We start from the raw sequence: 72,089 nt of genomic DNA on the forward strand, positions 1-72,089 counted from the left end.
TTGAAAGTTGAGTCTGTCTATCAGTGTGTTGTCAGAGTCCTCTCTGCTCCGTGATGTATATTTCACTGCGTGAGAACATTGTGTGTGTGTGTGTGTGTGCGTGGCTTGTCAGATATAGTGACAATAATAAAGTGGGCGGGGCGTTGCAAACGTTGAATTCCCCGTGTCGAAACCCTCTACAGGCCTTTGTTATAATACATCATTTACATAAGATTATTGTATAATTATGTATATAACATTATGTAACATTTATGATTACTTGCTTTTGATACTTTATTTGAACTGAACATTGTAATTATATATGCATTTAGGTCATTTTAAAAGCTATTGTTTACTTAGGGCTATTTTTATTACCACAAAAATGTCCAGATTGCTCAATTAATCTTTATTTAAATAAATAATTGACCGATTTCTGAAATGACAGTGAAAGACTGAGTGAAGTGGGTCTGGTGGATTGTAAGCGGTGGCGTGTTCTTACTGAGTCTCTGAGCGAGAGCGCTGGGCGTCGTGTCGGACGTGTCTCCCAGAACCAGAGTCGACAGAGGAGAGGAATCCTGGGAGAAAAACAGCAAATACACGATAATATGAGCTGCAGAAAACACCCGAGTTACTGTCACATGTGAACTAGGGATGGGCAACGATTAATCGCGATTAATCGCATCCAAAATAAAAGTTTGTGTTTACATTATATATGTGTGTGTATAATTAATTTGTATATATAAATACACACACATGCATGTATATATTTAAGAAAAATGTGTTATTAATATATCAAATATTTATATTTATATATAATATTAATTGTGTATAAATATATATAAAATATATACATGCACATATTTCTTAAATATATACATGCATGTGTGGGTATTTATATACACAAATTAATTATACACACACATATATAATCGTTGCCCATCCCTGAACCACATCAATAATACACCCTTATAAAAGAAATTGCCTATATATATATATATATATATATATATATATATAGGCAATTTCTTTTATAAGAAATTACTTATAGACACACACACTCACACACACATACATATATATATATATATATATATGAAGAGTTCAGATGCAAAAGCCTCTAAGTGCCATTTGAAATTCTCTTCTAAAATGACCATTTTTGTCAAGCTTGTATATTTAAGTTCAGTAATTTCACTTAAATGACAATTAATAGGTAATTATCATTGCCATTTAAGTGAAATTACTGAACTTAAATACACAAGCTTGATAAAAATGATCATTTTAGAAGAAAATTTCAAATGGCACTTAGAGGCTTTTGCATCTGAACTCTTCATATATATATATATATATGTATGTGTGTGTGTGTGTGTGTGTGTGTGTGTGTGTGTGTGTGTGTGTCTATTAATTTCTTAATTTCTTTTATAAGGGTGTATTTTTTATTTGAAACATTAAAGTCTGTAGTGTTTAGAGAGAACGGTAGCGGCCCCTAATTTAATAACATATGATCATTTCAACAGAAGTGAATCAAACAAAACTAACTTTAGCTGGAAAATAACATTATTCAAGAACCGCTATAAAACCAAACCAATCTCTGTTACATTTAATTATATTAAGTTTATCTCTGTAAAGCTGCTTTGAAACAATCTACATTATTAAAAGCACTATATAAATGAGGATGACTTGACTTGAAATATTTCTCTGATTGGTTACACACACACACACACACACACACACACACACAGTACGCTGGTACGATGCGTCACTCTAAACTACGCAAAAATCTAGTGATGTGTGTGTGTATATATATATACTAGGGCTGTGCAAAAGTTAATTGCGATTAATCGCATCCAAAATAAAAGTCTGTTTTACATAATATATTTGAGTGTGCTGTATATAATTATTTTGTATATATAAATATCTATGCATGCATGTATATATTTAAGAATTATTTGCGCTTAAATTCTGTATATATATATAAATACATAATCTATATTCTATAAATATAAATATTTTATATAGGAATAACACATTTTCTTAAACATATACATACATGTGTGTGTATTTATATATACAAAATAATTATATACTGCACACACAAATATATTATGTAAACACAGACTTTTATTTTGGATGCGATTAATCGCAATTAACTTTTGCACAGCCCTAATATATACACAACGTATGTACATACATGACACACACACACGCAAGATAATGTCTTAGATAAAGCAGGACTCACATATTTACTCCCGATGGACACGGCCAGGTTGGACAGCACCGGGCCGGACCCGACCCAGAGGAAGAACCCGCCGCTCAGCTTCATCACGTGGAAATGAACCAGTTGCTCCAGAATCTTCTCTGAGAAATCATGAACAGTGATGACCTGCACAGACGCCTGAGTGCTGGAGTCACCGTTCTCCACAGTCTCCATCCCGATCCGCCTTCACACAGATAACAAACCACGCAGAACTCGCATAATGAAAGTAAAAACCAAAACACACACACGCGCGCGCCTCGCTCTTCCCCAGTTCCGCTCAGAGGCTGCAGCGACACCCGCCGGTCTGGAGGACGACTTCCGGAAACAGAACCAGCAGGGATTTTACGTTAAAATAGGGGTGGATGATTATGATTTCACTTTTTTTAACGTTAGTGTGTAATGTTGGGTAAAATTGCTGTTTGTGCATAAACATCTGCAAAGTTGCGACGCGAGCCTGTAGCGTCACCCGCTGGTCTGGCGGAAAAGTGCCGTAAACAACACATATATTTGTGTTGTATTTGTGTTGTATTTCTACTAGATTTGAGTGTATTATTGTTATTACAACACTAAAAATTATGAATCATTTACTTATACAATATTTAAATCTTGTTGACATGCACAGTGAACAAACACGACAAATGACAAATATTAACAAATGTATCGCTCCATGTCAGCTAATAATGTTAACTAATGCATTTTATCGTGAAGTGTTACCACTTCATGTTGTGCGGTATATTTGAAGCAAGTCTTGAATGCTTTTGATGCGTGCTTGAAAGCAGAGCTGGAAAAGTCGATAAGAGTGTTTCACTTCCCAGTGGCTCAAGCCCGCAGTGTCACGCTGGTCTGCACTGGTTTCACTAACTATCATCTGCTCAGTGTGTGTGTGTGTGTGTGTGTGTGTGTGTGTGTGTGTGTGTTAGTGCTCATTCTGGGTCCGCAGGTGCTGGGATGAGCGCGGGGGCGTCCCTCTCGACGCTCTGGCCCCTCAGCGTCCCCTGAGATTGATCACTCAAGGACAGGACGGAGGAATGTTTACGTGTGTGTGTGTGTGTGTGTGTGTGTGTGTGTGTGTGTGTGTGTGTGTGTGTGTGTGTGTGTGTGTGTGTGTGTGTGTGTGTGTGTGTGTGAGTGCATGTACAGCACCCTGAGCTGGGGAATTGAAGGGGATTTTCTGACATTCTCGCAATCTCTAATGTGTACAACTGTCAGCAATGTCAAGTCAAATCACCTGCAGCTTTACACTCTCAGAAAAAAAGGTACAAAAGCTGTCACTGAGGCTGTACCTTTTCAAAAGGTACACTTTTGTACTCAAAGGCTGCATATCAGTACCTTAAGTGGTACATATTAGCACCTAAAATGTACATATAAGCACCTAAAATGTACATATTAACATCTAAAATGTACATATTAGTACCTAAAATGTACATATTAACACCTAAAATGTACATATTAGTACCTAAAATGTACATATTAACACCTAAAATGTACATATTAGCACCTAAAATGTACTAACACTTAAAATGTACTTATTAGCACCTAAAATGTACATTAACACTTAAAAAGTACTTATTAGCACCTAAAATGTTCATATTAGTACCTAAAATGTACATATTAGCAATTAAAATGTACTTATTAGCATCTAAAATGTACTTATTAGCACCTAAAATGTACATGTTAACACTTAAAATGTACATATTAACACTTAAAATGTACTTATTACCACCTAAATGTACATATTAGTACCAAAAATGAACATATTAACAATTAAAATGTACTTAGCACCTAAAATGTACATATTAACACTTAAAATGTACTTATTAGCACCTAAAATGTACATATTAGCAGCTAAAATTTACATATTAACACTTGAAATAGCACCTGAAATGCACTTATAGCACCTGAAATGGACAAAAGTTTACCTTTTGAAAAGGTACAGCCCCAGTGACAGCTTTTGTACCTTTTTCTGAGAGTGTATAATAGGGAATTAAAGTAACATTAATAGTTTTATATTAAGTTATTGTCCAGCTAACGTTAGTTTTGATTGATTCGCTTCTGCTGCAAAGATCATTAGATATGAAGACGTCTTCCAAACACAGCCCAGATGTCTATGCTAAATCTAGGTAAAGTTTGGGCTGTCAGTGTCTAAACCATCGCCCAAGAATACACTGGTCATCAATTAGAGCATGTCAAAGAAATGATTTGTCAAAGTTGACTTTGCTTACATGATGGAATATCAAACATCTCGCAAGTTATTTTGGCAAAAACGACATGAAACTAAATTCAAGGTTATTTAGAAGAGTGTTACTCATAGCCGGACTATATCGGGTCTATAGTAGATGGTAATATGACTGCTATTGCTTGCTGGGAGAGTGTTTAGTCTCTATGTGCGTTTGATTATGTGTGCGCAATTGGTTACAACAAGGTTTGTTAGTTAACTGAAATGAGCAATACATTTGTATTTATTAATATTTGTTAATGTTAGTTAATAAAACTGCTGTTCATTGTTTGTTCATGTTAGTGTGCATTTGCAAAATAATAATTGGGGGGGGGGGGGGGGGTTGTACTATAATCTGTATAAAACATAATGCCGGTACGTTGTGTATTCTGCTGTGGTTTCTAGTTCTATGCAGAGTTGTTTTATATCATTAAACTAAATAAAATGAGAAATGCAACAAGCTGACATAAAACAAGTTGACGTATTTTAAAAAATGTATTGAAAATTATTTATTAATTTTTGAGAATGCATGCAACAGTTTTCATCAATAACCACACTGATAAAAATGAGATAATGAAATGCTACAGGAAAAAAAAATAAGTAATTTCGACATTAAAAAAAAAAATTTCAGACAAGAATAAAAAAAGTTAATCTTATATTAATACTCAATTCAAGTGTGTAGAAATTAAAGCGTAAATATCAACGATATAAAATTAAGTTAAACCTACTCAACTTTTCTAATACTGGTGTTCCCATCATGCACTGGGGCATGAATAATTAATGTGGTTGATCTTTCACTGTTTTCCAGCTTTACACTGTTTTATCATTTCTGTTGTTATTAGGTTCAGTAACTTGCCATTTTGTGACATTTAGATTTATTTTCTACTTAAAATTTCCAAATAAAACATATATTTTAAAAGCATGGGTAAAATTCAATGATTTTACACATTTGTGTAAAAAAAATATTTTGTTGAATTTACTGAACTCTATATGTGAAATAAAGTAAATTAAAGTTATATTAAAGTAATATTTACTTAATTACTTCATGAATGATAACTTGAATAGTTTTTACCTGATAATAACAGGAGAGTTGTACAGAGTGAAATTTACTTAAAATGTGTTTTTTTAAAATGTGGATTTTATCAAGTAAATCCTACAATTTTTTTTTTTCAGTGCACCTGATGTTGAGTTTAAAACCATCCAATGCAAGTCTGATATTAATGTGGTTTGCTTTTATTAAGGCCTAATTCAAGACCAAACCCTAAAGTGAGCCCTGAGAACATCTGTCCTGGGTAAACAGGCCTTGGCTTCCTCTAACACACCATATTTGATTAGGACATTTACTGTTTCTTGCTTTTGGGACAAGGTGTTGAACTCTTTTAGCAACTCTGGTTTTCCGGTTTTTCTTTCAGTTCAAATGAGAAAAGCCTGTGTGTGTTTTTTTGGCATGTGTGAAAGAATATGGCAGCAGCTGTTGCTGGATTATGGACAGAGGGGGGCAAAGGGCTCTGTTGCCGGGCAGAAATTATCACATTTAGCAACACGACCTGTTGACATTGCAATTGCAGGTCTGATGGTGCATTAGTGAGAGCTCACCTGGTTAAGGGGATAGTTCACCCAAAAATTAAAATTCTGTCTTAATTTACTCAGGGCCCATTGCCTTAGTATGGGGGGAAATTACTATAGAAGTCAATGAGGTCCATGAACTGCTTGGTTACTCCTATTTTTCAAAATATCGTAACAGAAGAAAGAAATTCATACAGGTTTGGGTGAGTAAATTATGAGAGAATGGTCATTTTTGTCTGAACTGTATCTTTAAGTAAACTTGTTCAAGTAGAAATCAATGAAAAAGCTTGTTTGACCCAGTATAAAGGCCCATTCACAAGAAAAAAGGACAATTATAAGCATAAAGATAACTACTATATCAGCGTTCACACCTCTGTTTATTATAAAAGCGTGTGTGACTGTCACTTTAAATGTTCAAGCTCTTAACAGCATGATGGATTCTGATTGGCTGTCAACGTTTGTATCGTTCATCAACGATTCAAACGATCTCGTTTCTCTGTGACGCCGTGGTGTGAACTATGCTCTTTAATTATGAGGTAAATATGTATTGTTTTTATAATAGTCTATCATCTTTGGTGTGAACGAATTAAATATGGTTTCAAAAATCGTTCTAAATGTAAAAGCCACATAGAATCGCTTTCAAAATTAATCATTTTTCAGCTGATGAAGCGGTAAAGCATTGACAGCCAATCAGAATCCATCCTGCTTTAACGAACGCGAGCATTTAAAGCGACAGACCTGCTTATATAGCTATATTTTGATCGTCGATCCTAATGTCTCCTCATTCTGACTTAGGTGATGGTGTTACTTTATTAAAAGTGATCAGAAGCGCATTTTTACCACAAAATATGAAGTGAAATAAAAACTCACATTTCTATAAATAAATCACATGTCTTCATTGTCCTCAAAACAGCATCATTTTAACCATTACAGTCATCATCTGAGAAAACAAACTCTCTGAAACTGACAGTCATGTGAAGAAACTTGAGCTCGGAGAAAGTGGAGTGTTTCACAGATCCTGCAAGAGTGAAATTGAACTTTCCCTGTTTTCAGGCGAGGAAAGGAAAGTGCGAGAAATCTCACAAGATAGTCAATCTCGGTCTCATGTTTTGTAACTTTCTAACAGGAGTTTTGCACATTTGTGTGTGTGTGTGTGTGTGTGTGTGTGTGTGTGTGTGTGTGTGTGTGTGTGTGTGTGTGTGTGTGTGAGGAAGTCAGAATGAAAGACACAGACAAGGTGGAAAAGAAGGGTTTTTAGGCTACTTTGCTTTCCAAAAGTGTTAATGGAGCAAAATAAGCTGCAAAAGATAATGCGTCCAGAGTCAAAATCAGAACATATTGCTCATCTTCAATGGGAAAATTACAAACACAGTATGTCAGATATTGTGAATTCGCTCTTAAAGTGACAGCAGCCTAATATTCCTGCGGCCGTCTGTGTTTATAATATTAATCAAACAAAAGACAAAGAACAATCACTCAATTCTCTGAATATCTTTAGTAACTTTAATAAGGATTAATACATTTTTCATGGCTGGTTAAAATTTTTTATTGGCAGATGTGGCAAAAAAAAAAAAGTTTTAGGCTGTGTTTAAAAGTAATGGATTTACCCGTTTATTTATTTTGATAGAAAAATGGATTTAATTAATTATACTAATATTGTATATGATATTTTTCTCATTTTTGGTGCAACATGAGGTTTCGGTCCCAAAGGCTGCTGGTGAACGACACACACTATTTCCTGCAGGGCTTCAAACACAAATATATATATATATATGTTCTTAAATACACATTTTAGCCAACCTTGTCAGTTTCATATAGTGTCACAACATCAATCGAAACAAAGCCGTTCTCATGGGTGTGTGAGTGCGTGCGATAGTGCGTGTGTGAGACAGACAGTGTGTGCTATATGTGAGTGTGTGTGCGTATATGAGTGCTTGTGTGTGTGTGTGTGTGTGTGTGTGTGTGTAAGTGCTCATGTATGCATGTACAGGTGAAGGGCTGTACTGTGTGTATTTATGATCATATGCTGGTGGTGTTTTCTGAAGGATGTTTCTGATATTCTCAAATGTCTCGTTCATCTTTCCTGTGAACAACACTGATGCTAGACACGCATTCAGTAGAAGAAATAAAAGACTCTGCAAATAAAAAAAGAAATATAAGGCTAAAATATAAGAAATAAAAGGTATAAGAGGCATTTAAGGCATCAAATATTTCAATCTAAGTTCAAATCCAATATGGAAGAGAAAAGCAAAATACAAGTTGGTTTTAATACTTAAAATGAAATAAATACAGAAAAGTATAAGAAAAAAATAGTTTGATGTAATGTAAATAAACCCGTTCTCATCATATGGAACATGTTTATGATTTAACATTTCTCAGGAGATGCATGAAGTTGAAATAAATGATAATGATTCTGAAAATATTGTTAAACTGTGTTAAATACGGTCCGGTAAAGCTGCTCTCACTCATGTTAATAGTTGACTGTGTGTTCCTTCAAGTCAGTCTCATCATATGATTAACAGATTATATTTACATTTATTTGGCTTCTTATTATTATAGGGTTTTTTTTTTTCACATTTTTGCACCATTATTTCATCCCATCCTTGAGTTTGTTCATAGACGACACTTCTGGAAACATTTCAAGGTCAAATCAACAAAGAAAACAGATTCACTTAATGACTTTAATTTCATGACTTAACAGTTTTGTAAGAGTGTGTGCTGAACAGACGAGGTAAGAGTTATGAGTTAAGACGAGTCAACAGGTGCTTCGCTTGCAGACGACGGGATTCATTTGCATATCCGGCCATCAAAACCACAAGACAGATTTCTGGGAAAATGTTTGCATTTTTGAGTCAAGGATAATAAAATAAAAAAAATAAATTAAAACAAAATTAAATTAAATTAAATAAGATACAATAAAATGGGAAAAATTAATAAATAAATAACCTATAACATTAAATTAAATTAATTTATAAGATAACATCATAAAATTGAATTAAATTGTATTAATTTAAATAAATAACAGCATAACATAACATTAAATACTATTTTACTTCAAATTAAATTTTAATTTTAAATTAAATAAAAAATAATATAACAAGATAAAATTAAATTAAATAAAAATACACAGTCTAAGCTGATAATTATATTTCCACGAATAATGCTAATTTCTGAGTTGAATCGAGTTTCTTGTAGAACTGGTTGATCAGTGGATTCCCATATAATAACTATAATTATATTTGAAAGCAACAAAATAATAAAACTTCACGAGCATGCTGCTAACTGAAATCGGTCAAGCTTATAAATGTGTGAATATCATTAGTTAGATCAAGTATCATTTCAAACTGTAACGTCTCTTCTTGTAAAGTGTGTTTTGCAATGTTTTGATATTTAACATCAATGCATTTTATAATGCGATGTGAACACCTTTAGGTACTCATAACAGCATTACAACAGCTTGTTCATGAGTGTTAGTGATGTCTGATTGGATTATTAGACATTGCATAAAGGTTTCTATTAATGTTTTCACCCATGGAGGAGACTGTTATTGAGTGTGTGTTGCTGAGTAATATAGTCCCGAGGACAGTCATAACACGAGGAGCGCGGACACACACACAGGTGCACATCACCAGTAAAACTGCTCTGTCATTTAACACTGGGGGAATTTGAGGCTTTAAACTGGTCCCGTCACGTCACGTCTGAGCAATAATCATCTGTCATATTCAGAAACACATTCACAGGAACACAGCTTCAACGCTAAACCATCAGTGACATAAAGCTAGCTCATGTTCTATACTGCAAAAGAATTAGGGTTAGTACAAGTCTTTCTCAATGTTTTTCTAGTTTTTTTCCGATGCAAAAAAACAAACAAACATTTTAAGCAGCAAAATTACTTCAATTTAATCTTGTTTTCAGAAAAATGCATCAAAATGGAGTTTGTTTAAGCTTAAAGCAAGAATAAATACATGCCAATATAAGGTCAGAAACATAAATCTTGTTTTCACTATTATTTTAATGATGACATTTACCACACCCTAGCAACCACCCCGAATACCCTAGCAACTGCCTAAAAACACCTTAGCAACCACCCAGAACACCCTAGCAACCACCTAGCAACCACCCAGAATACCATAGCAACCACCCAGAACACCCTAACAACCACATAGCAACCACTCAGAACACCCTAGCAACCACCTGAACAACATGAATAAGCCATATCTCAGCACCAAGAATAAATACATGCCAATATAAGGTCAGAAACATAAATCTTGTTTTCACTATTATTTTAATGACCACATTTACCACACCCTAGCAACCACCCCGAATACCCAAGCAACTGCCTAAAAAACACCTTAGCAACCACCCAGAACACCCTAGCAACCACCTAGCAACCACCCAGAATACCATAGCAACCACCCAGAACACCCTAACAACCACATAGCAACCACTCAGAACACCCTAGCAACCACCTGAACAACATGAATAAGCCATATCTCAGCACCAAGAATAAATACATGCCAATAAGGTCAGAAACATAAATCTTGTTTTCACTATTATTTTAATGACCACATTTACCACACCCTAGCAACCACCCCGAATACCCAAGCAACTGCCTAAAAAACACCTTAGCAACCACCCAGAACACCCTAGCAACCACCTAGCAACCACCCAGAATACCATAGCAACCACCCAGAACACCCTAACAACCACATAGCAACCACTCAGAACACCCTAGCAACCACCTGAACAACATGAATAAGCCATATCTCAGCACCAAGAATAAATACATGCCAATAAGGTCAGAAACATAAATCTTGTTTTCACTATTATTTTAATGACCACATTTACCACACCCTAGCAACCACCCCGAATACCCAAGCAACTGCCTAAAAAACACCTTAGCAACCACCCAGAACACCCTAGCAACCACCTAGCAACCACCCAGAACACCCTAACAACCACATAGCAACCACTCAGAACACCCTAGCAACCACCTGAACAACATGAATAAGCCATATCTCAGCACCAAGAATAAATACATGCCAATAAGGTCAGAAACATAAATCTTGTTTTCACTATTATTTTAATGACCACATTTACCACACCCTAGCAACCACCCCGAATACCCAAGCAACTGCCTAAAAAACACCTTAGCAACCACCCAGAACACCCTAGCAACCACCCAGAATACCATAGCATCCACCCAGAATACCCTAACAACCACATACCGACCACTCAGAACACCCTAGCAACCACCTGAACAACATGAATACGCCATATCTCAGCACCATACAGACATGTTTGTTGACTCGTATGTAATCATGTACCACACCCTAGCAACCACCCCGAATACCCAAGCAACTGCCTAAAAAACACCTTAGCAACCACCTAGAATGCACTAGCAACCACCCAGAATACCAGAGCAACCACCCAGAACACCATAGCAACCACCTGAACAAAATGAATTAGCCATATCTCAGCACCAGAACATCGTAAACACATGTTTGTTGACTCGTACGCAATCATGTACCACACCCTAGCAACCGAGTGGTGAGTTTTGCCACTGCAAGCACCACTTTCTTCTGGAAATGTACAATCTAGCAAACAGATTTTTCATGTAGCGAGACTTAATATTTTCAAGCATATTGGATTGAGAGTGACATAAATCTGATTAATGTTATTCCATATTCAATAATGCAAAAATTACATTAGGGTTAAACTATACAATGGCAACAATATAAGTATTTTTCTATTGTTTTCCAGTGCAAATATCTTAACATTCTTAAATCCAGATGCATTGACTGGAGAAGCAAAAATTATTCCTGAAAAATACTTAAGAATGAAATTAGTTTAATTGTAAAGCAAGAACAAATACATGCGATCAGGAAAATACAAATAAATCTTGTTTTTTTTAAAGATGATATTACAGAGTCAGACCCCGTTTATTTTAAGCACATGCAAACTCATGCATTTCAGTTAGCAAGACTTAATATCTTCAGGCATTTTGCTTTCCAAATCTCGATTTAGGAATGCTTAGATATTTGTACTGGAAAACAAGAGTAAAATGCTGAGTAAAAGTGAACTTGAGCTTCACATCTGCAGGAGGATCGAGATGCTCCACCCCAAAACAGGCAAATACTGCATCTCAAAACTGAACTCCACGAGTTATCAAAACCACATCTCTGCTGAACACACGCAGCTGAGGAGAACACAGCTTTAACACACCTGAAAATGTCGGGAAGCTCCGGGAACGGGAAGCTGCGTCAGTGGCTGATTGAACAGGTGGATTCTGGGAAATACCCCGGGTTAGTGTGGGAGGACCCGGAGCGAAGCACCTTCAGGATCCCGTGGAAACACGCGGGGAAGCAGGACTATAACCGGGACGAGGACGCGGCGCTCTTCAAGGTGATGTACGCACACTACAATCTCAATAATAAAACATGCATGCTTATAAATGTCTTTTTTTTTTAAATGTCTTGTCTCAAAGTGTGTTTTTGCATCTTTTTTTTTTTTTTTTGCAAAAAAAAAGCCACTTGTTTTTTCGATATTTCACATTTTATAATGCATGACATTCATGGTCTCTCGTGCTCTTCGCGTATCGGTCAAAAATGACATATTTCAATGAAAGGAATGTACTAAATTTTAGTTTGTTAATGTTTCTTTTTTATTATTTATTAATTATTTGTATTTTATGATACTAAATTATATTTACGCTGTATTTATAATCTATTTATTCACTTTTTGTGTGTAGACCTGAAAATGTAAAAACTGTGGTAAATCTTGAATTCTGTAGTAGAGCAACAGACTGTAGTTTAGTTCTTTTTAAAAACGACACTTGACAGATTATTGCCGAAGTGAAAAATGTTTTTAAAAGTGTAGGCTACTTAAAAAATTACAGAATTTTATATTTAGAGTTTGAATTCTATTTTGAATTTTTATATGAAATCTATATTTTCTATCTAAATCAAAGCTATAAATCTAAACAAGTTGTGTTCCAAATTTAAATCGGAGATTGATATCTCAACAAATGAGTGTTCAGTGAGAGTGTGTGTGGCTGCAGTACCGAACGCTTCCACTAGGAAACTCGTCTCCCATTAGAGCGCTAGTGGGACTATTTTTTTTTTTTTACAGGACCATGTATTTTCGAATCATGTCCATGAATTATTGTGTGTGTGTTTTCACATAATAGCAATACCATACCAAGTTTTGTACCATTGCAATGAAGTAAAAGAATTTTTATTTTATTTTTATTTGACCGAATTGTAAAATTGCCCGAAGAGCACCAGACTAGAGGGTTTAGTGTCTGAACATGGGCTGCTGATATGCAATAATAACACATAATATAATGCTGTATATGAACATGCACATTAGTTCAGCGTTATATAACAGGTTGCTGCTGGTTTGTTGGAGCAGGCCTGGGCTCTGTTCAAAGGGAAGTATCGTGAGGGAATCGATAAGGCGGATCCTCCGACCTGGAAGACGCGTCTCCGGTGCGCGCTGAACAAGAGCAGCGACTTCGAGGAGCTCGTGGGCCGAAGCCAGCTGGACCTATCAGAACCCTTCAAAGTCTACCGGGTTATTCCTGAGGGAAGCAAAAGAGGTACACGCACACACAAGCTTCCTATAAGGGTGCCCCATAGACACACATTAATATTACATTTAAATATAATATGAGATAATTGGCAATGGCAAATAAACTTCAAACTTTAAACTTTAATTACAATATATATATATATATATATATATTAGGGCTGCCAAAATAAAAGTTTTCTAAACCTGCTGCTGTCTGTAATTAATAATTAATAATACAATAATTAATAATACAATCTCTGTTGTTTGATTCATTACTTTTAGGTACTGTAATTTACAGAAAATCACTCAAAACATCTTCTGTTATGTGCACTTCATGCACATCATGATTTTTTACAGAAACATTTTTTGTAACAACAGAACATTTTTTTTAATTGATTGGCATCACTAATGTATATAATATATATACATATAGACACAATTTTAGAATTATATATATATATATATATATATATATAATATTATATAAATAATATAAAAAGTACACATTTATATATATGAATAATAATAAAAAACTTTTTTTTCATTAAAATGTTAATAATATATAAATAAATATAAAAATTAGAAATAAGTAGGCTATATATGTATATTACAAATACAAATGAATAAAACATTTTATTACATTTAATTTAATTACTCATTTCCCCTCCATTTCAGGACCAAAACCATATGAGAAAGTTTCCACAAGCTCAGTTCACCAAAACTACCCGTTCTGTCCCTCATATCAGCCTGTGGAGGCTCAGGTAACACAAGCCCAAACCAGTGTCTGGCAAACTACAACTAAATGAAACTCTACAGTAATACCTGGCCATGATAATATGGATGAGAGATGAAAATGAACGTATGATTGTAGTGTTTCTGTGGGCGTCTCCACAGGTGTTCAACTTCCTGTCAGTTCCTGACCGAAGCTGGAGGGACTTCCTGTGTGAGCAGAACTCACTGTCAGACACTCACTCCAGCCAGAACTCACGCTGGGACACGGGTAATTACTCTATGTGTGTGTGGTCATTTGTTTATTAGATATATTGTCATTTAAAGTGAAGAGAATGTGTGTGTGTGTCCAGGGTACCAGATAAGTGGATCTTTCTACAGCTGTAACACATTTGACTCGCCTCCATCACCGTTCAGCCTAGAGACCAGCATGAGATCAGCAGAGGCCATGGCACTGTCAGGTACACACTCCCTAACAACAGCCTAAAACCCACATAAAACAACCTAAAAACCAATAGCAACCTATAAATGCTCCAGTAACCACTAAGAACATCTTAGCAACTACATACTCATGACCTACAGTATTAGCAACAGCCTAGCAACTACCTACAAATGCCCCAGTAACCACTGAGAACATCTTAGCAACCATCTTGCAACAGCCTAGCAACTACCTATAAATGCCCCAGTTACCACTTGGAACATCTTAGCAACCACCTACCAACAGCCTAGCAACAACCTACAAATCACCCAGTAACCACTGAGAACATCTTAGCAACCATCTTGCAACAGCCTATCAACTACCTATAAATGCCCCAGTAACCACTTGGAACATCTTAGCAACCACCTACCAACAGCCTAGCAACAACCTACAAATCACCCAGTAACCACTGAGAACATCTTAGTAACCATCTTACAACAGCCTATCAACTACCTATAAATGCCCCAGTAACCACTAGACCATCTTAGCAACCACCTAGCAACATCCTAGCAACTACCTACAAATGCAATGATCTCTGTTTTCCATTGTTTGTTCACGTGTTCTCGCCGGTCTCTGAATGTCTCCCAGACCCGCGTCTGCAGGTGACGGTGTTCAGCGGCGAGACTCTGTTCGCTGACGTCACGGTGACGAGTGTCGAGGGCTGTCGACTGGCTCCTCCCCCTGACAGCTGGAGCCCCGGCGGCCCCGAGTTGGTTCCTCTTCCTCAGGAGGAGCGAGGAGCGCTGGAGGGAGGCGTTCTGCTCTGGATGACGCCCGATGGCCTGTACGCCCGCTGCTTCTGCCAGAGCCAGGTGTACTGCGACACGACACACACACACCTGCGCGACAAACTCGGTCAACTAGAGAGGGAGCAGACCAGCAAAGTCCTGGACACACAGATCTTCCTCACAGGTTAGAAGTCTCTCAGTTAATCCAACACTGAAGTGACTTAAACTGCAGTTCCTCCACTGGCCACTAGAGGCGCTGCAGAACAGAGTCAATCCCATAGAGCCGCATGTTAAAATGCTCAACTTTACAGCAGAATAAAACATGTTTACAGTCTGGTGCAAAAAGTGGTTTTGGTCTATATCGCTAATTCTGACTCATGACGACTAATTTTTTTATAACTCATCCGTTTAAATTATATTAAGCCAATGTTCAAAATGTCTTTGTTCGCCTTGTTTTCCTCCGGAGGCACAGAATAAAAAAAGTAATTGCGATTTTTTTTTTATCGTTTTATCTTTTTGCACGATATAAAGTCGTAATTGTGAAAAAAACCTCAGATTAGCATGATATAAAGTCGCAATTGTGAAAAAAACGTCAGATTAGCATGATATAAAGTCGCAATTGTGAAAAAAACCTCAGATTAGCATGATATAAAGTCGCAATTGTAAAAAAAACCTCAGATTAGCATGATATAAAGTCGCAATTGTGAAAAAAACGTCAGATTAGCATGATATAAAGTCGCAATTGTGAAAAAAACCTCAGATTAGCATGATATAAAGTCGCAATTGTGAAAAAAACCTCAGATTAGCATGATATAAAGTCGCAATTGTGAAAAAAACGTCAGATTAGCATGATATAAAGTCGCAATTGTGAAAAAAACGTCAGATTAGCATGATATAAAGTCGCAATTGTGAAAAAAACGTCAGATTAGCATGATATAAAGTCGCAATTGTGAAAAAAACCTCAGATTAGCATGATATAAAGTCGCAATTGTAAAAAAAACCTCAGATTAGCATGATATAAAGTCGCAATTGTGAAAAAAACGTCAGATTAGCATGATATAAAGTCGCAATTGTGAAAAAAACGTCAGATTAGCATGATATAAAGTCGCAATTGTGAAAAAAACCTCAGATTAGCATGATATAAAGTCGCAATTGTGAAAAAAACGTCAGATTAGCATGATATAAAGTCGCAATTGTGAAAAAAACGTCAGATTAGCATGATATAAAGTCGCAATTGTGAAAAAAACGTCAGATTAGTATGATATAAAGTCGCAATTGCGAGAAAAATTCAAAGTCAGAATTGTTAGATAAAAAGTTGCATTTGCGAGTTATAAAGTCAGAATGGCGTGATATAAAGTCGGAATAGCAAATTATTAAGTCAGAAATGCGTAATATAAAGTCAAAATTGTTTGACAAAAGTCAGTATTGCGTAATATAAAGTCGCAATTGCGAGTTATAAAGTCAGAACTGCGTGATATAAAGTCGCAATACCTTTTTTATTTTTTAAGCTTCCGTAACAAAGGCTGCCCTGACGTCTAAATGGCATCCTTAAAGTCGACATGAAACGGAAGTTGCGCTAGTCGTTACTCCCCTATAGTGACGAATATCGAGCGAAACGCTTCTGGAACAAGAACAAATGTGGGCGGGGCTTGATTCGGTCTGTGGGGAATTGATTGGATGGTTTTGGTTTGCTATTGGCTGATCTCATGTGAGTGACAGGTTGCCCCGCCCACATCATCAGAGAAGATTCAAGAATTTATTAGGGCTGTGCAAAAGTTAATTGCGATTAATCGCATCCAAAATAAAAGTCTGTGTTTACATAATATATTTGTGTGTGCAGTATATAATTATTTTGTATATATAAATACACACACATGCATGTATATATTTAATAAAATGTGTTATTCATATATAAAATATTTATATTTATATAATATAGATTATGTATTTATAAACATATACAGAATTTAAGCGCAAATAATTCTTAAATATATACATGCATGCATAGGTATTTATATATACAAAATAATTATATACAGCACACACACACATATTATGTAAACACAGACTTTTATTTTGGATGCGATTAATCGCAATTAACTTTTGCACAGCCCTAGAATTTATGATTCAACATAAATTTTATGACAAATCATTTATAATAAATACTACAGTATTCCATAAAAATAATCAATTTTGATTTCATGATGACTTTTAATACAATATTCACTCACTCATGCAGAACTCCAGGCTTATTTCCTGCACGCACGTCCTCCTCCGCGATTCTACGTGCAGCTTTTCTTCGAGAGCTGTGACCCCTCTGCAGACAAGCGACCCCTGACCGTTCAGGTAGTGACCTTTGACCTCTCCATTCTCACTGTTCACCTCCACGCGATCAGACACCGCTCTCTTCTGCTGTCCTCAGGTGGAGCCGCTGTTCGCCCGGCAGATGACGCTCCTCCTCCAGCAGGGCGGCGTCGGTTACACGAGAAGCACGTATGAACTTTCACCTCTGACCCCTGAGCAGATTTACACACATCCAGATTTCCCTGCCATCAACGGACACCAGACGCATGGGAACTTCATCCAACAGTGACCCTTCAGGAGTTACGCGACGTTTCTAGGTTTTACTGTGTATCGGCAAAGGAAAATACAGCAATTTGTAATTAGCAGTTCATATTAATGACCCAAAATCAACATGTTTACGGTTTCAGAGCCACGTAGCAATAAATGCATTAATCCAAAGTGTGTACAGGTCTTCCAAAACAAAATACATCATAAATAACTATACGATTATATATAATAATAATGAAATATTTCTGTGGCTGTATCTAATTAATAATGTTTATATTTTTGTTATTCTCTCTGCTTGCACTGTTTTAACAGCATCTCAGGGACTAAATCGTTTTTAAATGAATGTACGTGTTATTATGTGAATACCTACAGTACAACAAAAAACATGTGATTTCAGGAACACCATCATAACTTTACAGTTTAATAATGCTGTAAAGTGCAGCATTAACTGTAAAGTGTTCCTTCAATCAGAAGTTTGCTTGAGTAAATCGTCACATTTATTTATGACTTACAGATTGAACGTAAACATTTACAGGTGAAACTCAAAAAATTTGAATATGGTGCAAAAGTTGGTGCAAAATATTATATAGACTCATTACATGCAAAGTGAGATATTTCAAGCCTTTATTTGTTATAATTTTGATGATTATAGCTTAGAGATTATTAAAACCCCAAAAGCAATATTAGAATATTGTAGCCCTCAAATTGTATTCACTTTATAGCCCTTAATCCTGTAATTGTGGACAAATGTGGGCACAGAGGACTCAGGTGTGATCCTAATTTTTATTTATTATAAATGTTATATCACTGTCTTCGATAAAGTTTTGTCTATCCATTTATGGTGTTTTTTATTTTATTTTGGGGGTATTTTGAAGTTATTTACTTCAAAATGTACCATATTTTCTATATAAATTATGCTTATTTATATATAAATATTATTTTTTATTATTTTTTACATTCAAATATCATTCTAATAAATTCTTAAAACCTAAAACCTAAAGATGAAGTGACTTTTCTGTCACCTGGTGTCTTATTTTGGCTTATTTTAGAGAACTCTAAATTACAGTTTTTCCTATTCATTTCTATGGGTGCCCATTTTTGACCCAAATACGAGATTAAGGAGTTTTTCTTTGTAGAATTGAGCAAAAAAAAAAAAAAAAAATGTGTGTGTTCAGGAGGTAAACTTAGGAAAAGTAGCCAAGTCTTGTACCGCTCAGATCAAGGGAAGTATTTTTAAAAAATAAATCAAAACTATTTTGCCCACATTTGTCCAGAATATGGTTTAGGGTTAAAAAGGTTTTCATTAGCTATACACCATAATCATCACAATTATAACAAATAAAGGCTTGAAATATCTCACTTTGAGTCTATATAATATATTAGTTTCACCTTTTAAGTTGAATTACTGAAATAAATGTACATTAATAAAATAAAAATAAAACTTTTACACAATATTCTAATTTTTAGAGTTTCACCTGTATGCAAATATTAAATATTATACATTTTATTGCCCCTTAAATGAACAAAGCACGAGTCATTAATTTCTTCATTTATTGCATTTATTTGGTTCACTTTAAACACAGAAAAGCACAATAAATATAACATTCACTGATTACCATACACAACTGGACAGTGTTTGAAATCAGAGTGAAACACTAATAAACATTTTTTTTCCCCTACATGGATCACATAATACGCTTTTGGATTGAACACGGTTAGTTAATGCCCACAGATGCTGTCTAGTAGTGAAATGAGTGACTTCAACCAATCAGACCCCGTGCATCTGTTCACACCGATGTCCCGACGAAACAGGAAGTGACATCAGTCAGAGAGTGATTGCATACACAAACCCACAGTGAAGTGGTGAACCTGATTTGCCCGAAACTGAAGCAACATGTTCACTAGTGAGATAGTGTTCAACAATAATACTGGCATCTCTTTATTTCAAGTGCTTCCCTTTTAAACGATCTAGAAAGGTCCCTAAAATATCACAAAACAGTAAAACAATCGTCACGTGGTGAACATGATTATACGTCACACATTCAATATAAAAAACTCAAATACAAAAAGAAAACAATATAAAACATCGGAGAACGAGGCAAATAAAACACTTTGGTCAAAAAGAAAGTATTCGCGGTACATATTTCCAGGACGACGTCCTTTCGAACATGAAAACGCGCCGAATGAACGAAACGCATCAGATCGCCGCCAATGTAAACAAACATATTTTCAATTTGAGCAACCGACCCTGACGCGACAGATTTGGCCAATGAATGCGGGTCTTCGGCATCCCGAGTATCGAGCGACTCCTCTCCGTTCACGTACACAGAGGTGTTTATATATCGGTTATATTTCAGCAGGAGAACGTCTCTAGAGAACATTGCATGCTGGGATGGCGTCGGAGGTTAAAGCTCTCTCTCAGACCAGGAGAAAACTATTAAAACGACGTCGTCAGGTATGACTGGATTTGCACAAACAGCCTCGTACAGTGCGGGATAAAGCGACGCCCAACGTTTCGCCGTATGTCATGCCGTGAGCGTGGAGAAGCGTGTCTCGCAGTGTCCGTGTCGGCTCATTCGAAGGCCCACACTTCCAGGTTCTGGACGGTGAAGTCCTGTTTGGAGGACAGTGGCAGGTTGTTGAAGGTGGAGCACTTGGAGGTGGTGCCGTGGTACAGGTCGGCGTCCAGCCACAGGCCCAGACGACCCCTGGGAAGCGGACAGCGTGTGTTAAACATGAGAGACGCGCATGTACGGCAGGTTAGCATGTTTCTGAACTCACCCTCCTCCTCCGATCTGAAGGGAATCCGTGTTTCCTTTCACAAAGTAGGAGTTTTCACCCGTCCAGCGGTACACCTGGAGATAAAGGACGTCGAGTGTTATTATTTAACTGTTTTTTGTAGTCTGGGTGGTTGCTAAGGCATTGCCATGTGGTTGCCAATGTTCCTGAGTGGTTTCTAGGGTGTTGGTAGGCAGTTGCTAAGGTGGTTGATTGGCGGTTGAAGATAAAGCACGTCGAGTGTTATTATTTAACTGTTTTTTGAAGTCTGGGTGGTTGCCAAGGCATTGCTATGTGGTTGCCAATGTTCCTGAGTGGTTTCTAGGGTGTTGGTAGGCAGTTGCTAAGGTGTTATATGGCTGGTTGACTGGGGGTTGAGGATAAAGGACGTCGAGTGACATTATTTAACTGTTTTTTGAAGTCTGGGTGGTTGCCAAGGCATTGCTATGTGGTTGTCAATGTTCCTGAGTGGTTTCTAGGGTGTTGGTAGGCAGTTGCTAAGGTGTTCTGGGCGGTTGAAGATAAAGCACGTCGAGCGTCATTATAACTGTTTTTTGAAGTCTGGGTGGTTGCCAAGGCATTGCTATGTGGTTGCCAATGTTCCTGAGTGGTTTCTAGGGTGTTGGTAGGCAGTTGCTAAGGTGTTATATGGCTGGTTGACTGGCGGTTGAAGATAAAGCATGTCGAGTGACATTATTTAACTGTTTTTTGAAGTCTGGGTGGTTGCCAATGTTCCTGAGTGGTTTCTAGGGTGTTGTTAGGCAGTTACTAAGGTGTTCTGGGTGGTTGCCTGGTGGTTGAAGATAAAGCACGTCGAGTGTCATTATAACTGTTTTTTGAAGTCTGGGTGGTTGCCAATGTTCCTGAGTGGTTTCTAGGGTGTTGGTAGGCAATTGCTAAGGTGTTCTGGGTGGTTGATTGGCGGTTGAAGATAAAGGACGTCGAGTGTCATTATATAACTGCTTTTTGAAGTCTGGGTGGTTGCCAAGGCATTGCTATGTGGTTGCCAATGTTCCTGAGTGGTTTCTGGGGTGTTGTTAGGCAGTTGCTAAGGTGTTATATGGCTGGTTGACTGGCGGTTGAAGATAAAGCATGTCGAGTGACATTATTTAACTGTTTTTTGAAGTCTGGGTGGTTGCCAATGTTCCTGAGTGGTTTCTAGGGTGTTGGTAGGCAGTTACTAAGGTGTTCTGGGTGGTTGCCTGGTGGTTGAAGATAAAGCACGTCGAGTGTCATTATAACTGTTTTTTGAAGTCTGGGTGGTTGCCAAGGCATTGCTATGTGGTTGCCAATGTTCCTGAGTGGTTTCTAGGGTGTTGGTAGGCAGTTGCTAAGGTGTTATATGGCTGGTTGACTGGGGGTTGAGGATAAAGGACGTCGAGTGACATTATTTAACTGTTTTTTGAAGTCTGGGTGGTTGCCAAGGCATTGCTATGTGGTTGTCAATGTTCCTGAGTGGTTTCTAGGGTGTTGGTAGGCAATTGCTAAGGTGTTCTGGGTGGTTGATTGGCGGTTGAAGATAAAGGACGTCGAGTGTCATTATATAACTGCTTTTTGAAGTCTGGGTGGTTGCCAAGGCATTGCTATGTGGTTGCCAATGTTCCTGAGTGGTTTCTGGGGTGTTGTTAGGCAGTTGCTAAGGTGTTATATGGCTGGTTGACTGGCGGTTGAGGATAAAGGACGTCGAGTGACATTATTTAACTGTTTTTTGAAGTCTGGGTGGTTGCCATGGCATTGCTATGTGGTTGCCAATGTTCCTGAGTGGTTTCTAGGGTGTTGGTAGGCAGTTGCTAAGGTGTTATATGGCTGGTTGACTGGCGGTTGAAGATAAAGCATGTCGAGTGTCATTATAACTGTTTTTTGAAGTCTGGGTGGTTGCCAAGGCATTGCTATGTGGTTGCCAATGTTCCTGAGTGGTTTCTAGGGTGTTGTTAGGCAGTTGCTAAGGTGTTATATGGCTGGTTGACTGGCGGTTGAGGATAAAGGACGTCGAGTGACATTATTTAACTGTTTTTTGAAGTCTGGGTGGTTGCCAATGCATTGCTATGTGGTTGCCAATGTTCCTGAGTGGTTTCTAGGGTGTTGGTAGGCAGTTGCTAAGGTGTTATATGGCTGGTTGACTGGCGGTTGAAGATAAAGCACGTCGAGTGTCATTATTTAACTGTTTTTTGAAGTCTGGGTGGTTGCCAATGTTCCTGAGTGGTTTCTAGGGTGTTGGTAGGCAGTTGCTAATGTGTTCTGGGCGGTTGAAGATAAAGCACGTCGAGCGTCATTATAACTGTTTTTTGAAGTCTGGGTGGTTGCCAAGGCATTGCCATGTGGTTGCCAATGTTCCTGAGTGGTTTCTAGGGTGTTGGTAGGCAGTTGCTAAGGTGTTATATGGCTGGTTGACTGGCGGTTGAGGATAAAGGACGTCGAGTGACATTATTTAACTGTTTTTTTGAAGTCTGAGTGGTTGCTAAGGCATTGCTATGTGGTTGCAAATGTTCCTGAGTGGTTTCTAGGGTGTTGGTAGGCAGTTGCTAAGGTGTTCTGGGTGGTTGAAGATAAAGCACGTCAAGTGTCATTATAACGTTTTTTTGAAGTCTGGGTGGTTGCCAAGGCATTGCTATGTGGTTGCAAATGTTCCTGAGTGGTTTCTAGGGTGTTGGTAGGCAGTTGCTAAGGTGTTCTGGGTGGTTGCCAAGTCATTGCTGTGTGGTTGCCAATGTTCCTGAGTGGTTTCTAGGGTGTTGCTAAGCAGTTACTAAGGTGTTCTGATTGGTTGGGAGGACATTGCCAAACAGTTGCCAAGATGTTCTGAGTGGTTGCTAAGGCATTGCTATGTGGTTGCCAATGTACCTGAGTGGTTTCTAGGGTGTTGCTAGGCAGCTGCTACGGTGTTCTGGGTGGTTGCCAGGTTAAGGCATCGCTATGTGGCACTTGAAATGACTTTTTTCATCATTTTTGTCCTTAAAAACCTATGAAGGAACACACCTTGATCTCCGGGCAGAAGCTGTAGAGGAAGGTCTCTCCTGTGCCATAACAGTGCTCACTCACTCGGAAAGGGTGAGTGGAAAACGCTCCAAAAATCTGGAGAAAATTATGAGTTTTTCAGCATGACTGGGTGTTAACCACATCTTAAATTATTTGATTAAGAGAGGAGATACTACTGTAAATTGACTTAGAATGCCTTATTTTACTGTCATGAGTGAAAATTACAGTGTTTACTAGTATTAATACAGGTTTGCATTAATGCTATTTACTGAGAGCTGCCAGCAGATGGCGCTATAGGAGCAAAACAAAAATAAAGACTGGTGTTCGGTATGAACCGGTAGACCGCCCAGCACTACAACAGCAGTAACAGGAGTGTGTGTACCTGGTTGTCCATGTCTTTGATGACCATCAGCACAGGGCAGTCCAGCTCCGTCAGGTTCCTGTACAGGGTTTTCAGGCTGGTCCCGTGTACGACTGTACTGTAGACCAGGCGCCACGGATAACCCTGAACACGCGCCGGCAAACGAGTCGACAACTGCAGAGAAGAGCGGCAAACTAGTCAAGTCGAGTCAGCTTTATTTACAGTGTTTCAAAGCAGCTTTACAGAGATAACAGGAAAATAACGCAGCAAAGTTTGATTCCAGAAGAAAATAGTGTAACAGTCCAGCTTTAAAGGGAGAGTTCACCCAAAAATGAACATTATCCCATGATTTACTCACCCTGAAGCCATCCTAGGCGTGTATGACTCTCTTCTTTCAGACGAATACTATCAAGAGTTATATTAAAAAAAAATGTCCTGGCTCTTTCTATCTTTATAATGGAAGTGAATGGGTGTATGTCTTTGGAAGTCAATTAAAGTGCATCTATCCATCATTAAAAATGCATCTATCCATGATAAAAGTGCATCTATCCATCATAAAAATGCATCTATCCATGATAAAAGTGCATCTATCCATCATAAAAATGCATCTATCCAAGATAAAAGTGCATCTAACCATCATAAAAGTGCATCTATCCAAGATAAAAGTGCATCTAACCATCATAAAAATGCATCTATCCAAGATAAAAGTGCATCTATCCATCATAAAAGTGCATCTATCCAAGATAAAAGTGCATCTATCATCATAAAAGTGCATCTATCATCACAAAAGTGCATCTATCCATCATAAAAGTGCATCTATCCATCATTAAAGTGAATCTATCCATGATAAAAGTGCATCTATCATCACAAAAGTGCATCATAAAAGTGAATCTATCCATGATAAAAGTGCATCTATCATCGCAAAAGTGCATCTATGCATCATAAAAGTGAATCTATCCATGATAAAAGTGCATCTATCATCACAAAAGTGCATCTATCCATCATAAAAGTGCATCTATCCATGATAAAAGTGCATCTATCATCGCAAAAGTGCATCTATCCATCATAAAAGTGCATCTATCCATCATAAAAGTGCATCTATCCATCATAAAAGTGCATCTATCCATGATAAAAGTGCATCTATCATCACAAAAGTGCATCTATCCATCATAAAAGTGCATCTATCCATGATAAAAGTGCATCTATCATCGCAAAAGTGCATCTATCCATCATAAAAGTGCATCTATCCATCATAAAAGTGCATCTATCCATCATAAAAGTGCATCTATCCATGATAAAAGTGCATCTATCCATGATAAAAGTGCATCTATCATCACAAAAGTGCATCTATCCATCATAAAAGTGAATCTATCCATCATAAAAGTGAATCTATCCATGATAAAAGTGCATCTATCATCGCAAAAGTGCATCTATGAATAATAAAAGTAAATCTATCCATCATAAAAGTGAATCTATCCATCATTAAAGTGAATCTATCCATGATAAAAGTGCATCTATCATCGCAAAAGTGCATCTGTCCATGAAAAAGTGCATCTATCCATCATAAAAGTGCGTCTAAAATAAACAGGGCTGTTTCTTATGTAAATGTGTCAATGCAGGAGATCAATAATATTGTTGAATATTACCTAAATTGAAATACTACGTAGTCACAATCATCAACCCTATTCACTTCATAGCAAACTAGTCAAACAAATCCCTATGGATCGTTCAAGACTGCAGTCTGCAGTACCTTCTCGATGTGTGTGTCCTCCAGGAGAGCGCTGGGGTCCATCAGCACCGGAAGAAGATCGACAGGCTCCTCGTCCTCGAAGCTGAAGCTCTGCCGTCTCTTCGCCTCATTAATCGTGATGATCTAGAAGACAAACACGAAAGAAAACTTAATATGTCTCATATTTATTGACTCCTTTTACACTCTGCTTGAATCTGATTGGTTTTGAGGATTTGGCATTATTCTCTATGAGTTCAACGGGCCGTCATGAGTTGTTCCTGTAGGTGTTTGTCTCAGGTGTATTGCTCACCTCCCAGCTGCGAGGAACCGGGTCACTGAAGAAGTTGTCGATCATGGTGAGCTCGTCTTTCTCCACGACCACGAAGCCCTGCTCCTGAGCGTCTTTCCCGTACGCATCGGGAGACCACTGGATGAAGAACGAGTACAGGTGGTCCACTCTGGAGCCCAGAACACACACACACACACACACACACACACACATGGATCAACAGTGTGAGCATTTCACTTGCATTTGCATGTGTGTGTGTGAAGTGTAAAATGTTTTAGGAGCACATGTGTGTGAAAGTCCTTAAAAGTCTATAAATTTCAGTTTTATGAAATTTAAGGTCAATGTCACCGTCAGTGTCACATTTCACATTTAAAACAGTAATATCCTCTACTAAACCTAAACTAATATTGACAAACTATATCCTTACAATCTCTAGTTTTCATATTTGGTGATTGATTTTCAAAAATAAATTACAGAAGAGCCATAATCTATAAATTTGCAACAAGAATATTTTCATACTCCTAAGGCGTGTTCAGACTTTTATTTTGAAATAGTGATGGGAACATGAAAATCATGAAGGAATGGTAGAAACCTCATCCTTTAAACATCCATTAAATTACTTTTTTTTTTTTTTTAAAAAAAGGTCTGAAAATGTATTAAATATAAAGAAAAAAATGATAGATTCATTCATTTGTGATGAGCTATAACGAACATGTGTTATTTGTATGTGATTATTAGAGGTTGAATTCATATCAAAATATGCCAAACTTCCCTTACTACTTATGAATAGGATGTGTACTTCATAAAATGTATGAAAATTGTAGAAATAATGGTTCATATCATTTAAAACAGATGGAAGATGGAAATGGAGGCGCCCTCATGTGGGCAGTGATGGAAACATCAAAGTTTGTAAGTATATAAAATTTGACTGTATGCGATTAATCAATTAATATATTTTAAAAAGTTTGTATGCGTGTATATATAGTATACACACACAAACTTATATATTAATCACAATTAAACAAAGTTTTTTGGAGAGAAATCAATACGTTTAATCACCAAAGATACATTAAATTGTTTAAAAGCGACAGTAAAGACGTAAAATTAAAAAAAGAGATCAATATGTCAAATAAATGCTGTTCTTTTGAACTTTCAATTCATGGAAAATCACAAAAAATATGAAGCCGCACAACCGTTTTCAACATGCATAATAACATTTACCTTATTATTAAATATAGTTTGAAGCAGAAATATTTAAATCCTAGTGTACTTTTTATATTCTAATAAATTATTTTGCCTATAATTGCCTTGTATAGCTTTACTATGGGAGAACTGGTCATACCTCTCTTGCGGCACAGCGAACCAGTACTCCGGCTTCCGGCCCCTGCCGGAGTGGGCGGGGCTTGACGTCCGACCCGTGGCAAACGACTTCCTCATTGGCTTCCCCACCTTAAAGCAGAGGAACATGGGCGGAGCTTTGCTCTTTTCCTCGTTGAACAGCAGCATGTCTGCGGATCACATCAGATATCAGACAAACCGGCCTGGAACATTTACACCCATCTTTCCCTCACGGGTCAAAATAACCTGAAGCCCTAAAAATTATACTTATGTTTTTTTGCCAGGCTTAATTTATTTAATTTTGGTAATTTACTGGTAATTTGGTAATTTATATATATATATATATATATATATATATATACCCAAAATTAAATATATTAAATTATATATATATATATTATTATTTTTTATCATTGTGCATATTCAGATACACATGTGGACATTATAAAATATTTTTTATATAAAATATCTATTTTAAATATCTTTTAAAATATTTTTTATATAAAATATCTAGCACCACTGCCACTATTATTATCACCAATATTACTAGAAATATTATTCTTTTAAATTTTCTAGATATCTATTAATAACTTGGTGAGTTTATATCTATTCTTTTGTATCACAAAAAAAAAAAATTATAAATAAATAAATAAATATACATTTTTGATTTTATATATATTAAATACATTTATATATAATCAAAAATGTTGTTATATCACACTGGAATAACCTATTGTGCATCTCATTGGTCTATTACTTTGTTTATTAGGCTATGTATTATTAATAAAAAAAATGTAAAAAAGAACGGATTGCAAAAAGCTGTTTTTACGTTTAAATAACATAGACAGCACTTAGACATGTTCAACACAAAAGGCATTATGCATTATTAATTCTCTACTCTCTGAAAAATTATTAAGCACACTTGCATATCTTTTATGGAGAAGGCAATCCCAGAATGCATTGCAAAAAAGCTGTTTTTAGGTTTAAATAACTCTAAAATAACACTATCATTAGTCACCTCACAAGTTTTAGAAAGTGCATGCTCACAAACACTCCATGGCTGTGATTGGTTGGTCTGTCCTGTCAATCAAAGTAAAACTCACCTTGGATTGGTCTCTGCATGGTCTTCATGAGCCACGACTTCATCTCGGCCTCACTGGCCCGTCTGCGTTTCTGCGCTTCGGAGAGAAACTCTACGTCCGAGTTTGGTCCCTTAACATGTGGTCCACATTTCCCAGAATCCTCTGGGGCAACTTCACTTTTTTGGTCGTTTTCGATTGCAAAGACACCGTTTACTAAAGTTTCTCCGCTAGTTTTGGTCACTTCTACGGCCGCCTCCTTCCCATCATGCACCAGTGCGGGAATAGACCGCTGCAGATCCGTGTTGTCATCCGTGGAACGGTTGTGAAGCCCTTCGTCTTCATCTTCATCAGCATTAAAAGACCTCAGGGATTCGTCTTTTTGGTCCATGGACACCCGTGTGGGTGTTTTTCGGTGCTCCTGAAGCGACGCCCCCTCCTGGCCGGGGCAAGTAGTGTTTAAGTCACTTTGCAGCAACTCCAGTTCGGTAAATCCTTCATCCGATGGGGATTTGTCAGCGGTTTGGCTTTCTGATATCTCAGAGACGGCCGACTCGATATCGTCTAACACGATTGGCCGATGAGGCGCTCCGAGAGCCTCGTAACGACTAAAAGGGTTCAGATCTCGTTCTGAGGGAAGCTCCTCCCACTCGCCAGGCCTGTATAACGGACAGAGATCCCGCGGTTCATCACTATTATCACGGATCATCGTCATGAGGGGGAAGATGGTGAAATTAAAAGAGAGAAAAACAAACAAAACATCCAAAATGAACAAACGCAAAACAGAACATGACAAATAAATATGACAAAACTTAAGTGATGTTTGGCGTCAAAATAGACTAAAATGGGATGAATGAAAAAAATGGAAAAAGACTTTGAAGGTACAATATGTACGATTATTGAATAAAATATCCACAAATCCTGCAGTTGTGCGCTTACAATATCCCAAAAGTTCTCAAAAATGTTTAATTTCAGAGAAATTCACAATTTTAAGTAGTGCCCGTCCCTTGGAACTTGTCGCGTGTCGATGACGTAATATCCGCGTCATCCCTGGTTTCCGCTCGTACTGCCGTAGTAACCATGGCGACAGACGTGGACAACAGCGTAACGTCTAGCGCCGCGCTCACGCTGTTCAAACATTATGAATCATGGCAAGCAGACTTTGGGACAAAAGGAGAACTAAATTGGGAACTAAAAAAAAATAAATAAAAAAAGTTTACGTTTTATGAGCTCAAATGCTCGCCTTGCTCTGTTCTGAGACGCACGTTCGTGACTCTCCTGTTTGAACTCGTTTATCAAAATGAATGATTTTTTTTCGTGTCATTTGGTTCATTCAACAAATGGAATTACCAAGTTGACTCGGGAAAAGATTCGTTCATTGTGATAAACGAGTTCGAACAGGAGAGTCACGAACGCGCGTCAGAACAGAGCAAGGCGAGCTTATAAAACTTCAACTTTTTTATTTATTTATTAAATGAGCGCTCGTTTTGCTAGATAAGACCCTTATTCATCGTCCCTTTGAACTGAATCTCTCATTTGGGCCTTGAACCGTTTGGTCCCCATTGAAGTCCATTATATGGAGAAAATCCTGGAATGTTTATCAAAAATCTTAATTTCTTTTCGACTGAAGAAAGAAAGACATGGATATCTTGGATGACATGGGGGCGAGTAAATTATCAGCAAAAGTTTTTTTAACCCTCAGGTGCTCTTCGGTCATTTCTGACCGAAAAAATTTATGTTTTGAAATGTTAAAAATCACAGCTTCATCGGAATGCGAAACTTGGTGACTTTTATTCCATTGGGTATGTGAACACACAAAAAAATTGAGGTCATGATCCGAGCAGGCTAAGTGGTCGTAAAAAAAATAGTCACACTTGTGCTCTTCGGTCAAAAATGACCGACCATAGGAAATGAATGGGAAATTGACAAAAACAACAATCTACAACTTCAAACTACAATTTGCAATCTACAAATTGGCCATGATGCAGAAAAAAGTGCTCAACAATGAAGGGGTGACACTCTAAAACATCAAGATTGTGATATTGACACTCACCCACACTCACAAACAGACGCACACACGCACAAATAAACACACACCTGTATGAACCACTGTGTCTGTAATAGAGCAATGTTGTGAGAATATGTGAAATCTATTCAATAATTCAGTCATAATGCAGGAAAAGCTCACAGCAGTGAAGGGGTGACACTAACTTCAATACTGAAATTAACACACACACACACCTATAACAAAGCTGGGGAATTCACATGCCTCTCCATAGAGAACTGTACATTTCATCTAGTGGTTACAACATGGTTCTACGCTTTCTTTCCATACTCTTACCAGATGGCGCTAATCTGCCTTCAAAATTTTTTTTTGGAAGGCCTAGTCTCTATTTTAACCTAAAATACTGCTTAAAAGAAATAAAATAAAAAATGTATATATAAAAAAAAGTTTGTGTTATTTTCAATGGCAAAAATGGACCATAAATATTGCATAAATATTAATAAGTAACATCAAATTGGCTCAAAATACAAAATTAAAAAGAAAAAATATAACTGAACAAAAATAAATTGCATTGGTTTTACTGGGATGGAGAAAGTTTCATTTTTAGGTGTCCGGTCACTTTTGACCGGGAAGATAACAAGTGTGACTCCGAAACGAAGGCTAGTGATTACACCATGATTCTACGCTTTTTCTCTATACTGTAACCAGATGGTGCTAATTTTCTTCAAAAAATTTTTTTTTTTCTGAAGGCCAAGACTCTATAGTATACTAAAATACTGCATTCATTATTTTTAAAAAAAATTATATATACAGTATATTTAGAAAAATATATATACTTTTCCATGGCAAAAATAAACCATAAATATTGCATAAATATTAATAAATTCAATCAAACTGTCTCAAAATACTAAATTAAAAAGAATAAATATTATAGAACAAAAATAAATTGCATTGGTTTTACTGGGATGGAGAAAGTTTCATTTTTAGGTGTCCGGTCACTTTTGACCGGGAAGATAACAAGTGTGACTCCGAAACGAAGAGCACCTGAGGGTTAAAGTGAACTACTCCTTTAAGCGTCTGAACTTTGCAGATGTTGTTTAAACAGCAACATTACACACTAACTACAGCTAGAAAAGTGAAATCATAATCAAACACCCCTTTAAAAGAAACGTAAAAGACTTTGAGGAAGATTTTCTTACGATGGCAGCGCGTCCTTGAGTTTCATGCGGGACACGTCGTCATACAGGGCGACCGACAGCACCTCCTCCATGGGGCAGATCAGCCCGTACTCCTCACAGCCGTTCTCGATCACCAGCGGGTCCGACTTGTGCGGGTCGAACATGATGTTATTGGGCGTTATGATCATTACTCCTCCGACAACACCCTGGAACAAACCAGAGCAGTTCATCACCAATCCAGATTCTGCTTATCCATACATAATGTCTAGTCCAATGAGGTTAAAAAAGTGTTAGTGTTACTATGGAGACGGCAGAAATATGAGCGCTGTCGCTTTAAGAGCCGCACGGGTCCGATACACTGATACAGCACAGAGACTCTCGCGCTTCAGTGCTTTAACCCCTTACCTGTTTGATAATTGACATTAAAATGCACTAATAAACTTAAATGGTTGTAATTCAAGAATGCCTTGGAATATATACATCCAAGTTTGGTCTTGTTTTAAAGAAAACAATCAGCAGATTATTACTGAAGTGAAAGCACTTCAAAAAATTAAAGTATGAATAAAATATAATTTATTAATATAATATAAATATTTAACAATGTTATATTTTTTTTACTATAAAATGAAAGCTATATATCTAACCAAGTTGTGTTCCAAATTTAAAGTTGATATCACAAATTTTTAAGTTCCCATGAGATTTTGTTTAGGCGTTATACCAAAAATAGCCACCGGGTGCCATTGAATTCCATCGAATTTAACTGTATGCATTCTGCCATAACAAATTAATAAATTTCTATCCAAATATCACTTCTGTCACTAAATATGGAACCTTGAGACTCAGACCTTCCCGACAATATGTGTTTTGTCAAGATTAGAAAAGGTTTTGATAATAAATTATGAAAGACGATGCCCAAAAGGGGAGGGGCATAATGAAAAATACCGTTTCTATGGTAACGCAACGTCCAATTTCAAAACGTTTTTTTTTTTATTGACAAATACTAATTATGTTTTATTATGAACTTTCAGCACTAAAAACCAAAGTTTCAATTATTAAAATTGTGTGCAGCAGTGAGATGCATCATGGGAGCCTCACCATGCCGTCAGTGAAGTACTTGCAGCTCATCTTGATGAATTTGACGGTGGTCGGACTCTCGTCTTCAGAGAGAGGAGACGCTTCTCTGCGCACGGGCCTGCTCCATACACCGACCTGTCACACACACACAACAGAAATAGATTAGTCAGCAGAAACTCATTAATTATTCATGATGCTTATTATCACAGCACAAACTCCTCAGAAAGCAGAACACTCGAGCACTTAGTTTGAACGTCCTGATGAACTTCAAGCGGAACCGAAGAACGAACTGAAACAACATCGGGCCAAATCGACGTTCGTTTCGGGAGTTTGAAACGCAAACGCCTCTCGAACTGAATCCTGATGATTACAGGTCTGTCTAACCTTCTCCGCCGACTCTGACGCCGCGAGACGTTCAGCGGGAGCGTCGACCGCAGATCCGGCCTCTGATTGGTCCACATCAGGAACAAACAATTTCTGTGAGGGATCGAGTAAAACCAGAGGTGAAGTTTTGGACTTTACTGGATCACAAGTGAGTGAGTGAGTGAGTGAGTGAGTTTGTGAGTGAGTTTGTGAGTGAGTGAGTCAGTGAGTGAGTCAGTGAGTGAGTTAGTGAGTGAGTGAGTGAGTTTGTGAGTGAGTGTGTCAGTGAGTGAGTTTGTGAGTGAGTGTGTCAGTGAGTGAGTCAGTGAGTGAGTGAGTGAGTGGGTGAGTTTGTGAGTGAGTGAGTCAGTGAGTCAGTGAGTCAGTGAGTGAGTCAGTGAGTTTGTGAGTTTGTGAGTGAGTCAGTGAGTGAGTGAGTTTGTGAGTGAGTGTGTCAGTGAGTGAGTTTGTGAGTGAGTGTGTCAGTGAGTGAGTCAGTGAGTGAGTGAGTGAGTGAGTGAGTGAGTGAGTGAGTGAGTCAGTGAGTGAGTGAGTGAGTCAGTGAGTGAGGGAGTCAGTGAGTGAGTCAGTGAGTGAGTGAGTCAGTGAGTCAGTCAGTCAGTGAGTGAGTCAGTGAGTCAGTCAGTCAGTGAGTGAGTCAGTGAGTGAGTGAGTCAGTGAGTGAGTCAGTCAGTGAGTGAGTCAGTGAGTGAGTGAGTGAGTCAGTGAGTGAGTGAGTGAGTGAGTGAGTCAGTGAGTGAGTGAGTCAGTCAGTGAGTGAGTGAGTCAGTGAGTGAGTGAGTCAGTGAGTGAGTGAGTCAGTGAGTGAGTGAGTCAGTGAGTGAATGAGTCAGTGAGTGAGTGAGTCAGTGAGTGAGTGAGTGAGTCAGTGAGTCAGTGAGTGAGTGAGTGAGTCAGTGAGTGAGTGAGTGAGTGAGTCAGTGAGTGAGTGAGTGAGTGAGTGAGTGAGTTTGTGAGTGAGTGAGTGAGTCAGTGAGTGAGTGAGTCAGTGAGTGAGTGAGTCAGTGAGTGAATGAGTCAGTGAGTGAGTGAGTCAGTGAGTGAGTGAGTGAGTCAGTGAGTCAGTGAGTGAGTGAGTGAGTCAGTGAGTGAGTGAGTGAGTGAGTCAGTGAGTGAGTGAGTGAGTGAGTGAGTTTGTGAGTGAGTGAGTGAGTCAGTGAGTGAGTGAGTCAGTCAGTGAGTGAGTGAGTCAGTGAGTGAGTGAGTGAGTCAGTGAGTGAGTGAGTGAGTGAGTCAGTGAGTGAGTCAGTGAGTGAGTTAGTGAGTCAGTGAGTGAGTGTATGTGAGTGAGTTAGTGAGTGAGTTTGTGAGTGAGTCAGTGAGTGAGTGAGTGAGTCAGTGAGTGAGTGAGTGAGTGAGTGAGTGAGGGAGTGAGTGAGTGTATGTGAGTGAGTTAGTGAGTGAGTTTGTGAGTGAGTCAGTGAGTGAGTGAGTGAGTCAGTGAGTGAGTGAGTGAGTGAGTGAGTCAGTGAGTGAGTTAGTGAGTCAGTGAGTGAGTCAGTGAGTGAGTTAGTGAGTCAGTGAGTGAGTGTATGTGTGTGTGAGTAAGAGTCACCTGTCCAGGTACGAGGCTGTGTGAGAAGAGCCGGTTTAATTGCACCAGTTTATTTGGAGTGATGTTGAACTTCAGAGCGATGCTGTTCAGCGTGTCCTTCAGGCCGACCTGACGACGGCACACACACAGTTAAACGCATCGCACACACACACACCGGAGGTCACTGATGAGCACAGTGTTTAAGGTCATGAACTCACGGTGTACTCCACGGTTCCTGGTGGTTTACTTCTCTCTTTCTTGGTCTGGCTGCAGGATTTACTGCGGTCTTCTGAAACTAAAGTTCATGAAATCAAAAACGGACAGTTCTTGTTTTCTGTTCGGTGTATTGCTGCATTTATTACCAGTGCACATCGTCATTGTTTTAAAGCCATGATCCTGGTAATCTCGAATCAGAATAACTTTCCCATGTCTTCTCTTCTCTGATGATGAGGGCGGGGCAACCTGTCACTCACAGGAGATCAGCCAATAGCAAACCACAACCATCCAATCAGTTCCTCAAGTACAAAATCAAGCCCCGCCCACATTTGTTATTCTTCCAGAAGCCATTTCACACACACAGCCACACACACTTTTATCTGAATTCAATTATGAGTTTCAGTCTCGCTGGAATATTTTCAGCTTAAAGTCGCCCTGTAGTCAATCTTTATATCCCTTAAAACTCATATTTGATCACCAAAAGGACATATTTAAATGTTTTTCTAAAAATATGCCTTAAAATATCTTGAATGTAACTCAACACCTTTGCCTCATTTAGTATTCGCGGTTCTATGAATATGCAAATGAGCTCCGCCTCCACTCCCTCACTCAGAGATCCACTGGTTGATCACACGTTGATCTGATTGGTTACAAGGTGGTTTGTGACGTCAGAAACACCAGCGATTACAGCAAATTAAATATAAACATATAAACATCATAAAACGCTTGATTTCCACCACAGGGGGCTCTACATAAAGCAAGTTTAAATTACTTAAACTGAAATAGACATATTACAAAAATAAACAATAAACTAAAAATGACCCGTGACAAAAACATTAAAATAAAAGCTAGTTATATGAATAAATAATATCAAAGTGAATAACTTATCCACACCCAGCTAAAGAAGAATAACACTAGCCGCGTTTCCACTGCCGGGCCAGGGCCGGGCCGTGCTAGTGCGTGCCAGGGCCAGTCGCGTTTCCACTGTCACTTCCGGGGCTTGATCGGGGCTTCCTCAGGGCCAACGGCCAGGATTTCTGGCCCGTCGAATACCTTGGGCCAGAGCAGGCCAGCTCGTGCTAGAGGCGTGCTCAAGGTAAAAGGCGGAGTTTATCGGTGTTATGGAACGTTATGATCTGAAGCAAGATGCACATTTCACTTTTTATTAGGGGTGTCCATGTTTAAAATTGCATAACCGAGTGAAACCTTTTTGCTCGGTTAAGTGGCGTCAATAAATATTTGCTCAAAACTTTTGCGGTTTTTTCTGAATGTCAATAAAAAAATATTGTGAAATGACAGCGTTTCCGTTAACGATGCGACTAAAACATCTTTTTTTTCTTTCGCGATAAGTCATTCCAAAAATAATGGCAAACGGACGTTGGTAGTCTATCAGCCACCGCACTAGACATTATTATTAGCCTATTTATGGACGTGCGTGTTATCCAAGCATTAATGGCAGGGAAAGAGAATGTCCCTCATTTCTGCTCCGAGGTCTTGATTGTGGCATTTCTTTGAGGTTTTGTCTAGTAGGCTATTCCACATCTTTTATGAATTTTAAAAAAGAACTCTGCTTATGTCCAAACGGTCTACTTTTTGTGTTCATTCGTTTCCCCTTATTTAATCCGTTGGCCTAATTGCAAAATGAAAAATTAACGGTTGTTGTCTTTTGTAAAACGCAAAGTTGAACACCAAAATGTTCATTTGAACTGTAGGTCTATGCCAAATGCTGAGCAAAAATATATAGGCTATATATAGGCTACATATCGACAAATTTTCAGATATTTGTTAGATTTTTTTGCCCCTTTAAACATTTAAACATTGATTTATATGCTATAATAGGCTAAATGTGCCTAATAATAAAATAATATAAAATAACGAGGCATTAATTGTTTATTAATAAACTATTGTTTTCTAAATCATTTTCGGCTAAAAACATATCTCCGGATGCACATTTAGAGAGAAATTAATTAGCTACATAATTACATAGTCAGAAGATATTGGCTTTCGATTAGAATTTGTTCGTTTTAAATTGGACATTTAAAGCTTTAGTCTACAAAGGCTGCAGACTAAAGCTTTAATGTCCAATTTAAAACGAACAAATTCGAATGCGGTCGGTGGCTGTTTCAGTTCTCGCGCTTCAGTTCACGGAGATCATGAAGCCTGATTGTTGAAGCACGTTTTCTTGTTATTGTGGGTTTACGCAAATACATGTATTTGCGAATATGTATTATTATTTTCTGTATGACCAGAAATGAAAGAGTATTTTAAGTTGTTTCCACTGAAAGAACTGCAGTGAAACACTGGATATGCGTCAAAAATATTGTGTTTATTTGTGCTTTGTTATTGGATAAAGGCGTCTTATGCAGACTAATAAAATGTTACAATAATGATTATAATTATTATTATTATTATTATTTGAGGACAGAGTTTTTGCGAAATGGACGTGTTTTCAATGTGCTTATTTTCAATTGCCAATTTCAGTTTGAAGGGTGATGGAAATGTGGCTTTGACTGCTCCGTACTTACTGCGTTTTATTTCTATAATTAATTTCGTTTCAAATGGGATCCAAAGTTATTAAAGGTGTTAAAAATTAAAAGGGCCTCGGTTAACGGTTAATGAAAAACTCGAAAACGTGCAGCCCTACTTTTATCGCGCAAAAAAAAAAAAAAAAAAAAAAAAAATCGCTGCTTGAAATGGAGAATCGCCTGTACTGGTCTGTCGAGGATACCAAAGCTCTTCTGAGCATTTGGGCAGAAGAAAGGGTAACGTTACGACGTCAATTTGACGCCGTGTGAAGAAACAGTCCCTCACCCGTCCCCCTCTGTTATTATTAGTGGCGACTCGCGAGACAATCGGGACACTATTGCAGCCACGGCAGGTGAGTTAATATGCTATCTTAAAAAATAAATTAATTCATAATACCCGCTGAAATGGGTTGGGTTGTATGACGTTTGATCCAGAAAGGCGTGTTAGGGGCGGGGTTTAAGGCAACGCTGTGGGGCTACTGGCCCGGCAGTGGAAACGCAAGTCCGGTGCTTGAGGCCCGAGGCCACTAGCTCGGCTCGGCTCGCTGTTAGCTCTGGCCCAGCCCTAGCCCGGCAGTGGAAACGCGGCTACTGATATTATATAACAAAAGCTTTGAAGACTCATACAGCGCTGTTGTTTATTAATGACGTCCGCCTGTGTAATAATGAGCCACTGCATCTACAGATCATGTCAAACATAAAGAACAATACGCGTGTCACTCAACACCGCTCTGAAACTAGAGAAGAGACGTCAACACATCATCTACGGCAGTCACATGACCCAACACACACACCAGAGATACACAGCACTAACAGTACAACGTCTTTAAAGCGGGTGTATGCCAATATTTACACGTATTAAGTAGCGATGGGCAATGATTAATCACATCCTAATTAAAAAAATTGTGTTTACATTATGTGTGTGTGGTGTGTATAATTATTTTGCATTTATATATATATAAATATATATATATATTAGGGCTGTGCAAAAATTAATTGCGATTAATCGCATCCAAAATAAAAGTCTGTGTTTACATAATATATTGGTGTGTGCTGTATAGAATTATTTTGTATGTATAAATACACACACATGCATGTATATATTTAAGAAAATGTGTTATTCATATATAAAATATTTATATCATATAGATTATGTATTTATATATATATATAGAATTTAAGCGCAAATAATTCTTAAATATATACATGCATGCATAGGTATTTATATATACAAAATAATTATATACAGCACACACAAATATATTATGTAAACACAGACTTTTATTTTGGATGCGATTAATCGCAATTAACTTTTGCACAGCCCTAATATATATATATATATATATATTATCATATATAAATCCCAAATATATATATATATATATATATAGATAGATATAGATATAGATACATATATGTATGTATATATTTAAGAAATAATTGCATATATACATAATCTATATTAAATGTAAATATTTTATGTATTAATAACACTTTTTTAAAAAAAATATATATATATATATGTATATATATATATATACATGCATGTGTGTGTATTTATTTATACAAAATAATTACACACACCTATATTATGTAAACACAAACCTTTATTTTGGATGCGATTACTCGTTGCCCATGCCAAGTATTAATCGCTTTTTGTATTGCCTTCACCAAGGCCTTAAAAATGAGAGCTTTATTTTATTAAAATAAAAATGTCAGATTGATATCGGTATCGGCAAATAGCCAAAGCGGCGCATCGGTATCGGAAGTGAAAAAGTGTCATGGGGAAATCCCAACTTTTTACAACGGTTTACTTTTACTAAAGACATAACTGATTATATTTGTTAGGATACTGCAATAATTGAGTGTGAAAGTCGGCGGCTGCAGTTCACTTAAAGGCCACCGGTGTCGCTGTTAACAAGGTTTCTGAATTTTTAATTATCAGCAATCGTGTTCTGCTGGTTCCTCAGTCTCGAGTGAACGGTCGGATCTTTATATGTGGTTTGCAGATCTGTGAGGTGTTATTTTACACCAGACGAAGCATATCTGGTTTAGTTATGTAACTAAATGTAACCTTTGACTGGGTGGTTAGAGACGTGTGTGTGTGTGTGTGAGAGCCTCTTCCTGTCTGTTCGACTGATAAACACCAGACTCACACTCATCTGGTGGTCACTTCCTGTGAGCCTCAAACACACACACACAGTCTGAAAGATGACATCAACTTTCTGAAGAAACATTCCTGGTCATATTGTGAACATGTATTCATAATTTTGCTTCAAAATGCAATATTTTGCTCCACAGCTGCTCCTTTCTGCTGCTGTAATTGAATCGGGAACGAATATATAATTAAATCAATAAAAATACAAATTAATTCTCACAATTAAATCAAAACCTTATCAATTAAATAAAATTCCAGACTACACAAATACCCACAGAATATTCGGTTTAACTGAGAAATACATCATTTTATTAAAGTCTTGATTGCTTTTTTAAAATTACTATTTGTTTTGGCTAAATCTGATTATTGCGACTGCAATTTAAAATGCAATTTGAAGAAAAAACTTTGTAGGGCTGTACAATTTGCACACAATTTTGTGATTATACATCAATATGGCTATAGAATAATAATAAATATTATTATTATTATTACAACTAAAAAAAATAATTTCTACTACTGTAATATTTCACTTAAAAAAAAATTCACTTTGAAAAATTCTATAATAATAATAAAAATGTTATCTTACATTACAACAATAAAATTTCTTTACTAATAATATGTATGGCTGCCTAAATTGGTTTTAAAGATTTTTTTACTTTTATTTAGTATATGAAGACGGTTGGTTGGTGTGTGTTGTGTTCAAAAACGTAATTTATTGAAATCGCAGACTTTGCAATTTACTAATATTAAATAAGTATACTTGAACTATTTCAATTTAAAATCAAAACCAAATAATTTTTCAGAATAATTATAAATATAATGATATTTGGATTGCTCGCATTAAACTGGAGAAGTTCAGCCGGTCCGACGTTCACCTGATCTGCCATTTTCTCCTCTCCCGTTCTCCGGCTGTTCTCGGTCCTGAGATCGTCCAATAGGAGCAGGTTCACTGATGACTGGCGTCTTGGATTCGACATCTGATTGGCTCTGCTCAGCATCCGCCTTTTCTGATTGGCTCTGCTTTGGCTGCCGTTTCTTCTTCAGCCTGCCAGTAAAGACAACTTCATCAGCCTCAACTATCAAACAGCAACAAAGAAACAACCTCCACAGAGCCGTGACACTTCCCCTGGGTGAAGTCCAGAGAAACTGCAGCGAGCCGAGCCAAGATGGCCGACAGAGCTCAGAGAAACTGCAGCGAGCCGAGCCAAAATGGCCGACAGAGTTCAGAGAAACTGCAGCGAGCCGAGCCAAGATGGCCGACAGAGCTCAGAGAAACTGCAGTGAGCCGAGCCAAGATGGCCGACAGAGCTCAGAGAAACTGCAGTGAGCCGAGCCAAGATGGCCGACAGAGCTCAGAGAAACTGTAGCGAGCCGAGCCAAGATGGCCGACAGAGCTCAGAGAAACTGTAGCGAGCCGAGCCAAGATGGCCGACAGAGCTCAGAAAAACTGCAGTGAGCCGAGCCAAGATGGCCGACAGAGCTCAGAGAAACTGCAGTGAGCCGAGCCAAGATGGCCGACAGAGCTCAGAGAAACTGCAGCGAGCCGAGATGGCCGACAGAGCTCAGAGAAACTGCAGCGAGCCGAGCCAAGATGGCCGACAGAGCTCAGAGAAACTGCAGCGAGCCGAGCCAAGATGGCCGACAGAGCTCAGAGAAACTGCAGCGAGCCGAGCCAAGATGGCCGACAGAGCTCAGAGAAACTGCAGCGAGCCGAGCCAAGATGGCCGACAGAGCTCAGAGAAACTGCAGCGAGCCGAGCCAAGATGGCCGACAGAGCTCAGAGAAACTGCAGCGAGCCGAGCCAAGATGGCCGACAGAGCTCAGAGAAACTGCAGCGAGCCGAGCCAAGATGGCCGACAGAGCTCAGAGAAACTGCAGCGAGCCGAGCCAAGATGGCCGACAGAGCTCAGAGAAACTGCAGCGAGCCGAGCCAAGATGGCCGACAGAGCTCAGAGAAACTGCAGCTAGCCGAGCCAAGATGGCCGACAGAGCTCAGAGAAACTGCAGCTAGCCGAGCCAAGATGGCCGACAGAGCTCAGAGAAACATTTTGACATTATTTTTCTGACTAATAAACACCTCTAATCACAATTTCTCATTTCTGATTTCCTCACATTATAAAATACGACTTCAGAAATACAGATATTCTTGTAATGATTTTGAGGTGAAATATGAGCCAGACACACTCCTCCTCGAGAGAATCACATGTAAACAGATCGACGGAGAAAGTGTGTGTGAGAAAACTAGAGGAGAGATTCTCTAATGGCGAACGACAGCGGCCGATCGATCAACTGAGTCAAAGCTCACAGTCTAACACACTCACACTTAAACACAAACACACACACTTACACAAATGCACACACACTCGTGCACAGTCTCTCACTCGCACACACACAAAAACACTCACTCAGACACACTCATGCGCACACACACACTCAAACACTCGCGCACACACGCAATCACATACTCACACACTCAGACACACACACCTTACACAGTGTTACACACTCGTGCACAAACACACTTACTCAGACACACAAACAACTCTCACACACATACACACACACACACACACACACACACACACAAGTCACAGATCAGTACAGACACATTCCTCCGCCGAGTTCATTTCCCATAATCATAAAGGACAGGAAACAGAGCCGCACTTCATCCCACCAGAGACTCACACTCACAAACACAACACACACACACTACAGCATTACACACTGACAACAACACACACACTACAGCATTACACACTGACAACAACACACACACACTACAGCATTACACACTGACAACAACACACACACACACTCTACAGCATTACACACAGACAACAACACACACACTACAGCATTACACACTGACAACAACACACACACACTACAGCATTACACACTGACAACAACACACACACACACACTACAGCATTACACACTGACAACAACACACACACACTACAGCATTACACACTGACAACAACACACACACACACTCTACAGCATTACACACAGACAACAACACACACACACTCTACAGCATTACACACAGACAACAACACTGTTATTATAGCATTTTCTAATATTCTGAATATATCTTCAGTTTTCATTTAATTTTAAGTTTTCCCATCTATTTTATTTTAGCTTTACTTCAATTGCCAACATTGTGTGCATGCGCGTGTGTGCATGCGTGTGTGTGTGTGTGTGTGTGATTTTTCCAGCTGTTCTCTGCTCCAGCAGGTGAAAGCGCTACGTCAGCTCAATCTCCTCAACAACACACACCATCAGACGTCACGCACATGAGCAATAATAATAGCTAACTTCTGTCCTCCACTCCACATATTCAGTGTGTGAAAGATTATTCAATAACTCCAGCGTCACATGTCTTCAGGAGAGTCATGTGACCTGAATTACTATGATCTTGGATCTAGTCAGTTTAACAGATTTACTGGATGTTTTAATCTGAAACGTTCAAGCAACATTTAACAGATTCAAACTCATGATCTACTTTATGTTTTAATTAGGAGACAGAAAGTCATAAATGTTTGTGTGGAAGCCCATTTATGGCACCTAGAACACAACGTGCTTTGATTAATCATAATGACATAAAAAGCAATAATTATGTCAGAATTATTACATTACATATGCTATAATTTTGACTTTTTGTGTCGTCATTTCAACTTTGACAAATGTGGCTTATTATGTCGTATTGTGTGTTTTAACCTAATAATTTTGACTTTTTATGTCATCATTTCAACTTTTTGTCCAAAATATGACTTGATAAAATTATTTATGCTATAATTGTTACTTAGTATCTCATAATTTCACCTTTTTATGTCATAATTATATTTTTCCCTCATAGATTCGTGTTTTTATGTTATATCTATGGCTTTAAATTTTGATGCTTTTATCATCATTTTGAGCTTTTGTCATAAGTCAATTTTGAATTATGATGCTTATCATATGTCACATATTTTATCTTAATTGTAATGTAGTTTCTCATAACTTAGATTTTTGTATCATAATATGAACTTTTCCTCATAATTTCTACTTATGTAACGATAATAGCTTTTATCTCATAATTTTGAGTTACGTATGCATGTCAAAATTTTGACATTTTACGTCATTTTTGACTTTGTGGCCATAAAAAATATGGCTTTAATTTCATAATTTAAATGCCATAATTATGATACTGACTATTTATGTCACGATTTTTCCCTCAGTTGACATTATAATGGCTTTTATCACTTAATTTAGAATTTTTATGTCATATTTAAGATGTTTTCTCCTAACTTTGACCTCTTATGTCATAATAATGATTTTGTTTTCCTCATAGTTTTGACTTTTCATCATATAATTATATATTTTTCCTTTCATAAGTCTGGAGAGTCATTCGTGTGAGAAAATAATGTCAGAATGTTAAATTTTCACACCAGAAACAAGATTTACAGCAAAATCCATTAGTAAAAACATCTCACCAACCAAGAGTAAGTTATTAATTCCACTTTGAGCACCATCACCATTTCCAGCTCTTCATACCCCCCTCGGCTCTCACTTCCTGTCACGTGTTTCCTGTGTAAATCTGAGTTATTTCCCCTCACCTGGCGAAGTATCCAGGCCTCTTCTCGCTCTTCTCCATTACGGACCCTGATCACAGCAACTCCTTCCAGTCCAGAATGGGGATCTCAACGTTGCCTGAGCGTTCCTGTCTTCACAAAGACACGAAAAGCAGAATATCGGCCCCTTAATATGTCGGCCCTTATCTTTAATCGTGGGTCAATGGGTCACATACAGGTTGCTGCAATAAACCCAGTGACACAAACATCAGCTCTGAGTGGGAAAACTGTCGATTCAGACCGGATCCGGCGAGGTTCAGCTGGTTTTTTTTAAGGGTGAAGCCATTAAATCACCACTAATGGCAATCTTTATAGTTAAGACACTCATTATTGTTCAAGATCAACAAAGCCTGTGTTTGATTTGGGATAAGCAGTGATTAGATTGAGCCTAAACATCTGATTACTGACTGATATCTCAAATCAATCTGCTTTGGTAACATGTCAAAGGGTTAAACTGAATGTTTACATGACATAATCCCGTTTGATAGAGAGTGAAACTCACGTTCAGCACGTAATTTTACGCACAATGACGTCACGCGCATCAGGTTACAGCTGATAGCCGCCTATACATCATATGCACAACACTGGAAATGCATGCACAAAAGACAACATCATATGCATGCATTAAAATGAACCATTTTAAAGGATGACATCATATTTATCTTATTAGACATAAAGGCCAAATGCTGTGCATTTGAAACGCGTTCCTGCCATGCATATTAATTAAAAACAAATCGAAGTATGAAACACACATATATATATAGGTTTGGTCCTGCAGGAATTGCACGCGCATTTCACCCACCTAAACAAACACTACATCCCTGAAGACCCGGCTCGCGTCACTCCATCCCCTCGTCGATCATATAAACGCTGCTCTTCTTCGGCTAGATGTGAACGAGAACGCGCTATTGTTGATATAAACACGCACACATGCAGTCCAGGCTAACAGGCTAAAGCTAAAGGAATTAAAGTCCTTCCATATCAAGATTGAAAGCGGATTCGCTGTTTCTTGTCATATTTCTGTGACACCGACGTCAGCTCTCGGGGACTTTGACCCGTTTTATCGCCAGTCAATCGACAAAAGCGCTTGACGTGCGTGTTTGGGTTTGGAAATAGAATTAAGTATTCATATCTAAATTTAAATGTCGATATTCTCATAGGTCGAAGTCCTCTCATGCCACGCCCATGTTCCCGGGTGATTGACAGGAAAAGCGGAAACGCCCCTTCCCCCTTTAACTCCAGGCTAGATGCTGTATGCAGTGACTCTTGTACATCACAGGTCTCCATAAAATCGTTTTGTATTTTTTTTTACATCACATCTAGTAGCCTATTTTATTTTAGTGCAATATTACTGCTGTTTTTTATTTGATATTTATTTTTTGTTATTTTTTTTTTAGGAAAATATAAACAAGTATATTAACATCCAAAATATTTTTTGACCAACAAAAACGGCACATATTTAAACATATTAGTGAAATATATAAAATGGAAACACCTAAAACAGGTGTGACAACTTGCCCCAACCTATAATCCTCTTTTCATGAGTTTTTAAGTTAATAAATGTTTTTAATTGATGAATTGCTGTGCAGATCTGTTTTTAAAGAAGACATTCAGCGATTAACATAAATGAAAATGTAAATATGTTATTATAGAAGCTTAAGTTTATTTTAAAGCAAATCAACTAAACAATTTTATTTTATTAAAAAAATACATATTTTATAAAATAACCAGGACTCTAAACTTACTAGAACATAAACAAAGTTTCATTCCGAATTTGATATCACCAAAAACGAGCCGCTAAAGGCGTTATGGAGTGCAGTTTCACAGGTCGAGTGATATGTGACTGAACTAGAGAAACTAGCTTTAATGCCAGTACATTTTTTTGACTTCCTTAAAATTTGTCTTGAATATAAAAATGAAAGTGTGTGAAGCGTTGGTTGAGTTTGGCATGTGTCCTGCTGGAACTGAACTGGCACAAACTAGATCTCATGTATGTGGGATTTATGATGTCACGTCCTGATTGACGTGCTGTTAACACAAACACACACACACACAATCCTCAATAAGAACATATTCAAGAATATTTGATATGCATTTAAACATATATTAGGCCCCCCAGTGGTGAAAATGTTTTTAAATGATGTTTATATGTCTATTTTTCAATACTCTTTAAGACACCCCATGTGTAAATATATAAGTCGTATTTCTGCAGTGAACAGAGACAGTCTCAAAAACACGTTTTGAAATCGCTGGTGTTTCTGACGTCACAAACCACCTTGTAACCAATCAGATCAACGTGTGATCGCCAACCAGTGGATCTCTGAGTGAGTGGAGTGGAGGCGGAGCTCATTTGCATATTCATAGAACCGCGCATACTAAATGAGGTGTGGGTGTCGAGTTAGGAGACTTTATGAATGCTCAGTTTAAACCCACGGTTGGGCTCTTTTTAAAAGACACTTTACTGATACTAAAGTGAAAGAACTTCTAAAAAATGAAAACGTTATGCAAACGTAAAAAATGTACTATATGGACTCTAAATTAATCAAATCAAAGCCATATATGCATCTAACCAAGTTGTTCCAAAAGTGAAGTTGATATCAGTGACCTGGAGTTTTCCTGAGAGGTTTAGTTCAGGCGCAGTGCCACACACACACACACACACACACACACACACTCCACATTCACATTACAGTTCACATCACTGTAATACTATAAAGAGAACATCATCATAAATGAAAGCCTGTACAATAAACATTACCATAATATGAAATGTAAACGATATGTCTTTATTTTTTTCACATTTTCGTAACTGCTTTTAATCAATTGTTGTATATTATTTGAGAATGCATCAACCATGACAATTACACACGGATTTATTCCCGTTCATGGACTGATGATGATGAAGGTTCAGAGCTGAGGGACGCCGGCCACCATCTCACTCTCAATGCCACACTCATCATGGCCCCTCAGGATCTTAAAATAACCTGTGAGAGACACAACCAATCCCTGCAGGTCAAAGCTCACATTTATAATAATAAAGTCCTGAAATTATTATAAATGATAATTATTAGATATTACTTTAAAAAAAAAAAAGAAAGTTAATTTCCACAAAATATTATATCAGAAACTAGTTTCTTAAAGGATATGAATCTATTATATAAAATATGCTATATATATATATATATAAATAAATGAAGTAAAAAGCTGCAGTGTGTGTCATCCTCCTCAGGATCCGGCTAGTGTGCGGCTGAGTCTCACCGCCGTCTCCCCAGTCGGAGTTCCAGGAGTTGGCCACGAGCCAGAACGGCGTCCCCTTCTCCTCCCCCCAGCCCAGGATCTTCACCGCATGGCCGCCCAGAGCCGACCCGCTCACGTGCTGGTAAACACCTGAGAGACACACACATCACTGAGAAACTCTGGGGATGATGGAGCAAAACACGAGACGGATATTTCACACAAAGATGAACATTAGCCCGTGATTTACTCACCCTGAAACCATCCTAGCTGTACAATATGACTTCCTTCTTTCAGACGAATACAATCAAGAGTTATATTAAACAAATATCCTGGCTCTTCCAAGCTTTATAATGACAGTCAATGGGTGTGTGTTTTTGAAGTCCATTAAATGGCATCTATCATCATAAAAGTGCATCTGTCCATCATAAAAGTGCATCTGTCCATGATAAAACATGAATAGATGCTGTTTTATGATGGACATATGCACTTTAATGATGGATAGATGCACTTTTATCATGTATAGATGCACTTTTATGATGATAGATGCACTTTTATCATGTATAGATGCACTTTTATGATGGACAGATGCACTTTTATGATGATAGATGCACTTTTATCATGAATAGATGCACTTTTATGATGGATAGATGCACTTTTATCATGTATAGATGCACTTTTATGATGATAGATGCACTTTTATCATGAATAGATGCACTTTTATGATGGATAGATGCACTTTTATCATGTATAGATGCACTTTTGCGATGATAGATGCACTTTTATGATGGACAGATGCACTTTTATGATGATAGATGCACTTTTATGATGGACAGGTGCACTTTTATGATGGATAGATGCACTTTTATCATGTATAGATGCACTTTTATGATGGACAGATGCACTTTTATGATGATAGATGCACTTTTATCATGAATAGATGCACTTTTATGATGGACAGATGCACTTTTATGATGATAGATGCACTTTTATGATGGACAGATGCACTTTGATGGACTTCAAAGACATACACCCAATTGACTGCCATTATAAAGCTTGGAAGAGCCAGGATATTTTTTTAATATAACTCTGATTGTATTCGTCTGAATAAAAGAAGTCATATTATACAGCTAGGATGGCTTGAGGGTGAGTAAATCATTTTTGGGTGATCCATCCCTTAAAGCGTGTGGTTTCTGACCCGTCTTGTAGAGCAGAAAGTCCTCATAGACGGTGAAGGACGCTTCCACCGGGCCGTTATTGTACAGTTCAGTCATGATCTGCTTCTGGTCCGAGGGAAGGTTATACGCTTTATAGCCTGCAGGGGGCGAGACTCAGTCAAACCGAGTTACGAGAGACTAACGACAGAGGACGGAGCAGCAGAAACTCACCGAAGTGTTTGTCTTGTTTGTAGGGGACGCTGTACTGCGGGATACAGGCGGAGTCACACTGCGGTGTGTCCTGCTCTCCTGAACACGGCAGACGCGAGCCGTTCACATGATGCTCACAGGGGGCGATGCTGTACGGCCTGCAGCCTAGACATGTGCAGAAACACCTCAGAAACTCAATTATTATTATTATTTTAATTTTAATATTTTATTTTATTGTTTACATTTAATTTATTATTTTATTTAATTTAAATATTTTTTATTTTATTTTATTATGTTTGTTTAATTTTAATATTTATTATTTTTTATTTATTTTGATATTTTATTGTATTATTTTAGTTTTTGTTTAATTTTAATTAATTAATTAAATGTTTGGCATTTAATTTTAATATTTTGTTATTTCATTCTATTATTCTTGTTTATTTCAAAGTGTCATTTAATTAATACATTTTCTATTTATTTTTAATATTTTTTATTTTTATTTTATTATGTTCTTATTTTAGTTTAATTTTAATTAATTCAACATTAGGCATTTATTGCTATTATTATTATTATTTTATATTAATATTTTGATATTTTATTGATTATTTTAGTTTTGTTTTAAAGTTACATTTTTAATATATTTTTATTTATTTCGATATTTTGTTAAATCATTTTATTGTACCAAAGTTTCATAGTTTTATAGGCTACTTGTGACTCATTCACACATTTTTTTTGCAGAATACATAAGAAGATATAACGTAAAAACTAACGTAAAGATGTTCTTTATTATTATCCTGTATAGATCCAGACTAACCTTGTTTGGATCCATAAAGTCCTCCGGTCACCAGGCCGGATTTGGTCCAGTAATCCCACGCTTCTGCCGGATAGCCTCCAGAACACCTGAGGGTCAGTACAGATGTTACAGATGTTTCTACTCAGATGTTCCTGAAAAACCCCATTCACATCACAAACCATAACCATAACCATAACTATAACCATTAACTAAAACCATAACTATAACTAACTATAACCATAACTTTAACCATAACCATTAACTATAATCATAACCATATTTATAACCATAACTATATCTATAACTATATCTTTAACTATAACCATAACCATATTTATAACCATAACTATATCTATAACTATATCTTTAACTATAACCATAACCATATTTATAAGCATAACTATATCTATAACTATATCTTTAACTATAATCATAACCATATTTATAACCATAACTATATCTATAACTATATCTTTAACTATAACCATAACCATATTTATAACCATAACTATATCTATAACTATATCTTTAACTATAACCATAACCATATTTATAACCATAACTATATCTATAACTATATCTTTAACTATAACCATAACCATATTTATAACCATAACTATATCTATAACTATATCTTTAACTATAACCATAACCATATTTATAAGCATAACTATATCTTTAACTATAATCATAACCATATTTATAACCATAACTATATCTATAACTATATCTTTAACTATAACCATAACCACATTTATAACCATAACTATATCTATAACTATATCTTTAACTATAACCATAACCATATTTATAAGCATAACTATATCTTTAACTATAATCATAACGATATTTATAACCATAACTATATCTATAACTATATCTTTAACTATAACCATAACCATATTTATAACCATAACTATATCTATAACTATATCTTTAACTATAACCATAACCACATTTATAACCATAACTATATCTATAACTATATCTTTAACTATAACCATAACCATATTTATAACCATAACTATATCTTTAACTATAACCATAACCACATTTATAAGCATAACTATATCTATAACTATATCTTTAACTATAACCATAACCATATTTATAAGCATAACTATATCTTTAACTATAATCATAACGATATTTATAACCATAACTATATCTATAACTATATCTTTAACTATAACCATAACCATATTTATAACCATAACTATATCTATAACTATATCTTTAACTATAACCATAACCACATTTATAACCATAACTATATCTATAACTATATCTTTAACTATAACCATAACCATATTTATAACCATAACTATATCTATAACTATATCTTTAACTATAATCATAACCATATTTATAAGCATAACTATATCTATAACTATATCTTTAACTATAATCATAACCATATTTATAAGCATAACTATATCTATAACTATATCTATAACTATATCTTTAACTATAATCATAACCATATTTATAAGCATAACTATATCTATAACTATATCTTTAACTATATCTTTAACTATAATCATAACCATAACTATATCTATAACTATATCTTTAACTATAATCATAACCATATTTATAAGCATAACTATATCTATAACTATATCTATAACTATATCTTTAACTATAATCATAACCATATTTATAAGCATAACTATATCTATAACTATATCTTTAACTATAATCATAACCATATTTATAACCATAACTATATCTATAACTATATCTTTAACTATAACCATAACCATATTTATAAGCATAAGTAAAGTGTGTTGCTGCGGACACACACCCGAAGCCGCACTCGTCACAGCAGGACAGCAGATCTTCAGCCGAGATCTCCACAGAAACCTGTCCTTTACTGTGGATGCAGATGCGGTCAGAGATGGCCTCGGCCGCACCGAACGCCTGCGCACACACACACACACACACACTCTTTATATCTCTCAACATGAGGATAGGACAGCTGTCAGTCAATAAATGTGAATAAGTAACTAGTTACTTATTTGAAAGAGCATCTTAGATATTTTGTTGTAAATTGAAAAGTAATGCGATACTTTACTAGTTACTTGAAAAAGTAATCTGATTACATTACTCAAGTTACTTGTAACACGGGTGTGGACTGCCAAAACTGAGGCATTTAAAACAATGACGTCAGTTTCGTCGTGCCAATAGATGTTCATGTTCATAGCGGTGTTGGGCCTGTTATATAGATTTACATAAAGTATATACAGTATACATATATATGATAGAAGTTCATGTTTATACTGTTATGTGCTTTTCACTTTATGTTAAATTGCACTCTTCATATCACAGTCCTGCAAACATGACAGAAAATTCACTCACATTTGCTGACCACACGTCTCACGACCAATTTGTACGAATTTGTACGAGTAATTAAAAAGTGGCTAATTCGTACTAATTCATACGACCTCACTCGTACGAATTCCTACGATTTGTCTAAACCCACGTGATGGTTACGTTTAGGGGCGGGGTCAGGGGTAGGTCATTCGTACAAATTCATCCGAATTGGCCAATTCGTAAAAAATGTACGATTTAGCAAAATCGTACTAATTCGTACGAGTGACGTCGTATGAATTGTTACGAATTAGCCACCTCGTAAAATTCGTACGAATTCCCGTTAGATCGGGTTGGTCTCACACACACACACACACGTGTAGGAGAGTTTACCCAGCAGGAGCCGCAGGATCCCTGATCCCGGATCTGTCCGATGGTTTTACAGTACGGCCACTCGGCCCGCGGGTCGAAACTGTCCGGAAGATTCACGTCGACGGCGTGTTTCACCCTGCAAACACACACACACACTGAGGAAAATCTGTTCTTTATGCCAAATAACGTTTTTCTGCCGATATTAAATCCTTTCAAAACCACTTTCCACAAAAAACATTGTACCGTCCGATAATCGCGGCACTGTGTGTTGCGAATGCTGTTGGCTCTTTGACTAATTGCTTTTTTAAGTCACTTTAGATAAATGTAGATGTAATTAACAGTCCCTCCAGGATTTCACAATTTTTTTTTGTGATTTTTGCGATCAAAATGACTGATTTTGTGGTGGTAATTTCCAAAAATTTGTGAAAAAATTTGCGTTTCATATATATAACATTTACCATAATAATTCAGTCCTTCCAGAAAAACGCAGAGTTTTTTTGTGATTGTTGCGGGCAAAATTTGATTGATTACGCGGCCAGTTTTCTTTAAAAATGCGATGGAATATGGGGGATATTTATACAATTTTATGCGATGAAATTGCAGGAATTTGCAAAAATTGAGGGAACTTGCAAAAATTGCAGTTTGATGAAAAAGAGAAAAAAAGTGATTCCCCCAACATCCTGTTAATGTAAGAGTCATTTCTTATTACTTCCTTTGATAAGCAAGCATACTACATCATAGAAAGTGCTGGGAATATTTAATTTCTCATCTTGTTTTATTTCAGACTGTAACGAGTGTAAATAAGGTGTGGCCCCTTTAAGAGCTGCGCGCTCCCTGTTGAACTCTCTGCAGTGTTATATGTGCGCCTCGAACCCATGTGTGCGGGTAATTTCTGTTTGATGCTACTTATTTTATCTTATGTTGTTTATTAAGTAACGATGTGACGGTAGAACGTGTGACAGAGAGTTATACGAGTTGTCAATCGCTTCCATGAGTCTGTCTGGCGTCGCGTAATTGCGTCACTTCATAACGTTCCCATGGAAACGGGGAAATGGCTGCTCTTGTGTGAAGCAAACGCAACATTTTTCAACTTTCTGCTAAGATACATGTGACTTTTTTTGCAACGAAAATGCGAGGATTATGAAATTATGCAAACCCCGCAAATTTTGCACGGAAATCGGCAATTTATGCGGCGAAAGTGCGGCGTATTTGAAAAAATGCGGCCCCCGCATAAATATGCGGACTTTGGCTGATTTTGCATTGAATTCAGCGATCGCATAATCGCGTTTTTCTGGAGGGACTGAATTAAGAAAATATGCTTTACATAAAAGAAAATGTAGTCTATTTTTAAGACGTAACGTTATTATTTTGCGTGACAATTGTGCACATTTACCCCCTAAATTCTCATTATTATTTACTGTAGTGCATTTTTGTCAATATGTCTCATTGTGATTTATTTATTTATTTAATGCAGAGCGATTTTTGTCCTTATTTCTCATTGCTCTTATGCATTTATTTATTGTAGTGCAATTTGTCATGGTTGATTTATTTCAGTGCAATTCTTGTAATTATTTCTCATTTTTATTTATTTATTGTAGTGCAATTTTTGTTATTTATGTACAGTACCATAGTGAAATTCTTTTAATCCCCTATTTTAAAAATCATTTTTCTTATTAATTTATCCTGGAAAATGCCTCTCACCCACTGCACAATATCATTGTTAGACAGAAGAGCACCTTTAGCGACAGGATGCTCTCTTTGTCCTGCTCCACCGACAGACTGAGGAAGTCTTTTGTCCCTCAGGCGATACAGCTTTATAACTCATCCCTGTAATTTAATTTTTATATATTTTTGTCCGTTTTTTTTTTTTTTAATTTTTTTTAATTAATTGTTATTAATTGTTGCTACTGGAAACTTGAATTTCCTTAACGGATGAATAAAGTATTTATCTATCTATCTATCTTTAGTAGTGCAATTTTTGTCATTTCTCATTGTTATTTATTAACTCATATTATTGGCGTGCAAATCTGCATAAATTAAAAGTTGTACAATAAATATTACAATATATTAGTACTTTAAAACTTTTTTTATACCATAATGAGAATTTAGTGAATTTATGACTTTATTTAATTATTTATGTATTTTATTTTGGAGCGTTTTAACCATGTCAGTGATATACAGATACAGCTTTATTTCCATTAAAATGACTCTGTTTGTGTGTGAGTGTAAAACTGCAAATGTTAACACAACTTTACACACATGCATGATACTTTTCATCCCGACTGAACTTTACAAATAAACACCAATCGCAGAATATTATCATGCAGATGAATTGCTGTTTAATAACAGAAGTCATTTCTTGAAGTGATGCTGCATCATTAAGTGGTCTCGTTTGAGTGTGTGTGTGTGTGTGTGTGTGTGAAGCTCACGTGTCAGGCAGTCGGGGGCCGTTCAGCAGAGTCCCGCAGAGAGACTTCACAAACCCTGACGACACTTCCTGGAAGTTCACACCCGCCTGAGGAGAAGAGGAAGAGGAAGAGGACACAGATCTTGTTTATAACACATCTAGATTAGCAATGTGGGCTATTAGCCTGATTAGCCTATTTTTCACTCTGTAATTTATTATTTATTTATTTATTCTTATTATATTTTTCAACTCATCTCAACAACCTCACCACCTCTCACCAGAATAAAAAAATAAAATAATTAAACGTATTAGCCATGTGGGAACAAGGCCTCGGATTGAAGATAAATAAGGAAAAATGGGATGAGAAATGTGTAAAAGTACAAACACAGACTGGAACAGTTACAGTGCAACTGGCTTACGCGTACCTATATAACTCCAGTTAAAATACACCAAATGTATAGCAACATATCAGATACTTCTAATATACGCAACAGTGCAAAAGGTACAATAATTCATTATATATGGGAATGAATCTGCAGGTCATATTTCACCCCAAAAACACACACATTATATATTTAAGCTATATATGACCATTTATACAAATTTTACAATACACTCTACATTTATAAATGTAAATATATATTTATCTATATATTATTTCTATTTTACAAGCAAGTTATAATATACATGTACATATATAAAAAATCTAAATTTATATATTATTTATATTTTTATTTATAACATACGATATTTTTACTGCACGAAAGGCACATTAATTCATTGTATGTGGGAATGAAAAAAAAAAGAAGGGTTTTGGAAATAAATTATTGATATGATATGGCATATAGCCTCAGTGAGATTCATTATTGGTATTCATCCAGATAAGTGTAATATTGAAGTGTTGACAGACGGGCTGGTTCTGGTCTGTGCTATAGTGCACGGTTCATGTAATACGAGTGTTCCTTTGATTGTTTTATTTGTGTACATTACGTATATGTGTTGTTACAGACATGTGATGATGTACACTGTTGTGTAAGTGTTCAAAAAAATGCAATAAAAATAATTAAATGAATGGAAACCCCTCCTACCGTCCACGTGGTCTGGGCCGAGTTGATGATGTTGATCATGTCATGTGACCCTGTGGAGAGATGTGGGCGGCCACAGGTGACGGACAGCAGAGCGCACACACACACCACACACACACACCACATCCTGCGGAAATACAGAAGGGTTATTACTGGCTTAGTTTTTTTTAGCATTTATTATTCAAGTGAAAAAGGAAAGAAAAAATACAATAATAATTAAAAATATTAACCCTATTTAAATTAGATAAAATCGAATAAATTAAATTAACAAATACTTATGATCTCATTGTAATATTTTAATATTTGATTAACCATCGTCTGGGATATTTATATGAACAAAAAAGACAAATAAAGACTAATAAAAATGAAGAGTTATTAATTGAAATAATAAATACATTATACATAAAAAATGTATATATTTTGTGATTTTTTAAAATGAAAACTTATTTGATTACATGTTATGTGAATACAAATGTCAAAATGAGACTAATAAAAATTATTACGCCATTATTACTTTACATTAAATTAAGATATTTAACATTAAATTAAAATTATTATTGTGAGATTGTTTTTTATTAAAACTTATTACAATTTCATTGCAATATTTGATTAACCATGTTCATCTGAAAATCAAATATAAATAGACTGATAAAAAATGAAGACTGTTAATGATTAAAAATATAAAACATATTTTAATGAGATAAAATCTAAGTCAAACAGTAAAACGCATATAAACGTATTGTTCTGAATTAAAGAAACAACATTATTGCAATACTTGATTAACCAAAACCTAAGACATTATTAATTAATAAAAAACATTTAAATTACATAAAATCTTTAAACAGACTTACAATCTATATAAACTATATATTTAAATTAGATAACATTTACATAAATACATACAATTATTGTGCAGTTATTTATATTAAAAGTATTTTATGAACACTCTCCAGTCTATAAAAGTTACTTTTCTTACATAAAAAGTCTCACATTATTTCAAACTATTCAGGATATTAATCAGTAATATTGTGAAAACTGTCTTCACCTGCGCATCATATTCTGTTCCTCCGTCTCTCAAGCTGGAGATTCAAGAAAGCCACGAGATTCACTCCGTTAAACATCATGTGATCGACTGTCAGGTGCTGTCACAGCCGTCACAAGACAAGCAAAGGTCTAAAGCAGGTGGATCACACACACACACACACACACACACACTAACATACATGTACACATCAATGAAGCTAATGAAACATTGATATATTTATTATCTCTAAGTTTATTTACAAACCAAACTCCCACATTACATTACAGCAATGCTAAATAAACTGAATGTTGGTATGTACAAAGTTCTCAGCAGCTTCTCCACATGAAAGCGGTGTATAAGGACACTTCACAGTCACATGATCACTCCGTTCGCAGTGACTGGGTGAATATTCAAACTGACCCATGCAGGGAAAATGGAGCAGTTCATGTGCAAAACCACATTCACACACACATGATCACATGATGAGAACCACATCGAACCCACGTCTGGGTCACTCGCCCCACAATCAAGATTTTTGGACCATTAAGACTGACATATCCGTCATCATCATCATCATCATTATTTTTCATTTGATTTATTTTGTTTCATATAAATCTAACAACTGAGAAAATGTGCAAAGAAAATGATGCTTTACAAAATATAATAGTCCAAAAATGTGGCTTTTTTCTTTCATTTTGTGGTTTTCATGTGTGTGTGCGTCAGAACGCAACCGCTCTTAAGTCTGCATGTAATTAAAACAACACCAATCCGTCTAAATGACAGATTGTGAATTTTATATCGCAATGAAAACGTTTTCCTGCACGTGTGTTTGACGTTTAGGATGATCTGATGGAGCAAGCAGAAACAAAAAAGCAAAATACAGGAAATCAACCGAATCCTCAGTGTCACAGAAACGTTAGATAACGTCCGTAACGTCCGCCTCAGGAGTCTGCAGGTCATATGTCATCCCACAATCAGAGGAAAACACACACACACTACATATCTTAGCTTTATATGACCATTTATCTAAATTATACTATACACTGTACATGTATATTATACCTTTATATAGATCTATATACTATTTATATTTTAAAAACAAGTTATAATATACATGTACATACATATATATATATATAATTTGTATACATGGTCTTATTAAGCTTAAATACATACAATCCCCATTTTTTTCCCTATTAATATATATATATAGCATAAGTATAAATTATATTCATTAAAACTACAAATACACATGCATACATACACATATATATTATTTATATTTTAAGTATATGTATGCATGTGTATATGTAGTTTTTATAAATTTAATTTATATATATATTATTAGGGCTGTCAAACGATTAATCGCGATTAATCGCATCCAAAATAAAAGTTTGAGTTTACATAATATATGTGGGTGCACTGTGTATAATTATTTTGTATATATATATATAAATACACACACATGCATGTATATTTAAGAAAAAAAAAATATATATATATATAAAATATTTATATATAAATCTATATACATGAAAATATTTTTTAAACATATACATGCATGTGTGTGTATTTATGTATTTATAATATATATAAAATAATTATACACAGTGCACACACATATATTATATAATCACAAACTTTTAATTTGGATGCGATTAATCGCGATTAATCGTTTGACTTCAGCCCTAATATATAAAATTTAAATTGATATTTAATGTACATTTTAATTTACAATATATATGATATTTTTCTTGTCTTTTCAACAATGTTTTTTTTTATTAATTAAATTATTTTATTTGCATACACTCTAAAAAATGCTGGGTTGTTTTAACCCAATTTTGGGTAAAATATGGACAAACCCAGCCATTGGGTAAAAAATGTAATTTAAAAATGTAACCCAATGGCTGGGTTTGTCCATATTTTACCCAGAATTGGGTTAAAACAACCCAGCATTTTTTAGAGTGTAAAAACATTTTTTTTTACAAAGTCAAACATTGTAATGTGCTTTTCCCTCTTGATTCTGAAATGAAACACGACCTGGACGAGTGTGTGTGAGATTCACCAAAACAGAAAACAAGCCCTTTCGTCAGTCCTCTTGTTTGGGCCGTGTGTGTGTGTGTGTGTGTCAGTGCCCCTGCATGTCGGCGCCCCCTGCTGGCCCCGTGGTGGCGTTCAGGTACTGCCAGCTGAGGGCCGCCAGGATCATCGCTGCCGACACACACACCGGAGAGATGTGATGCGCTCGGGACGACAGCGCCGCTCGGGACACACTCTTCTCATGGATCAGATTCAGGACACACAGCGTTTGTTCCCGGGACGGATCCGTGATGGAGACTTTCTGCAGGATCTGTGGAGAAGTACGGGATTATTAGCAGTATTTCAGTTTATTGCCAGATTACACACAAACTGAAGTCCGCACCTCCTGACTGTACTGTGTGATGATGCTCTGAACGGCGGCCATGTTTGTGGCCTGCATCATGAGCGTCACCGCCTGACCCTTCCGGATCTTCACCACGCCCTGAAACACCTGAGGATTGTTGTAGCACGCAGACAGAGTCGCTATCGCCATCACCTGGCCCGGAGGAACAACAACACATGCTCAAACATCCACAGCTCGCACAAATATACGGCAACACTTCATTTCGACAGTCCGCTTTAGACGTACGACTGACTTTGCAACTACATGTCAACTAGCTGAGTGTTAGTAGACTGTCTGCTTAATATCCTGTGATGATCCTCTACAGATATTCCACTGAATATGAGTAACTACAACTTATGAGAACCCGAACGTTTAAACATAACAGTTAGTTGACATCTAATGAAAATTATTCATCAACGACATTTTTTCACAGACGAAAACGAGACGATAACTAAATAAAAACTAGTTTTGAATGACAAAAAACTATGACGAAAATCTATTGACATTTTCGTCAACAAATAAAAACTAGACGAAAATGTTAGATAGTGACGATTAGGGTTGAGTATCGTTTGAATTTGAACGATTCTGATTCCGATTCCGGTTCCTTGTTTCGATTCCGGTTCCTAACGATTCTCGATTCCGATTCTTTTAAGAGACAGGGTCAAAAAAGTTTAGCTAACCTTGCTAACCAACGGCCTTTCTGAAGGAAATACTCCTTCTGTAAAAATACTCCTTTTGTCACAAATTTTGCATTTTGCCGAGATTTCGTTATTTTTAGAAAAGTGAAGCCACACTTTGGATCGCCGACGTAAGGTACTCATGTTCACGACCCGCGTGGTTATGCCAACACTTCCGGTAGACGCTTCTTCGTTGGTGTTGTTCAGCGGTTTCTTCTTCCGCTCGGCGGACTGTGAATATCGAAACTAGGAATCGAAATTTTAACTTTTGAACGATTCCGGGAAAAACGAAAAGTTAGTCTCGGTTCCAATCGATACTCGATTCTCGATACCCAACCCTAGTGACGATTTGGGAAGCGATCCAGTCAGAACTGATGTCCTGCGTGTGTGGTGGTAGATGCGCACATTTCTACCCCGCGATCTCATAAAACGTTAAAACATGTGATCGTCTGGGAGAATGAGTAGAGCAGACATAAATATATATGAATAAGAGTGATGATGCAAAAAAAGAGATTCATTCAGTACGGTTCTCTGTGCGCACACACCCGACCCGAAGCGCGCAGCCTGAACTGAACTGAGCTCTCTTTCGTGTCTGAATGGACAAATACACACAACATTATGTCTAAATGTCCATTTTGGACAGTATTCATGCAAACTATGTTGGTTATGACTGTATCGGATGTGCATCAGTACAATTGGATCCGCATTTCGTTGGAAATGATCCGATGTCTTAAAGTGATAGTGGCAATAAACATATGTGGTCTGTGTCCTTAATATTAATCAAGCAGCAGATGAAGAAGAGAAAAGAATATAGGCTAATACGGATGAATTATATTTAATTTATTAAAATAAAATATGTCTGCTTGAAAGAATGAAGAATGATATATTCAAGTAGTTATAAAGAATGCATAAATCATTCATTGAAAAGAAGACTGTTGTAGGCTACTTTAGGAAAAGTGGTTTTATTTAATTTTATTTAAGTGGTTAATTTTATTTTATCTGTATTGCATGTTTTTAGACTTTTAAATCATTCATATTAACAGGTTAATAGATGTTTTCTTGCATATGGGTTCGTGCATGACAGTGAAATTAGCCGAAGCTAATTTACAACATTAGTCCCTAGAAGGGCTTTTTTAGTAAAATGCAATACATGCAATACAATAAACTAACAATACAAAACAATAAGGGCTTTTTGATAAAATGCAATACAAGAATAAAAATACTAGTAGAGAGAAAAATAATGGAATATAATATAAATGCCAAAAAAAAAAAATTACAAAAAAAGGCAGAGTCGACAAGAACTAAATATGCGAACAACACTGTTCCTGAATTAACCACAATTTGTTTTTTTAAATGCCAATTTATTAGACACTTTGCCTTCGCAACTTACATACAATTTATTTTTTCTATTTAAAATGATTTTAATCATTTTGTTTGGGTTTTTGTCACTTTTTAAATTTATTTAAATTTATTTATTTATTTATTTAATATGGACATAACAATAATATTGGACGAACCAGATGCATTGTTTAAAGTGTAATAGCACGTGCTAATTTTCAACACCTGTCTATAGGGCCTTTTAATACAAACTACATTATAACTATATTATGTTTTAGTTTTATCTACTTCATTTTTCATTATTTATTTCAGTTTTAGTTGTAATATTTTTAGTGCATTCAAGTTAAATTTTGCCTTTACATTTAATTGAAATAATTTTTTTACTTTTTAGTTTTTAGCATTTTTGGTGGTGTCTGTGTGAACGGCAATGCAGATTCATCTGTGTGCAATTTCTATGTTCATTTCTATACATCCGCACCCTTATAGCATTAGATAATGTAATGTAAGATGTGCTCACTATCCCTGTGTGTGTTTATGAACGGCATTGAACTCGACGTAAACTCGACTCACCTGAGGAATGGCGCAGAAGTTGAAGACGCTCTGGTTGCGGAGGCGGGACAGGTACGCGATGACATCAGGGACGTGGCGAAGGGCGTCGGTCACCAGCAGGTTGAGGCAGGACAGGGCAGAGCTCAGGTTTTGAGGCTGCGCAAAATCCTCCAGACGGGATGCAAACTGACTCCAGGCCTGCAGCACAGAAACGACCATCAAAAACGGTAAAAAACTGTAAAATTGTATTTTTTTTGCAGCCTTTAGATATATAGATACCACGGTCTGACGTTAGCCAGGCTAAAATAAACGTTTGCCTGTTACAGCTGCATGTACCTCCTGCGGCCAGAAGGCCCGTCCCTGCTGCTGGTCCTCCAGATAGTCCCTGATGATGTTGGTCTTCTGGAGGAACAGACCCATGGAGTTGGCCAGCTCTGTGTCCCGGCCCACCTCAGCGTCCTCGAGCTGGGACGCCGAAAACAGTCGGGACAGTCCGATCCCCACCAGACCCGCCACGTAATGACAGTACTGAAGGGGAAAACCGGGACATTAAAGCGTTCATACACAGCTGGACATTCTCACTTTTATATGTATAGCACTATTAAAACAACACATGTTGACCAATGTGCTTTACTTCATCTCAGTATAAAACACAAAATTAATAGTCAGGGCTCCAGACTAAGTTTTTTTACTAGGAGCGCTGTTGCCCCTGACTGCGCAAGCAGAAAATGTAGGCGCACACCTTAAATCAGCTCGCAATGCAATTATTCAAATTTCTCCCAAAATAACTGTAATACTGACAAATTATTTAATAATAAATAGACTTAACATTATGATATGCTGTTTTATTTTAAGTTCACAGGCCTCCAGACTCAAAGTTGAGGGCAGCATCACCTCAAATCAGAACTCGAGTTATAACAAAACAAAACAAACAAACAAAAAAAAAACAATACAATAAATCACTTAGATTAATTTAGGGTGTAGATGAAGTTAACTTTAGTTATTATCACTTATAATGTCTTAATATTAATAAAAAAAAACAAAAGGAGAGAAAACATGTATGTATATAAGGACTTGGAGTGAAAATAGCCAATAAACATCCTACTGTTTACAATGTTTTTTGTTTTGTTTTTAATTTTTAATAAAATAATAATTTTAATGTTTAAATAAGAGTTTTCCAACATCTTTAAATTTTTCGTTTTAGGACAATCTTTGAAGGATGAACAAAAAAATGTGTTGATCATCACGAAAAAAATACAAAAAATAAAACATTTATATATGATATTTTAGTTTTAAAGAGCAGGACCAAGATGTGTAGGCTACGTTGTAAAAGCGTTTGACTACCGTATTTCTGTCACATCAGATTTATGGTTAGAGTTAACTTACTACATTAGCCTAAATCCATGGTGAATGTTTCTGATTTGTGGACTGAAAGCCTCCTGTAAGAGTTTCTAAAGCGTTTTCAGTCGCACACTCTCAAATTTTGGTCGCAGTCTGGAGCCCTGATAGTACAATAGTAATAGAGTAAAAATAATAAATATTATCATCAAAAAGAAGAAAGTTGCGTCTTAACCTCCTCCACTCTGATCGCCCGTGGGCGGGCAACAGAGCTACGTCATTATATTTAAACTTATTTTTTTGTGTTTCTGGAGATGCTATCACCCCATATATAGTATCATTTTAAATCTTAAAATCTCATCTTTACACAGAATATAATGATATTTGTGTATATGGAAAAAATAATTAATATATAAAGCTTTAAAAAACAATCGTCACAAAATCGCTCCTCCCCCAAAATGTCAATGCAGAAAAGTAAATATTAATATACATGTCTTATGCAACTCACAAAACAGAAAAATCCTATATCAAAAGAAAGCTCTCATTCTCAGAAATGTGACTGTGTAGTTTGTTTTATTGTTTTAACGTCTCAGTTCAAATTATCTGAGCTAATATAGCTCACATTATCAACAGAATCGGGCAGTAAAATATGATTTCTGTGAAAAAACAAAGACAAACGTCTCATTTCTGCGTCGATTACATGTGCTCTGAGCTAAAATCGGCCACAAACTCTATATCATCTTTTACCTTAGGATGTTTTATTTAAAATGAGCCCATTTGTACTTTTCTGTGAGCTCATCTTGGTAAATAATCCACTGTTATGCCGCGGATGTCCAAAACACAAAACGCGCTCGACGGAAGAAACATGCGATCTACACATCATCATCAAACCGTGCAAGCGTCCTTTAGCAATGACGATGGTATATATATCAGGCATGTGTTCAAAGCTGAGGGTGTCAGCTTTCCAATCACATGTCAATCATGTATCTAGTTTAGTCACATGATGAATCAGCCAACGAATCAGTGGAGTAGGTGGGTGGGATCACGACCGGTTTTTTTGTCTTTATTTTGCATCATGTGATTCACGACGTTGTTGATGATAGGCGAGTAGATAGGAAGTGAATGACAAGTGACAAAGACGACTGACAGATAATTTGTGGATATATTAGTATTTTTCGAGCGTTTTGAATAAAAAAAAATGCATCTGAAGATGGAAAAGCAGCTAAAAAGGTGTTCTCCTGCGTCGAAGCAATATTTGAAAAATCCAAAGGATGCATATATGCACTAAAAATGATGCTTTGCATCCCTTCGGTTATATTTGAATAACTCTTGCTCAGAATGTGATAGAGAAAAAATCTTTTTTTCTGGTAGATACAGTGACTTAGTGTAATCAAGTAATATAATCAGCAGGTCCCCAGAGCAAACAGTACATGCATCACAGATTTTTCAAAAACAGGATAAAAAATAAATAAATTAAAAAAGGCAAAATTTTTTAAGTTTATCCTAATAGTTTAAAACCTAACAATGCTATTTATGATTTTTTTCAATCTGATTTAGTAAATTTGAAGGGTTTTCTGTACAATGACACTAATTTTTTTAATTTCCTATACTGTGTGTGTCTAGGGTGAATATTTAAACTTGGGTGTGTTAAATGTAGGCGGAATTCCAAAATATGCCTTAGAGTGGAAGAGGTTAAGTTGTACTTTAGAAATACATAATGCTATTTCAAAGTTTCAAAGTCAAATGCACGATCCCCTCTCTGGCTTAACTTTTGAGTTGTTGTATGATTATACATTATATCGCATGCAGGAATGCTTTAGGATGACAGTGAAAGCACTTCTGCTAATTGGTTTGCCGAGTTATACGTGTATAAATCTACACGCATAGGGATGAACGTCAAACAGACTGTCAAACACGCATGTGAGACGGTGAGAGGTTTACTTTGTCCCACTCCTTCATTGAAGAGACTTTCTTCTCCAGGAATTCAGCCATTCCCACACCCATCCGGTGACAGATGTCCGAAATCACGTCCCGATACTCTTGGCCCAAATTCCTGAACTCCACTGAAATCTAAAGAGAATAAAAGTGTATTCAAACATAAACAATAAAGAAACTACTTTGCACTTAAAAATGCAGCATTTCACAAAGGCATCTGGACCGTAAACAATCAAAGAAAAATGTGAAAATAAAAAGACATTTTCCACTGCTTATTTGCTGGTTTTAGTGAGTCACACGTTGTTCCTGATTGAAAATTAAATGATTAAAATGTGTTTTTACATTTTTTTTTTGTTTTAATTTTATTTATTTTATTGCTATTGGCTCTGGTGTCCTATTTATACACAAGTGGTCATTCAAAATGACAAAAAATATATTATAAAAAAATATATCATTATAGACACACATGTACATTATATATATATATATATATATATATATGAAGAGTTCAGATGCAAAAGCCTCTAAGTACCATTTGAAATTTTCTTCTAGAATGATCATTTTTATCAAGCTTGTATATTTAAGTTCAGTAATTTCACTTAAATGACAATTAATAGCTAATCTTCATTGCCATTTAAGTGAAATCACTGAACTTAAATATACAAGCTTGATAAAAATGATCATTCTAGAAAAAAATTTCAAATGGCACTTAGAGGCTTTTGCATCTGAACTCTTCATATATATATATATATACTGTATGTGTGTGTGTTTAATGATATATTTTTTTATAATATATTTTTTGTCATTTTGAATGAGCACTTGTGTATAAATATGACATCAGAGCCTATAGCCAAAAAAAAATGTTTTAAAAAAATGTAAAAACACATTTTAATCATTTAATTTTGATTTTGAACATATATAAGAAGGTATACTTCTTATTCATATATATTTGATAAATTGCATGAGAAGTTTGTTTATATAATATGTGTGTGTATGTATGTGTGTGTATATATATACACACACACACACAACAATATGGTCCTGAAACAGGCCTGAATCTCTTGATGAAAAACACAATTCCTTACATTTTGATTTTGATATTGTGGTGTCACATGATGCTTGTGAGACTGACCGTGGGGAAATCCTCCAGGACCTGCCGGTCTTTCTCTCGGCTCTCGCTGAAGCTCCACTCGGGCTGATAGAGGAACGAGTGGAAGTCGTGCAGCATCGGGACCTTCTTCTCCAGCGGGATGGTCATGTCGTCTTCCACCGTGTCCAGGGCTCGAAGAACCAGGTAGAAAATACACACGGCATGCCTGAGTGAGACATTGAGGAATCAGTTCATATCCAGGGGAGCAGGGTTTATATTATAAGCCAGCTCGTATTGCTCAAGCTCCGCCCACGACCGCTGACGGACTGTCATGTATTAGCATATTTCCCGTATTAGCATATTTCCACTTCAGTGTCTTGTGTCGACACGCCCCATGGGTGAGCAGATGCTCTTTATCTTTTAAAGAGACATGCACCGACACGGGTCGCTGTGAACAGAGCTCTTCTACACAACCATTGAGGAATTTTAACCAAAGTATGTTACAAACTTTACATGAACACCCTAAAGAATCACACCAACTTCATTTCAAACCCTGCAGGGGAGTCAAGAATGAGATTTCTATTGCGTTTATAAACAACACGGATTGCGCATCAAGCAGAAGCGCAGATCTATGCTGAGCAACTGATGAAAATGCAGCAGATGCACCGGTGACCCTCGGCTGACCCTCGACTGATCCCCGTCTGACCCCTGGCGGACCCTCGGCTGACCCTCAAAAAATCATGGACATGTTCCAAAAGGGCTAAATTGACATGAAAAAAAAATTAAATAAGAGTCATACTTGTACTGTTAAATAAATGTCCTCTAGTGGAAGCGTTCGGTAGCGTTTATATAATAACCAAATTTTCCTAAATATATACATGCATGTGTGTGTATTTATATTTACAAAATAATTATACACACACAGTAACTTCCATAATAGGAAAAAAAATACTATGGAAGTCAATGGTGCAACTGTTCTGGTTATAAACATTCTTCAAAATATCTTCCGTTTGTGAAGAAATTCATACAGATTTGAAACAAAAATTCGCTCAAAAGGTGATTAACAGATAATAATAAATAGATCAGAACTATTCCATACATATAATTTAGTACCATAAAATGTTATCAAACTAAAATACTATTCATTAACAAAACAAACAAACAGTTGTGTGGGGCACCATTGACTTCCATAGTAGTATAAAAAATACAATACAAGTCACAACTGTTTAGTTATAAACATTCTTCAAAATATCTTAATTTGTGATTGGTTTGAAACAACTGTAGGCTGACAGAATTTTCATTTTGGGGTGTACTGGCCCTTTAAGAGAAATGTTAAAGGGCATTTATATATAGAAACAACTCTTGCGAACAAGTAAAAGTGTCCAAAACGACCATATGCTTCCCTCAAAACACTATTACCCGGTGTAGAGCGTCTCAAGGCCCCTAAACCCCTTATTCACTATTCCCTACGTTAGTCCACTAATACAGTTCACTTGAAGGAGTGAATGAAAACGAGTGAGTTCAGAGGGATCGGTTGTACACTCGTTATCGCAGACTGTGGGATTGAATTAGTGCACTCAATAACGTCCACTATGGTTTCGGACACCACTACAAATGGCTGTCTCTTCAAATAGCGCCCTATTTGTGACCCTAGATCCCAAAAGCAGTCACACGTCGTCGCACGGGTAAATTTGAGGCATTGGTCAAAATTATGGATTTTTCTTTTATGGCAAAAATCATTAGGATATTAAGTAAAGATCGTGTTCCATTAACTTAGATAATTAGTAAATTTCCTTTACTTTACGTTTATTTTTGTGAGTGAATGCCGCACAATCGCGAATTTAAAGGCGATTTTCTCAATGTTTCGATTTTCTTTTTTTGCCCCCTCAGATTTTCAAATAGTTGATACTCGGCCGATTATTGTCCTATCATAACAAAACACACATCAATGAAAATCTTATTTAATCAGCTTTCAGATGATATATACATCTGATTTAAAAAAATCACAATGTCACTGGTTTTGTGGTCTAGGGTCACTGTTGTTTACTAAGTGAGGTCACGCCTCTCTTAGTCTTACCGTAACTCTCCATCCAGGGCCTGGATCACCGCGGAGAAACTCCGGCTGGTCTGGTTTAGATACGAATAGCAGGTCCGCAGGGTTTCAGTCATCGAGTCCTGGCAGGAGAAGCACACATAAGCGGGGTGTCGATGAGCCCTGAACGGGTGAGGAGGAACCGCCAGTGACCGTCCTTCCATGGCGCAGCGCCGCGCGCCCGCGAGCACAGGCCACGGGCACCCGCGCTGCAGCGAGAACGAGCGCTTGAGCACGGACAGCGACACGGCGCTCTTCCCGCAAACACCAGCCATGTGCACGGATTGAGCTTTTATTTCCAATTTTCCACGTAGTACGAAATGCACACCTTTAATTTGTCAAGTCATTCGCCAGAGGGGAAGAAAAACGCCCGTCGCTCCGCGGAGCGTCAAAGCTGCGCGTTTCAGTGCGCGCGACTGTGTGATATATATCACTGTAACCTGATATGTAAACAGACTATGTGATTTTAATATTTCCCTCCCCACTTTAAACGATTAAACCAAACACGCGCACGTTTTCTGACCAACTGCAAACGATGACGCAGTTCAAGTTAAGTCATGTTTGGACACGCCCACTCAAACTTTAGTCCTGTGTTTTCCATATTCTCAGAAATATGTAGGCTATGGGAAATATGTATGAATGTATTTACTGTATTTGAACTTCTTAGTTTAAGTCCACACTTACACTTAATATTCAACAGTAGGCTATTATTGACTGACTCTGCTGATGACATAATTTTCAATTCCTGCTTTGTAGATTAAATTACATAAATTAATAATTGAGGATCTTTAAATTGGATCTGAATCAACACTGAACTGACTACAGCTGAACAACAGCCAAAATGCATTATGTTCCTGTTATAACTGAAGCTGCTATAAAGTGCTATAATAAAAATAAAGGTGACTTGACAACTTATGCCAGTAAAAAATACATAGCCAATAAAATAAATAAATAAATAAATAAATTGTACATTCTTACATTCATCTATCTGCCCATCTATGAGTGAGTCTGTGTGTGTGTAAGAGAGAGAGGTGTCTGTCTGTCTATATGGTCAGACTGTGTTCACCGAGTCTGTCCATGCTCAGGACTTTCCTCAGTTTAGGGTCTCTCTCTGTACTCAGTGTTTGGAGAACGAGTCTCATCTCTAATGCCGATCGGCCGATGCGTTTCTCTCTCACTTCAGCTCGAGCTCAGCTCTGTGTGATGGAGACTCTGTTCATCGCTATTTTTTAATTGGACATGGAATTTAATGGTTATTTGTCTATCTATCTATCTATCTATCTATCTATCTATCTATCTATCTATCTATCTATCTATCTATCTATCTATCTATCTATCTATCTATCTATCTATCTATCTATCTATCTGTCTGTCTGTCTGTCTGTCTATATATCTGTCTGTATATCTATCTATCTATCTATCTATCTATCTATCTATCTATCTATCTATCTATCTATCTATCTATCTATCTATCTGTCTGTCTGTCTGTCTGTCTGTCTGTCTATATATCTGTCTGTATATCTATCTATCTGTCTATCTATCTATCTGTCTATCTGTCTATCTATCTATCTATCTATCTATCTGTCTATCTATGTGTCTGTCTGTCTGTCTATCTATCTATCTGTCTGTGTGTCTATCTATGTGTCTGTCTTTCTGTCTATATATCGGTCTGTCTGTCTGTCTACCTATCTATCTATCTATCTATCTATCTATCTATCTATCTATCTATCTATCTATCTGTGTCTGTCTGTCTGTCTATCTATCTGTCTGTGTGTCTATCTATGTGTCTGTCTTTCTGTCTATATATCTGTCTGTCTGTCTGTCTATCTATCTATCTGTCTGTCTATGTGTCTGTCTATCTGTCTGTCTATCTATGTGTCTGTCTATATATCTGTCTGTCTGTCTATGTGTCTGTCTGTCTGTCTATCTATCTGTCTGTGTCTGTCTGTCTATCTACCTGTCTGTCTTTCTGTCTGTCTATATATATATATATATATATATATATATATATATATATATATATATATATATATATATGTCTGTCTGTCTATATATCTGTCTGTCTACCTGGCTGTCTATCTATCTATCTATCTATCTATCTATCTATCTATCTATCTATCTATCTATCTATCTATCTATCTATCTATCTATCTATCTATCTATCTATCTGTCTGTCTGTCTATATATATGTCTGTCTGTCTACCTGTCTGTCTATCTATCTATCTATCTATCTATCTGTCTATCTATCTATCTATCTATCTATCTATCTATCTATCTATCTATCTATCTATCAGTAATGAGTGTGTTTGACTGTGGATTATCTGTGTATCTTCCCCTGTGTGACCGTCCAGTTTCAAATCTCATTATATAAGAAGAAGCCTCGGGTCTCCTTTCTGTTAAACTAAACCTTCCCCTCAAATCCAGGATTAAATCAAATCCAGTGGATGCGACAGACATTGTGTTTATGCCAGAAACTATGTGGAATAATTGAAATGCAGTTTTGTTGTTTGGTACCTGCAACTGGAACTTAATTCAATCTCTGTTTAATCTTCTAAAAACACGTGTCTTTATTAGTATTATTATTATTAATCTGTCATGCGTAATGACAAATAAACACAAAACATGTATTGTGCATGGACAACATTCAAGCAGATCATATGCTGATGAATATTAAAGATAAACGCTCGAAATGCTTTTACTTACATAATCCAGTTTAGGCATAACAGAACGACATCCTCCAATTTTGTACTTAAAGAGGTTGATAATTTCTTCCGGGTGTCCTAGAGACTTGAGGATGTCCATTTTCCCCGTGTGTGTCTATTACGCGCTTTTCTTAACAGGTGAACTGAAATTCACACGCTGCTATTTCCATTCAAACTCTACAGAGATCCTGGACAACATCAACAGCGCGCAGCGACAATCCCTCACTCACACGATCGACTGACTCCTCTGATTGGCTGAGGCGTCACGGGTTTAGAGCGCAGGGACCAATGAGCGGACAGAGCGACTGGCGTGATGGCCCGCCCAGTAACCAGTCAGATGGACTCAGAGCTGTGAGCGTCTCTCATTGGTCAGACTGGTGATGACGTCAGAAGAGTTACAAAAACCGGGAAGTAGAATCACCTCAAGACGATCTTTTTGATAACATTTTTATTTCAATCTTTTTTTTACAGTCTATGATTTCAATCCTTAAACCAATTAAAAAGGAGGAGGAGATTAACTCTCTAAATTACTGGCAATATATATGGATAAAAACATTTTTCACATTTTAAAAATGAATTATGAATTATATGTAAATCATTTGAAAAAATAAAAAAAACATATATTATTGTTAAAATAGATATATTTCTCAAACTCGGTTGTTTTTCTCTTATGTTTATTAGTATTTGACAAATAAAAATGACTAGGCCAGTTATTAGTCTTTGATTGTTGCTACTTGTGCATCGTTTTGGACATTTAAAGACACGGGAAACATATGAATATAGAATCATGAGCATTTAATCAAATTTTCACATATGTTGTGTGTCTTAAAAACAACAGTTAAACATGGAGTGAGTCGTTTGCCATAGGTACAGTTATATACACTTAATACTATATAGAATAGGCTACAAGAAAAGAATTACACATTTTCTTTACAGGCTAATGAGAAAAGGCTAATGTAAAATATGATCAGCACACATTTAAATGGACTGTTTGTCACCTTTCCAGTCAGAAAGTAAAA

General features: G+C 36.7%; 6 protein-coding genes across 13 annotated transcripts in view; 1 reads left to right on the forward strand and 5 right to left on the reverse strand.

Annotated features, from left to right (window-relative positions):
* Window positions 1-2,514, reverse strand: part of psmg4 (proteasome (prosome, macropain) assembly chaperone 4) — a 4,885-nt gene extending 2,371 nt beyond the window's left edge. The window contains exons 1-2 of the mRNA XM_039690100.2: window positions 2,216-2,514; window positions 479-554 (exon numbers count right to left, since the gene is read on the reverse strand). Coding sequence (XP_039546034.2) covers window positions 479-554; window positions 2,216-2,407 — 268 coding nt within the window. The 5' untranslated portion in view covers window positions 2,408-2,514. The remainder of the gene's footprint in view (window positions 1-478; window positions 555-2,215) is intronic.
* A 9,607-nt stretch (window positions 2,515-12,121) lies between these two features.
* On the forward strand, window positions 12,122-18,353 carry irf4l (interferon regulatory factor 4 like). The gene is made up of 8 exons (XM_039690099.2): window positions 12,122-12,419; window positions 13,428-13,614; window positions 14,262-14,347; window positions 14,481-14,586; window positions 14,669-14,776; window positions 15,382-15,705; window positions 17,761-17,867; window positions 17,944-18,353. The coding sequence occupies exons 1-8, from the start codon at window positions 12,246-12,248 to the stop codon at window positions 18,112-18,114; spliced, it is 1,263 nt and encodes a 420-aa protein (XP_039546033.1). The 5' UTR covers window positions 12,122-12,245; the 3' UTR covers window positions 18,115-18,353.
* A 1,383-nt stretch (window positions 18,354-19,736) lies between these two features.
* On the reverse strand, window positions 19,737-45,500 carry ncoa7b (nuclear receptor coactivator 7b). 7 transcript variants are annotated; one of them, XM_039690097.2, is made up of 16 exons: window positions 45,135-45,500; window positions 44,318-44,421; window positions 40,592-40,761; window positions 35,036-35,106; window positions 34,839-34,946; window positions 33,284-33,376; window positions 32,921-33,034; window positions 31,847-32,031; window positions 28,667-29,334; window positions 27,568-27,733; window positions 26,247-26,394; window positions 25,958-26,080; window positions 24,229-24,381; window positions 23,847-23,942; window positions 20,874-20,947; window positions 19,737-20,800 (listed from the first exon to the last, which is right to left on the reverse strand). In XM_039690097.2, the coding sequence occupies exons 2-16, from the start codon at window positions 44,353-44,355 to the stop codon at window positions 20,665-20,667; spliced, it is 2,343 nt and encodes a 780-aa protein (XP_039546031.2). In that variant the 5' UTR covers window positions 44,356-44,421; window positions 45,135-45,500; the 3' UTR covers window positions 19,737-20,664. The 7 variants fall into 7 exon arrangements, with proteins under 7 accessions (XP_039546031.2, XP_039546030.2, XP_039546029.2 ...); XM_039690096.2 differs by having other exon boundaries at window positions 44,318-44,425; XM_039690095.2 differs by having other exon boundaries at window positions 35,036-35,112; window positions 45,135-45,499.
* Window positions 45,501-47,097: 1,597 nt separating this feature from the next.
* Window positions 47,098-57,099, reverse strand: ctsbb (cathepsin Bb). Its single transcript, XM_039690092.2, has 10 exons — window positions 56,949-57,099; window positions 55,907-56,030; window positions 54,841-54,926; window positions 52,433-52,547; window positions 51,534-51,649; window positions 49,748-49,833; window positions 48,955-49,098; window positions 48,765-48,881; window positions 47,591-47,719; window positions 47,098-47,316 (listed from the first exon to the last, which is right to left on the reverse strand). Exons 1-10 carry the CDS (start codon window positions 56,957-56,959, stop codon window positions 47,240-47,242), a joined length of 1,005 nt encoding a protein of 334 aa, XP_039546026.2. The 5' UTR covers window positions 56,960-57,099; the 3' UTR covers window positions 47,098-47,239.
* Window positions 57,100-58,908: 1,809 nt separating this feature from the next.
* fdft1 (farnesyl-diphosphate farnesyltransferase 1) lies at window positions 58,909-71,294 on the reverse strand. 2 transcript variants are annotated; one of them, XM_039690091.2, is made up of 8 exons: window positions 71,072-71,294; window positions 68,354-68,451; window positions 66,319-66,502; window positions 65,193-65,321; window positions 62,250-62,441; window positions 61,935-62,111; window positions 59,350-59,502; window positions 58,909-59,277 (listed from the first exon to the last, which is right to left on the reverse strand). In XM_039690091.2, the coding sequence occupies exons 1-8, from the start codon at window positions 71,168-71,170 to the stop codon at window positions 59,056-59,058; spliced, it is 1,254 nt and encodes a 417-aa protein (XP_039546025.1). In that variant the 5' UTR covers window positions 71,171-71,294; the 3' UTR covers window positions 58,909-59,055. The 2 variants fall into 2 exon arrangements, with proteins under 2 accessions (XP_039546025.1, XP_039546024.1); XM_039690090.2 differs by lacking the exon at window positions 71,072-71,294 and having other exon boundaries at window positions 68,354-68,753.
* A 556-nt stretch (window positions 71,295-71,850) lies between these two features.
* Window positions 71,851-72,089, reverse strand: part of gata4 (GATA binding protein 4) — an 8,258-nt gene continuing 8,019 nt past the window's right edge. Inside the window, exon 6 of the mRNA XM_039690089.2 lies at window positions 71,851-72,089. This exon is cut by the window's right edge and continues 673 nt beyond it. The gene's annotated coding sequence lies outside the window, so the exon portion shown is untranslated.

Source organism: Pimephales promelas, chromosome 13 (genome assembly GCF_988280905.1).
Source record: "Pimephales promelas chromosome 13, fPimPro1.hap1.1, whole genome shotgun sequence".
NCBI classification, from domain to species: Eukaryota; Metazoa; Chordata; class Actinopteri; order Cypriniformes; family Leuciscidae; genus Pimephales; species Pimephales promelas.

What these genes read in the sequence shown, in the direction of transcription:
- irf4l (XM_039690099.2), top strand. Translation starts at nt 12,246, where the DNA reads ATGTCGGGAAGCTCCGGGAACGGGAAGCTGCGTCAGTGGCTGATTGAA. An exon ending in ATCAGCCTGTGGAGGCTCAG is followed by an intron (nt 14,348 to 14,480) that starts GTAACACAAGCC and finishes GCGTCTCCACAG; the next exon opens with GTGTTCAACTTCCTGTCAGT. An exon ending in AGCGACCCCTGACCGTTCAG is followed by an intron (nt 17,868 to 17,943) that starts GTAGTGACCTTT and finishes TGCTGTCCTCAG; the next exon opens with GTGGAGCCGCTGTTCGCCCG.
- ncoa7b (XM_089118965.1), bottom strand. Translation starts at nt 40,714, where the DNA reads ATGCTGAGCAGAGCCAATCAGATGTCGAATCCAAGACGCCAGTCATCA. An exon ending in CATGCAGAGACCAATCCAAG is followed by an intron (nt 27,734 to 28,666) that starts GTGAGTTTTACT and finishes TGTGATCCGCAG; the next exon opens with ACATGCTGCTGTTCAACGAG. An exon ending in TTCGCTGTGCCGCAAGAGAG is followed by an intron (nt 26,395 to 27,567) that starts GTATGACCAGTT and finishes TCTGGGCTCCAG; the next exon opens with AGTGGACCACCTGTACTCGT.
- ctsbb (XM_039690092.2), bottom strand. An exon ending in ACTTTATGGATCCAAACAAG is followed by an intron (nt 49,099 to 49,747) that starts GTTAGTCTGGAT and finishes GCACATGTCTAG; the next exon opens with GCTGCAGGCCGTACAGCATC. An exon ending in CTCCGACTGGGGAGACGGCG is followed by an intron (nt 47,317 to 47,590) that starts GTGAGACTCAGC and finishes TGTCTCTCACAG; the next exon opens with GTTATTTTAAGATCCTGAGG.
- fdft1 (XM_039690090.2), bottom strand. Translation starts at nt 68,643, where the DNA reads ATGGCTGGTGTTTGCGGGAAGAGCGCCGTGTCGCTGTCCGTGCTCAAG. An exon ending in GCCCTGGATGGAGAGTTACG is followed by an intron (nt 66,503 to 68,353) that starts GTAAGACTAAGA and finishes TGTCTCACTCAG; the next exon opens with GCATGCCGTGTGTATTTTCT. An exon ending in GGGCCTTCTGGCCGCAGGAG is followed by an intron (nt 62,112 to 62,249) that starts GTACATGCAGCT and finishes TCTGTGCTGCAG; the next exon opens with GCCTGGAGTCAGTTTGCATC.